Raw genomic sequence first — 69,679 nt, forward strand, 5'->3', positions numbered from 1 at the left:
AATTTTACTTTCTCTTATTAATCTGTCTCATGTCAATTAAGTCTGAGACTAGTCAAAAGAACCTAGAGAGGCAGAGGAAAACTTTTTTCCTCCCAATAAGGATAGCTCAGAAGCACAGGTAACAATCTAGACTTTTGATGGGCTTCGCTGGTGGCTCAGAAGGTAAAGAATCCACCTGCACTGAAGGAGACCTGTGTTCGATACCTGGGTTGGGAATATCCCCTGGAGAAGGAAATGGCAACCCGCTCCAGTATTCTTGCCTATAGAATTTCATGGAAGGAGGAGCCTGGTGGGCTACAGTCCATGGGGTCCCAAAGAGTCAGACACAACTGAGCCACTTTCACTGAAAGGGGACTATCAACAGTCTTATAGGACTCAGCCTAAAACCTGTGGGAGCTGATGCAAACTCCAGCTAGATAGCACCAGAATTGAGTAAAATTTCAGGACACTTGAGTGTTGCAGAAGTGTTTGATGTGTGGAAAATCCACACGTCTGGTGTCACAAGTCATACAGTGCTGTAGTGGAGAATAAACAGGTACAGGGGAATGTATTTTTTCCTTTACAAATATAAAATAAAATTTCCCAGTGCCTGGATCCCGCTGTCTACAATTAAGCAGAGTGTTCAATATGGAAGCCCTTCCACATTCATTATGTTTCTTCTTTCCCATAATGCTGGAAGGAGAAGGGGAAGACAGAGGATGAGATGGTTGGATGGCATCACCCATCGGATGGACATGAGTTTGAGCAAGCTTCGGGAGTTATTGAACTAGTTGTGAATTAGTTTCCTAAATTGATTAAGGACTACTTCCTTGACCACCGCCACTGGAGACTCAAGATATCACTGAATTACTGATCAGGGTTTTTAAGATAGGCACTTAAAGACTAACCTAATTCCCTAGAACACTAAAATTCAAACGCAAGACTTGCCCACAGTCACTCAGTAATGATTAAATGGGATAATACATGTAAAGTGCCTGTCAAGGGGCCTGGCACACAGGGCCACCCAGGAGTTGACAAGAATTAAGTGCTCAGACCAGATGTTCCAGCTGCAAGCTCACAGGACCCCACACACTCACTGCCTCTGGGTTATACGAACTCTGAACTGACTATCAAATTTAAGGTTTTCATTTGCTCAATGAACGTCCCTTAACCCTGAATATGGCTTTAGTTTACATTCTTGGCTTTTGGCCGTTTGGTGACCTTTTAGCTTTAAAAAGGAAACAGTTTCTACTGCAAACCAGTATTGGGCTTCAGTAGGTTTTTCTCAGGTGGTTTATTTTCCTTTTCCCTGTAACAACTGCTATGTATTTTGATACCAGGAATTCCTTTCTCTGAGGAACTCCTTCACAGCGCTAGGTGACCGCGACACTTTTCACATTACTCGAAAGGATCAGGCCACAGGACCATGGGGCCGGACCGGCGCGGACGGTCATTCCGCTGACGTCACCGCGCAGCCTGCCGCTGACCTGACGCTCGGGAATGACGTCAGGCCCCTGCGGGTCCAGGCTCTCCCGAGCGCCATGGTGGGTGCGTGCGGCGCGGGACTCGTGCGTGGCCTGCGGGCTGGGACTCAGGCATGGCTGTGGGGCGCGCACGGCCGCTCCCTGGCACTGGTGCACGCGGCCCGCGGGGTGCACGCGGCGAACTGGCAGCCCTCGTCCGGGAGGGGGCCGCGCGGGCGTCCGCTGAGCCTGTCAGCAGCCGCGGTCGTGAACTCGGCGCCCCGCCCTCTGCAGCCCTACCTGCGCCTCATGCGGTTGGATAAGCCCATAGGTGAGTGCGGACAGACGCGGCAGTCAGGGGGCTGCGGGCATTATGGAAATGAATCCCGAAAGCCTCGGCTTGGCCTCCAGGTGTTCGTTACCCTCGAGAAACACGGACAGGGCGATTTCCGAAGTGCCCGGCCGGCTGTCACCCCCTCCCTGAATCCTGAGCACCTGAGCGGGGCAGAAACTCCGCTCATCCCACCGACCGTGTTCGTAAGTTGTGAATCGAGCAGAAATTCCGTGCCCGCATCCCTGCATTTGCGCAGATTTACAGTGTGCAAGCGGAGAAGGCGATGGCACCCCACTCCAGTACTGTTGCCTGGAAAATCCCATGGTCGGAGGAGCCTGGTGGGCTGCAGTCCATGGGGTCGCGAAGAGTCGGACACGACTGAGCGACTTCACTTTCACTTTTCACTTTCATGCATTGGAGAAGGAAATGGCAACCCACTCCAGTGTTCTTACTGGAGAATCCCAGGGACGGGGGAGCCTGGTGGGCTGCCGTCTATAGGGTCACGCAGAGTCGGATACGACTGAAGCAACTTAGCAGTAGCACAGTGTGCAAGCATTTCCACATTCATTATGTTTCATCTTTCCCATAATGCTGCAAGGCCCCCAAAGCAAATGCAGAGGAAACCAAGGCTCTCTGGAGAGCCAGACCGGATGATGCTGAGTTTCTTAGCTCTTTGCCCTGCACTGTTTGTAGCACAAAGATTTAATTCATTCGAATGCAGCAGGCATTGCACTTGAGTACTACTTATCAGCTCACGGTCGCCTCATAAGGGAGGATTTCCTTGACTTTTCTGTGTAACCTATTCACCTTTCACTGCAGTCTCTCTCTCTTTACCTCTCATTTTTCTTCATAACCTTCACCACTAGCCTTATGCATTTATTGGTTGATACACTTTTCCAATACAGCATAAACTCCACTTATATGGGACTTTTATTTCTAGTGTCTAGAAGACCGTGGCAGTAATATTGAAAGACTGAAGTCCTACTGCATCGCCTAGCCTTAGGAATAGAAAGAGCTGTGGCAACTTTGTCCTTTCAGAGAACTCCCAGTCTGGTTTAAAAAAAAAGAAAGGATTAGGTGAGTTGGGAAAGTATGGGATCAAATATAAGTGATACAGATAGTAAGTACAGCAGGAAAAGAGTAATTATTGTGAATGTTCATTGCTGGAAAAAGTTGAGAGGAAAGTGTACCTCAAAGCAGTGGTCCCCAACATTTTTGGCATTAGGGGCTGGTTTCAAGAAAGACAGTTTTTCCCAATGTTGGGGGTTGTGGGGGAGTGACATGGTTTGGGGATGATTCAAGTGCATTTTGGGCTTCTCTGGTGGCTCAGCTGGTAAAGAATACAGCTGCAGTGTGGGGACCTGGGTTTGATCCCTGGATTGGGAAGATCCCCTGGAGAAGGGAAGGGCTACCCACTCCAGTATTCTGGCCTGGAGAATTCCATGGACTATTTAGTCTATGGGGTTGCAAAGAGGTAGACACAACTGAGCAACTTTCACTTTTGCTTCACTTTTCAAGTGCATCGCACTTATTGTGCACTTTATTTCTATTATTATGACATCAGCTTCACCTCAGGTCATCAGGCATTAGATCCCAGAGATTGGGGACCCTGCCTCAAAGGACAGGTAGATTTTTCAGAGGAGGAAAGAGTTCCTCACGGGTGGGGAAATTATTTTTGCAAAGACTCAAGGGTAGAGTGTAGGTACACTAAGGATATAAGCTCGTCTGGAACCCCAGTTGAGCATAGAAAATAGTGGTCATCAAGGCTGGATAAGAGCTGGACAGAGTAAGAATGGACAGAGGGGAGGGTGGGGTGGAGGCTGAACTCCAGGTAATCTGGCTGACGGCATGTACCATTGCAGTGGATGGTTCAGTTCAGTTCAATCGCTCAGTCGTGTCCGACTCTTTGCGACCCCATGAACCGCAGCATGTTAGGCCTCCCTGTCCATCACCAACTCCTACAATCCACCCAAACCCATGTCCATTGAGTCAGTGATGCCATCCAACCATCTCATCCTCTGTCGTCCCCTTCTCCTCCTGCCCTCAATCTTTCCCAGCATCAGGGTCTTTTCCAGTGAGTCAGCTCTTCACATCCGGTGGCCAAAGTATTGGAGTTTCAGCTTCAACATCAGTCCTTCCAATGGACACCCAGGACTGATCTCCTTTAGGATGGACTGGTTGGATCTCCTTGCAGTCCAAGGGACTCTCAAGAGTCTTCTCCAACACCACAGTTCAAAAGCATCAATTCTTCTGTGCTCATCTTTCTTTATAGTCCAACTCTCACATCCATACATGACTACTGGAAAAACCATAGCCTTGACTAGACGGACCTTTGTTAGCAAAGTAATGTCTCTGCTTTTTAATATGCTATCTAGGTTGGTCATAACTTTCCTTCCAGGGAGTAAGCATCTTTTAATTTCATGGCTGCAGTCACCATCTGCAGTGATCTTGGAGCCCAAAAAAATAAAGTCAGCCACTGTTTCCACTGTTTCCCCATCTATTTGCCATAAAGTGATGGGACCAGATGCCATGATCTTAGTTTTCTGAATGTTGAGCTTTAAGCCAACTTTTTCTTTTTTTTTTTTAAGCAGTGGATGGTAAATACATTCAAATGCCTAGATATAGTCCTTCCACCTTTGCTCAGCTAAGACCCCCAAATTAGGCCTTGTTTTTGGTATTCTAAATTTATGCACTACCAGTTTGAGATCAGAGCACTAAGAATTTATAACAATCAGCAGTTAAAGTGGAAAAGTCAATTAAATGGTAGGCACAGTCCTGTCATCATGACCCATGGCATTTTGGGGCCAGATTCAAGTGGATAGGCATAAAATTTTAAGCCTAATTCTAACCTGAAGCCTAATCATTGTTATTCTATTGTTGTGATATGTGTCACAGAGCCATACGTACTGTAGGCTTATGGGCATCTAATATCAGCAACTGCTCTAAGTCCCATTTCCATAAATCTCTGGCTTCTCCCTTAGAGGCTCAACCACATAATAAGAGACTGTTAAGAATTTATATATGAGTAAAAAACTCTAGAGCCAGACTTCTTTGAATCTTCACTCTGCTCACTTGAGGGACCTCTGGTAAGTTACTTTACCCCTCTGGGCCTTCATGTCTCATCTGTAAAATGAGGATACTAAGAATACTGACTTTGTAAAGTTGTCATGAGAATTTGTTAATAAGTGTCAAGTCCTTAGAACAGTGCTTGACATAATAAATGCACGAGAGTTTTAGCCATTACTTGAGAAATTGGAATTGGAGAAGATTGGGTAAATAGTATTAAGTATGTTAGGAGGATACCTGCCTGCTTGCTTTGGTTCTACATAAGATGACTGTAGGACTTTTCAGATAACCTATTAACAGTCTCAGTACTGTGCTGTATGCTAAGTCGCTTCAGTTGTGTCTGCCTTTTTTTCGAACCTGTAGACTGTAGCCCGCCAGGCTCCTCTGTCCATGGGATTCTCCAGGCAAGAATACTGGAGTGGGTTGCCATGCCCTCCTGCAGGGGATCTTCCTGACTCAGGGGTTGAACCCAGGTCTATTATGTCTCCTGCATTGGCAGGCAGGTTCTTTACCACTAGCCCCACCTGGGCAGTCTCAGTACTATTAGAATGCATCCAGCAAGCATTGTTTTGAGCCCCTACTGTATGCCAGGAATAATAAATTGACAGTATCAGAATTCCAGATATGATTTTTCTTTGCTTAAATTCTTCTTTTGTGGGTATTATGTGTATGGTTTTATAATTTTATTTATTTATTTTTGACCGTGCTGGGTCTTGGTTGCCGCGTGGGTTTTTCTCTAGTTGCAGCGAGCAGGGGCTACTCTCCAGCTGTGGTGCGTGGGCTTCTCACTGTGGTGGCTTCTCTTGCTGCAGAGCGCAGGCTCTAGGCCCACGGACTTCAGCAGTTGTGGCACGTGGGCTCAGTAGTGGGGGTTCTCGGGCTCCAGAGCACAGGGTCGATGGTTGTGGCACACGGGCTTAGCTGCTCTGTGGCATGTGACATCTTCCTGGATTAGGGATCGAACCCATGTCTCCTACATTAGTAGGTGGATTCTTTACCACTGAGCCACCAGGGAAGCCCCTATGTGTGATGTTTTAATTTGCTGAAGTTTGCTATTGTTAAAAAGTGGGTTTCACTGTTTTTTGGAAAGGATTACAACTTCCTACAACCATGTCACAGACTACATTATTTCAGGAAGTTTCAGCAGGTGGCGCTCTTTCCACTAAATTGGTGGTATAACTGGTTTTACTGCATTTATGGCTGTTGGTGTTACCTTGAAGATATCTATTATTATTAGCTATTAGTACATGTATCTATTATTATCTACTAATACTACATATTATTATCTACTAATACATGTATCTATTAGTACATGAATCTTAGACTCAGTTTATATAAGCTCCTGGTCCACTCATCACCTTTCAGAATGCTTGCTCAATTTATTTGTAATTTCCCAGAGAGTTTTTACTTTTTCTTTTTTAAAAAAAATTTTATTGTGGTAAAAGTCACATAACATAATTCATACTATTTTAACCATATTTAACTGTACACTTCAATGGGACTGAGTAAATTCACATTGTTGTGCAGAGAGTTTTTACTTTTTATGTAATGAATATATCTTTCTAACACCTATTTGTATTCTCACTATCTTTCTTCATGGGAGAGAACAGAATGAAAATACCATGTTGATAATCAGTCGCAAAAGTGTCATAGGGAAGACAAAAACACGTTGCTGAGTATCAGGAGGGCAGAAGAAAAAGAATTCATGGTTATGTAGAGATTTAGCTAGAGATGTAGAGATTTAGATAGATTTATGTAGAGATTTAGAGTGATAGTCTGGGGGCATACTGCCTGGATTTGACTTCCGGCCACATTGACTTCTGCCGTGTTTTGTTGACTTCTGCCGTGTTTTGTCTGTGTTGTTGCTCGGTCACTAAGTTGTGTTGGACTGTCTGTGACCCCATGGACTGCAGCTCACCAGGCTCCCTTGTCCTTCACTATCTGCCAGAGTTTTCTCAAATTCATGTCCATTGAGTTCGTGATGCTGTCTAACCATCTCATCCTCTGCCGCCCCCTTCTCCTTTTGCCTTTCATCTTTCCCAGCATCAGAGTCTTTTCCAGTGAGTCGGCTCTTCACATCAGGTGGCCAAAGCATTGGAGCTTCAGCTTCAGCATCAGCCCTTCCAATGAATATTCAGGGTTGATTTCCTTTAAGATTGACTGGTTTGATATCCTTGCGGTCCAAGAGACTCTCAAGAGTCTTCTCCAACATCACAGTTTCAAAGCTTCAGTTCTTCAGTGCTTGCCTTCTTTATGGTCCAACTCTCACACCCGTAAGTGACTACTGGAAAAACCATAGCTTTGACTCTACGAATCTATGTCAGCAAAGTGTTGTCTCTGCTTTTTAATATGCTGCCTAGAAGGCAATGGCAACCCACTCCAGTACTCTTGCCTGGAAAATTCCATGGGCGGAGGAGCCTGGAGGGCTGCAGTCCATGGGGTCACGAAGAGTCAGACACGACTGAGCGACTTCACTGTCACTTTTCACTTTTCACTTTCATGCATTGGAGAAGGAAATGGCAACCCACTCCAGTGTTCTTGCCTGGAGAATCCCAGGGATGGGGGAGCCTGGTGGGCTGCCATCTATGGGGTCGCACAGAGTCGGACACGACTGAAGTGACTTAGCAGCAGCGGCAGCAGCAGGGGCTCAGGAGGTTAGGAATCTGCTTGCAGTGCAGGAGACCTGGGTTCAATCCCTGGGTCGGAAAGATTCCCCTGGAGAAGGGAATGGCAACCCACTCCGATATTCTTGCCTGGAGAATGTTCATGGACAGAGGAGCCTGGTGGGCTGCAGTCCATGGAGTCATAGAGAGTCAGACACGACTGAGCAACTAACTCTTTCACTTTCAGGTTTGGCTAGGTTTGTCTGTGTGGCCTTGGGCAAATTACTTTCTCAATGCTTCAGTTTCTGTATTTGTTAGGTAAATATAATAGCCTACTGCATATATTTATTGTGAGAATCAAAAGTAGTATATAACAGCACCTGTCACAAAACACTGAATTTGTAATTGTTTTTCATTATCACTGTTATTAGCATTGTCGTAACAACTCTAAGAGGTAGATGTTCTTTCCCCTCTTTTGTAGATAAGAAAGACTGAACGTTCAAATTTAATATACTTGAGTGTCTGTTATCACTTGCTAGGAGCAGACACTAGAACCTTCACTACAGAAAGCTTTCTCATCTGTAGGAGTACCCTTTAGCTTCCCATCAGTGCGTGCGGAACCTATAACACAGACTTACGGCCAAGGAAATCTTGACACCAACATGAAATGCTATAGGTGGTTACACATCTTTGTCTTTAGAATTCTTTTTTAAGTAAAACCTTCAGTTCTTATTGCATCAGGAAAATGCCTGTGAAGTAGTGGCCTTTTCTATCAGAACAGGTTCAGCTAGCCACTCCTGTCCCTCTGAACTCTACTGGTTGGTGCAGGGAAAAGGAAGTTCTGAAACCCACTGTGTATTACTTAACCTCTCTGTGCATCTGTTTCCTCATCTTTAAAGTTGGAGTAATAACAGTGCCTGCTTTACAAGGGTGTCTTTGACGATTTAATGAGTCTGTATGGAGAGAGCATCAGGAGCACTGCCTGACACTGCACAAACGTTTACCAATCGGTATTGCTGTTACTGTTTGAGATGGGACACACTGAGTGTGAGTCTCCAGGACGACCTAAATTCAGCTCTAGACTGCTCCTTCCTGTGTCTTAGCCTCTCCTTGCCTTGCCTTTGAGTCTCAGTGAACTCTGGGAGTTGGTGATGGACAGGGAGGCCTGGCGTGCTGCAATTCGTGGGGTCGCAAAGAGTCGGACACGACTGAGCGACTGATCTGATCTAATCTGATCTGCCTTGCCTTTTCTGCAGTGTGTGTTTATACCCCTTTTGGAAAAGCTTTCCTGATTTTTCCCTGCTCCGTCCCCAGTTAACTTGGGTGGCACTGTCTTATGCCTTTGTAGGATCCTGTACTTGCCCTGTTGTTGAATTGGTCTATTTTATTGTTATTATTTGCTTAACTGGGTTTCTCCCTTTGGATTTACAAGTTGTACGAAGGGAGAAACCATCTCTCTCTTAGTCACCATTGTATTCCCAATTCTTGGAACATCTCTGGTACAAAGCATGCGCTTTATAAATATTTGCAGATGAATAAAGCTTAAATTTAATGAGGCTTAAACATGATCCTAAGGACTTTGTCATCTGACCATTTTCGTGCAATATCTGATTTCTTTAGCCACATGTCCTATTTCACTTTTTGAGGAGGAAGAAATTATCCTCCACCCTTCTAAGTCTAAGAATTAAGTTGACATGAGACACATTAATAGGAGATAATCAAACAAAAGTTTAATTGTATGAATGCTGGAGAGAGACCCAAGAAGACTGAGCAACTCACCAAAATGGTCAAAATATCCTCATCTTAAATACCATCTTCAGCTAAAGTCATGGCAGGATATTGCAGGTAGTGGTTTGGAACCTTAGAGGGGTGGGGAGGAAGATAATTCACTGGAGATAGAAAAGCAAATGTTTAATAAACAGTTATCTCTGGTCTCCAGGTCCTGCCAAGTTTCCACAGCACACCTAGCCCATATTTTTTGCAGTTATCTGATAATAGCACTATTCTATAACAAGAAAACTTCCTCAGTCTTCTGTTTCTTAAAGGTAATCAGCCTAAATTAATCCTCATGCCAGAGGGACACATTTGAGGGATTGAGGTGGGGGGGGCGGTTTGTATTCTTATATTTCTCAATAGGAAAGGAAAGCTTCAGTTCAGTTCAGTTCAGTTCAGTCGCTCAGTCGTGTTGGACTCTTTGCAACCCCATGAATCGCAGCACTCCGGGCCTCCCTGTCCATCACCAACTCCCAGAGTTCACTCAGACTCACGTCCATCGAATCGGTGATGCCATCCAGCCATCTCATCTTCTGTCATCCCCTTCTCCTCCTGCCCGCAATCCCTCCCAGCATCAGAGTCTTTTCCAATGAGTCAACTCTTCACATGAGGTGGCCAAAATATTGGAGTTTCAGCTTTAGCATCATTCCTTCCAAAGAACACCCAGGACTGATCTCCTTTAGAATGGACTGCTTGGATCTCCTTGCAGTCCAAGGGACTCTCAACACCACAGTTCAAAAGCATCAATTCTTCGGTGCTCAGCTTTCTTCACAGTCCAACTCTCACATCCATACATGACCACTGGAAAAACCATAGCCTTGACTAGACGGACCTTTGTTGGCAAAGTAATGTCTCTGCTTTTGAATATGCTATCTAGGTTGGTCATAACTTTCCTTCCAAGAAATTAGTTGCTCAGTTCAGTTCAGTTCAGTCACTCAATCGTGTCTGACTCTTTGCGACCCCATGTGACCCCATGAATCGCAGCACACGAGGCCTCCCTGTCCATCACCAACTCACTTATCTAATAGGCACTATATCCAAACAGTCATTGAAAGATTTTCTTTTGAAAATAGGATATCTATTCTTTTGAAAATTGGATATCTACTAAAGTTCATGTGTGAAATCTCCATCCCCCCATCAGTTCAGTTCAGTCGCTCAGTCGTGTCCGACTCTTTGCCACCCCATGAATCGCAGCACTCCAGGCCTCCCTGTCCATCACCAACTCCTGGAGTTCACTCAGACTCACGTCCATCGAGTCAGTGATGCCATCCAGCCATCTCATCCTCTGTCATCCCCTTCTCCTCCTGCCCCCAATCCCTCCCAGCATCAGAGTCTTTTCCAATGAATCAGCTCTTTGCACGAGGTGGCCAAAGTACTGGAGTTTCAGCTTTAGCATCATTCCTTCCAAAGAATTAGCTTAATTTCATCTCGTTTAGGCGGAGAAGGCAATGGCAACCCACTCCAGTACTCTTGCCTGGAAAATCCTGTGAATGGAGGAGCCTGGTAGGCTGCAGTCCATGGGGTTGCAAAGAGTCAGACACGACTGAGCGTCTTCACTCTCACTTTTCACTTTCATGCATTGGAGAAGGAAATGGCAACCCACTCCAGTGTTCTTGCCTGGAGAATCCCAGGGACGGGGGAGCCTCGTGGGCTGCTGTCTGTGGGGTCGCACAGAGTCGGACACGACTGAAGCGACTTAGCAGCAGCAGCATCTAGTTTAGGAGCCGAGTACCAGAACTACTCAGGTGTGTGCATGTATTGTTCTAGCAAAATATTTTATTGAAAAAAAGTAGGTTAATCCCTCTCTCCCCAAGTCATTTTATTATATTGTATTAACAACAGTAAATAAAATTTTATTCACTTTTTGGAGCAGGTCATACATGCATATAATAATGCGTATGACATGATTCAAAAGGTACAAGGGTGTATGTAAAGTGAAAACTAAGTCTTCCACTCCTTTTTCCATACCAGTTCTCTTCCCTGAAAGCAGTTGTTGGTATCAGTTTCTAATGTGTCCTTCCTGGCATAGTTTATGAATATACATTCAAATGTATATATTTGTTTAATATGTGTATGCATGTGCCTATATGTACACACATACACACACATATATAGGAAAAAATTCTCAGTTTGTCCTCCAAACCTCATCAGTAATACATGAGTATCCAAATCCCCAGAGTATGTCAGACTTTGGCTTTTGTCAACCTGATAGGTGAAAAATATTATCTCAATGTAATTTTGATGTGTGTTTATCAGGTTGAGTATCTTTTCATTGGTATAAAAGCCATTTGCATTTTCCCTTACGTTTTTTGTCCATTTTTTTCAGTTGGGCTGTTGATGTCTCTCCAGTTTCTGGGAACCCTACCTATTAGGGAGAATAGTTGTCTGTGACATGAGTTTCAAGTTTATTTTCCCCGTTTTGTCATGTGGTTTTGACTTCATGTTCCTTGCTTCTTTTGGCTGCAGTGTTCAAGCAAATGAAAGCAGTTAACTAACTTGAATATGTACCCTTTTCTCGTCTCTGTATTTTTGCTCAGGAACCTGGCTGCTGTATCTGCCGTGTACCTGGAGCATTGGTCTGGCAGCAGACCCAGGTTGTCTCCCGGATTGGTACATGTTATCCCTGTTTGGCACTGGAGCTGTTCTGATGCGTGGAGCCGGCTGTACTATTAACGACATGTGGGACCGGGACTATGATAAAAAGGTAGATTCGTCCCAGAAAGGCACAGGCGCTCCTCTCAGTTCCGCAGAGTAAGACCGTGGCCTGCCTTTTGAGTGCCACATAAAGAGACAGGATCACTCAGTGTCCTCGCTGAAATAACAAGTGCCGGTATCTTCTGAATAGCTGGTGTTGTCAAGTGCAGAGAGCTGCCTTTCTTAACCCAGGAGCAGCTGTGAGGGCCGTGTGCACTTCCTTTTTACAACATGAATTCAAACTTGGAAGGCCAGAGTAAGGATATTGGAAGTGAAAGTGAAAATTCCATCTGGAACCCATGGGTGTCTGAAAGAACTATCAGCCCTTCCTTTGAGAACTTTTGGGACCGTAACTATTTCTGTGTAAATCAAACCTTAATTTAAATGAACCAAGGCAGTCCTACTAGCATTTGCAAAACATAATTTCATCTTTTTTTTCTCCTTAGAAAAAACAATACATGCTTACTCTGAAACACTCAATACAAAGAATAGAAAGGATAGAAAATGCCAGTCTTCCTTATCCCCCTTCCCCAAGCCCCCAGAGAAAACTTCATTTAAAACTTGATACATTATATTTATTTTCCCAAGGGAAAGGTCCATTTTGTTTGCCTTTTATTCCAGCAGCCATACTATAACAAGTACAAGCTCATTAAATGCTTGAGTAAAAGATCAAGTAAATATTCAATTTGTACAAAATCCAGGATGAATTATGTGAAGTAAATAATCATATAACACATAAAGTGAATAATCTTCCGGGGTTTGCCTTTCCTATAAGTCTGAGTTTTCCTTAAGTAAAGCACACCTATGATGATTTTTAGTTCAGTTCAGTTCAGTCGCTCAGTCGTGTCCTACTCTTTGCGACCCCATGAATCGCAGCACACCAGGCCTCCCTGTTCATCACCAACTCCCGGAGTTAACTCAAACTTATGTCCATCGAGTTGGTGATGCCATCCAGCCATCTCATCCTCTGTCGTCCCCTTCTCCTGCCCCCAATCCCTCCCAGCATCAGAGTCTTTTCCAATGAGTCAGCTCTTCACATGAGGTGGCCAAAGTACTGGAGTTTCAGCTTTAGCATCAGTCCTTCCAGTGAACACCCAGGACTGATCTCCTTTAGAATGGACTGCTTGGATCTCCTTACAGTCCAAGGGACCCTCAAGAGTCTTCTCCAGCACCGGTTCAAAAGCATCAATTCTTTGGCACTCAGCTTTCTTTGTAGTCCAACTCTCACATCCATACATGACTACTGGAAAAACCATAGCCTTGACTAGACGGACCTTTGTTGGCAAAGTAATGTCTCTGCTTTTTAATATGCTATCTAGGTTTAATATGCTATCTAGATTTTTAGTTCACATTAGTTTTTAATACAAAAACCTTTATCAAATACCTACTGTGAATGAGACACAGTGATGGATTCTGGGATTACATGGATGACAGATAACATTGCTGACTTCAGTTTAGTACTATTAGCTATCAAGAGATAGTGTCCATAAAGAAACGTACTGAAGACCGCCTACCTTACCTTAGCATCATGGATGGGGTTAGAGAGAACTTTTTCAGATAGGGTAAGGTGACCTTCAAACTATGACAGAATAAGATGCCAAAAATAAAGGCTGGGCTGGAAGGTGAAGGTCAGCCTAGGTAGAGGGAATAGCAGATCCAGAGGCATGGCTGTGAGCTAAAGTCTGTGATGCTCGATGGCTGCAACTGTGGGTTTGTGTGTGTGGCTGGAGGGTAGGACAGTGGCAGAGAGTCACGTGATGCACAGTAAAGGCATCTCTATGTCTCGCTGACCCAGTTAGGATGCCTTGATTCATGCCAAGCAATGCACACTTTCTTAATTTGGGAGGTTGCACTTCCTGGTCGATTTTTCATTCTGTATAACCATGTGAACGAGGCTTTTAGTGTATATCCCTTCAGAATAATTGTTGAACACATTTAGAGCAGCTTGGTGTCAGTTTCCTGACTGTGATATTGTAAAGTTTTACAGAATGTTCCCCCTTGGAGGAAACTGAATAATGGATACATAGGGTTTCTATATTTCTTAAAATACAGACTTTTTTTTTAATTGCCTAGTAATCCACAAATTATCTTCAAAAAAAGTTTAATTAAAAATTTAGTTAAAAAATAATGTACTTAACTTTAAAATAACATAATCAAACCGACCAACTTTTTCTACTTCTAAAATTAACAAAATAGAGCCATTTTAGTTTTCTCTTAAGTGAATTTTTTTTCTCCCTAGATAAAAGGGAACTGATTAGATATCTTACATCTCCCCCATGCTATTTTGCACTGATTAGAAGAATCCAGAGTCAGTGTTGACATACAGCAGACCACTTAAGTGAGTGTTTTATAGCTGTGGTTTTGCTAACATGAATTTTAAAATGTTATGAGCATCTCTTTGAGGGAGTGAGTTGAAAATCTTGGTCAAATTGTAATGCTTACCTCACAGTTTCTTAAAGGCTGTATATCCATAAGTATATGTTTATGGCTGAACGTTTTGCTTAAACCTTCATACACACATACATATGTGTGTATGTTAGTTGCTCAGTCGTGTCCAGCCCTTTGTGACCCCATAGACTATAGCTCGTCAGGCTCCTCTGTCCGTGGAGTTCTCCAGTCAAGAATAAATACTGCAGTGGGTTGCCATTTCCTTCTCCATTTGGTTAATATAGTAGATGACTAAGTAAATTGCTGATACATTAAATGATAAGTGAATTGCTATCAGGTTATCTGGACTAAATGTGTTTTGTTGATAAGGTATGTAGTCTGCTAATCATGTGATAAACATTATGTCCACAAATCTCAGTGCACAGGTGTTAATGATTTGGTTTTGTCAGCTGTGAGCATTCTAGTTTCTTAAAAACCACATAGAATCTGTTTCTTGATTATCATGTTACATCATTTTTAGTCTTTTGATGGGTGCTTTATTTTCAGCTCTCACATTTAGCCAGGCAGTTTCCCTCGTACTGAAGGGGCAGTGTATTCTTCTGATTAGTACCGTGCTTGGTGTGACTGGACTGACTGTGCCGCCTTCATGTCTGTGACCTTGGGAAGTTCCTGAGCCTCTCTGTCTCAGTTTCCCAAAACTTAGAAGTGGCAAGAACCTTCAAGTAGCTAAAAACAGTTGTTATAACGATTCAACAGTGCGATGTGTATATAACTCTTAGATTAAGTAGCATACTGTAACACTCAAATACTGGCAGGAATAAGCATAATATCCTAAGTCAACTATAAGAACATAAATATTATTTCCACTTGAAACTACAAGAACCAAATCGAGGATAAAATGTTCAGTTCTGGCACTAACCAGGATGAATCATTACAGTTTCTGACAAAATATTTCATTGCACAGTGAGGCACGCTCTAAATCTGGTCAGCACAATTTTTCTATAAAGGGCCAGATAGTAAATATTTTAGCTTTGTGGGCCGTGTAGTCTTTGTTGTAACTACTGCATTCTGTTGCAGCATGAAAGCAGACACATACAGTATGTAAGAAAATGGGTGTGTCACTGATTCAATAAAATTTAATTTGTGGACACTGAAATTTGAATTTCAGCCTGCTTGCATGTGGCACAATACTCTTTCTCTGATTTACTTTCAATCACCAAAAAAAGTAAAAGCCATTCTTAGCTCATCAGATCAGATCAGATCAGATCAGTCGCTCGGTCGTGTCCGACTCTTTGCGACCCCATGAATCGCAGCACGCCAGGCCTCCCTGTCTATCACCAACTCCTGGAGTTCACTCAGACTCACGTCCATCGAGTCAGTGATGCCATCCAGCCATCTCATCCTCTGTCGTCCCCTTCTCCTCCTGCCCCCAATCCCTCCCAGCATCAGAGTCTTTTCCAATGAGTCAACTCTTCTCACATGAGGTGGCCAAAGTACTGGAGTTTCAGCTTTAGCATCATTCCTTCCAAAGAAATCCCAGGGCTGATCTTCAGAATGGACTGGTTGGATCTCCTTGCAGTCCAAGGGACTCTCAAGAGTCTTCTCCAACACCACAGTTCAAAAGCATCAATTCTTCAGCGCTCAGCCTTCTTCACAGAAGGCTGAATTTGGCTCACAAGCCATAGTTTGCTAAACCCTTGATATAAGTCATACAAAAATATACTAATTATAGTTCATATTTATGGCATCAGACACTGCACTGTGAAGTAGGTGCTATTATTACCTCTCCCTCTCTTGCTTTTTTTCCTTTAGTAAGTAAGTAACCTAAACCTGAGGGAGGTCAAGTAAGAATTCACAGAGCCAATAAATGATGGAATTGGATTCAAATGCTGGGCTCTCTGATACCAGATCCTGAGTTCTCAACTTCCAGCAGTGCTGAAGATTTTGGTTATGTTGTTTATTTGTGCTTGAGTTTAGAATAATCACAAGGTTTCAAACCCTGGCTCTGTGCATTGGAAATTTGAAGCCTTAGCCTCTGGACCACCATGGAAGTCCCATTCCCACTTTCAGACTCAGATAATCTGTCTTCTTTCCTCATATCTGACAACTGTTGCAGTGCTTCCCATACTCACACGATAGCACCCTTATCTGACATGCTCTGCAGTTTCCCTTCCTGACGGTCCCGTTAGTTTTGTCCCTCACTGCTCTGTGGAAATTGAGCATGTACTTGCTAAGCTGGGTAGCTAAATAGTTAGATCGGGAAGTGGCTTTGTTTTGTTTGTAGATGGGGATGGGCGACAGAAAGAGGAGTGAATGGTGGGACTTTTTAGTTCTTTTCAAAGCTGGTTTAAATAGGAACTTTGATTCTTGGCAGTACTTCCAGTGTTCACTTTTTATTCATGTGTCTGTCTTAGTGGATATCATGGGCCAGTCTCTTGAGTCAATGTTTAAGTAAATAATTGAGCTATTTCTCGACACTAAGGGATCTGTTTTATGTGTTAAGGTTACAAGAACAGCAAGTCGCCCAATAGCTGCTGGAGACATTTCAACTTTTCAGTCCTTTGTTTTTCTTGGGGGACAGCTGACCTTGGCCCTGGGCGTTCTTCTGTGTCTGAATTACTACAGGTACAGTAAATGTGTTTTTCATAATCATGCATAAAATCTCTCATTTGGTACAGAAGTAGATATAAGATAGAACTGAAATACCTGAATCACAAAATTGTTTATTACCTAATCAAGCATCTGTAAAGTTAACAATCTAAGTAAATCACCGCATACTGTATAAAGTCAGGAATGCTTTCTGCCAAAGGAATGATGAGATCAGCAATTTCGTTTATCCTACACCACCTCCAGGACTTGCACTGTGCGTTCCCTGAAGGACTCAAGGCACTTTCCTAGGTTTTCTAGGTGCATGCATGGGAGTGTGTATATAAACCCATTTGTGTAATTTTTCCTATCCACATAGTGTCTCTGAAGCGGTAGGGGCAGGAGAGGCAGGAATGATTGTACTCACTTTGCAAAAAACAGTCTTTCCCAGAGTTGTATTCCTAATCAGTGACAGAAGAAAAAAGGACTCATTTGTGAACCTCTTAAACACAGACAGAATTAAACTTTTGTGTATCAGACGGCTGCTTACTACATAGTGCTTCAATAAGACAGAAAAGAGGAGGAGCTCAGCGAATAAGCATATGGAGACTAGCCTTACTGCATGTCTTATCCTGATAGTCTAGTGGTATCTTATCAGTCGAGTGATAACACTTTGAAAGGTTATTCCTGGAGGGGTAATGCCAGGTGAGCTGTGAGCATCCTGAGAACATCTGATGTCGTCCTCCTTTCCTAGGTGCTTTGTGACCTTATCTTCCAGAGAAATAATGCCTTGTCCTGCATACAGGGAGGGGTATTTGGACTCCCATTCTCTGTTAGGACATCTCAGTTTACCTGCTGTCTCGATGTTTTAAAGCGAAATTTAGACAGGCAGTAGCATATAGGGAATATCGTGTTGGATACTGGGACCAGATGCCTTAGGCCTGAGTCCAGCCCTGCTGCTGACTAGCTGTTATGACACGTGGCAAATTACTTCCTCTTTTTGCTTTAGTTTTTCCCTCTGCCAAAAAAAAAAAAAAACACAACAACCAACCAACCAAGTAAGATAAAACTGCCCTTCTCTTAGGGTTGTAGCGAAGATTATTACGACTTAACATATGTAGAGCAGTTAGAGTAGTAGTCGTGTCCGACTCTTTGTGACCCCGTGGACTGTAGCCTACCACGCTGCTCCGTCCATGGGATTTTCCAGGCAAAAGTACTGGAGTGGAGTGCCATTTCCTTCTCCAGAGAATCTTCCCAACTCAAGGATTGAACCTGGGTCTCCCGCATTGTAGGCAGACGCTTTACCATCTGAGCCACCAGGGAAGTCTAATACATGAAAGCAATATATGTGTTGGCTCTTCTTATTTTGTTTGGTTGTTTATAACACTGAAGGTATTTTAAGTTATTTTTGATTGGAGGATAATTGCATTACAGTGTTGTGTTAGTTTCTGCCATAAATGCGAATCAGCCATAAGTATACGTATATACCCTCTCTCGAACCTCCCTCTCACCCCCCCCCCCACCCGCCATTGCACCCCTCTAGGTCATCACAGAGCACTGAGCTGAGCTCCCTGTGTATAGCACTTTAGGTATTTTCTAATCATCCTTTATACTAATTAAAGTTCAGGAATCAAGGTCTAGGAAGAAAATTTTACCAAATAAAAAGGTATAATTTAAGATAAATCATTTCCTAATTAGTGTTACTGTTGTTATCTTTTAGTGATTTTTAGGAGATGGTGACACTAATCTTTTTAACTTTTTTTCTTGATTTCAGTATAGCTCTTGGAGCAGCATCCCTACTTCTTGTCGCCACCTACCCGCTAATGAAACGAATTACATACTGGCCTCAGTTAGCCTTGGGTGAGCTTGAAATAACTACATAAGTATCTCCTTCAATACCCTCAAGCTGTGCTTTTATATATAATACCATACACATGTGTGTGTAATGTGACAGAGATAAAATGTCAGGTCAGTCGTGAAATTTTCCAAACCAGGAATAAATTTTCATATTTTAAAAGAGGACAATTAGCTGCTTTTTTGGCTAAAAAGTCTTGGACATTTACTAAGGTCATCATCATTGTTTCCTGAAATGGTCTTAAAAATCTGGGTATGTCATGAAGAAAACAATTAGCTGCCTCGAGCCTAACCGTCCTGAAGATGCAGTGGACTGAGAAGAAGGGTCACAGTTTGTGAGCGCTTCCTCCGTGTCTGTGAAGCCTCCTTAGACTTGGCCAGTCTCTCTCGTAGAACTCTCACGTGGCGCTTACTCATTCCAACAGCAGCAGTTCAACAGGAAGGTGCTGAGAGCCTGTCCTTTGTCCCCGCTAATAAACTGTAAACGCCTGGAAGATAAAGTATTCTTTATATGTGGATGGTGCCGCATCTAACATAGCACTTGGCACGTCAGTTGGTAGGAAGATAGGTACGTAAGTCAAAATCTATTGCAAAAATAACTGTTCCTCGACTTTTCTATTCTATTCCTAGAATAATCTTGAAGTGTAGTAAGAAAGCTAGTATATTTACTTTAAGTATTTATTGAAACCCTAACTTTTACTTTGTGTCAGGAATCATACCGAGTGCTAGAAAAATAAAAATGACTGAAACACATTCACCGTCTTGAAGGAGCAAGTCCCTCAGTTACCTCCGACTCAGTGAGTCCTAGACGTCTTTTCTCAGATACCCTTTTTTTTTTCCCTCCAACGTTGCCCGTTTCCACTTGGAATCCCTCTTCCTCAGCAGATGAAGTGCCTCTCATCTGTGGTCCCACAGAGCATGCGTGTCAGCGTGCCTGAGCGACTTGCAGGTGGGAGATGTCTAGCAGGCAGCTCAGGATCCGATCTGAGGCTGAGACGTGATTAGGCTGACACAGACTTAGGAGTTGTTGCCACGTGGATGTTTGTTTATAGCCCTTAGGGAGGGGGTGAGGAACCAGTGTTTCTGTCTGTACCCTTTGTTTTTGTAACTTGAAGGGGAAATACAGCAATAAAGGAAAGGACACAGGAGTTTGACTCAGACTTAGTGCAAGCCCTAAGGCATCACTATTTATTGCTTGTGCCAGGCGTCACACTACATAGGACACATGTTCTTCCCACGAACCCCCCTGTTTATCGTGGGATATTATTCTCTCTGTTAGCAATGTAATTTTTAATTACCCTTTCTGGTTCTGTGTTCCTGTTTTGTAAAGTGTTGCTAATAGCCACCACAGACACTTGGGAGATTTTAAGAAAGAAACACAAGACAGCAGCAGACACAGAGCTAACACACAGAGGCTCTCAATACATGCAGACGCCTGCTGCCTCCCCTGTGGGATTCATGGAGGCACTCAATACATGCAGACGCCTGCTGCCTCCCCTGTGGAATTCTAAAGTACAGTTAGACTTGTCTTCTCTTTCTCTTTCACTGATTGCAGGGTTGACATTTAATTGGGGAGCGTTGCTTGGATGGTCTGCTGTCAAGGGCTCCTGTGATCCATCTGTTTGCCTTCCTCTCTATTTTTCTGGAATTATGTGGACTCTGATATATGATACTGTCTATGCCCATCAGGTAAAGAAATATCCTTTTTTGTAACTTTGGTTTAACTGTTGGTTGTTTTGTTTTTTTTTTTAATTACTTTTAAATAAGCGAATTGAAAGGTGTTTTCTTTAGGCTTTTTTTTTTTTAATTGAGGTAATTGGTTTATAACATATTTATGTGTGTCGTTTGTACAGCATTGTATTTTGACTTCTGTATACACTTCATGCTACTGACCACCAAAAGTTTAGTTTCCACCCATCTGCATACTGTTGACTCCCTTTATCCATTTTGCCCTGCCCACAGCCCCTTCCCCTCTGGTAACCACTAATCTGTTCTCTGTATCGGTCTATGTGTTTTAGTTTTGTTTGTTCATTTATTTTTTTAATATTCCACATGTGAGTGAAATTGTATGGTATTTGTCTTTTTCTGTCTGACTTTTTATTTAATATAACATTTTATCTAGCATAATACCCTCAAGATCCATCTGTGTTGTTGCAAATGGCAAGATTTTATCTTTTTATGGCTAAAGAGTATTCCATTGTATGTATATAACACATCTTTTGTCAATTCATCTGTTGATGGGCACTTAGGTTGCTTCCATATCTTAGCTTGTATATAATGCTGTGATAAACATTGGGGTACATATGTATCTTCTTGAATTGGTGTTTTTGTTTTCTTCAGTAGATACCCAGAAGTGGAATAGTTGGATCATACAGTAGTTCTGTTCTTAACTTTTTGAGACATCTCCATTCTGTTTCTCCACAGTGACTGCACCTACTTATATTCCTACCAGCAGTGCACAGGGGCTCCTCTTTCTCCCTCACCTCGTCAACACTTGTTATTTCATGTCTTTCTGATAGCCATTCTAACAAGCCTGAGGTGACATCTCTTTGTGGTTTTGGTTTGCATTTCCCTATTGATTAATCATGCTGAACATCTTTTCATATGCCTGTTGGCCATCTGTATGTGTTCTTTAGAAAAACTCTTCAGGGCAATGTCTGTTCAAACCCTCTACCCATTTATTAACTAGGGTTTTTGTTGTTGTTGAGTTCTTTATATATTTTGAATATTAACACCTTACCGGATATATGATTTGCAGATATCTTCTCCCATTTGGTAGTTTGTCCTTTCACTTTGTTGATGGTTTCCTTTGCTGTGCAGAAGCTTGTAAGTTTGATGTAGCCTTATTCATTTATTTCTGCTTTTGTTTTGCTTACCTGAGAAGATATATCCATTAAGATATTACTAAGACTGACATCAGTCAGGAGTGTACTGCCTGTGTTTTCTTCTATGAGTTTTATGGCTTCAGGTCTTACATTCAAATCTTTAATCCATTTTGAGTTCATTTTTACATATGATATAAGATAGTGGTCTAGTTTCATTCCTTTTGCACATGGCTGTCTAGTTTTCCCAACACCATTTATTAAAGAAAGTTTTTTCCATTTTATGTTCTTTGCTCCTTTGTTGTAAATTAATTGTCCATGTATAGGTGAGCTTATTTCTGGGTTCTCGGTTCTGTTTCCGGTGATCTATATGTGTCTGTTTTTCTGCCAATACCATGCAATTTTGACCATGATAGCTTTGTAGTATAATTTGAAATCAGGATATATGATACCTCCAGCTTTGTTCTTTTTTCTCAAGATTGCTTTGGCTTTTTAGGGTCTTTTGTAGTCCCATACAAACTTTAGGATTTTTTGTTCTGTTTCTATGAAGAAAATTGTTGGTATTTTGATAGAGATTGGATTGACTGTAGATTGCTTTAGGAAGTATGAATATTTTAGTAATTTTAATTCTTTGAATCCATGAACATGGAATATTTTTCCATTTCTTTGTGTCTTCATTTCTTTTAACAATATCTCATATTTTCAGACTACAGGTCTTTTACCTCCATGGTTAAATTTATTCCTAGGTATTTTGTTGTTGTGACTGTAAATGAGATTATTTTCTTAATTTCTCTTTCTGCAAACTCAGTGTATAGAAACACAACAAATTTTTGTATATCAAATTGGTCCCCTACAGCTTTGCTGTATGCATTTATAATTTCTAGTAGTTTTTTGGCAGCGTCTTTAGGGTTTTCTATATATGAAACCACGTCATCTGCAACTGGTGATTGTTTTACTTCTTCCTTTCCAATTTGGGGGGTCTTTTCTTTCTTTTTCTTGCTCAACTGCTCTAGTGAGGAATTCCAGTACTGTGTTGAATAAAAGTGGCAGGAATGGATATCCTCATCTGGTTTCTGATCCTGGAAGGACAGCTTTCAGATTTTCACCATAGAGTATGTTTGCTGTGGATTTGTCTTATATGACCTTGATTATGTTGAGGTACATTCCCTCCATGCCCACTTTGCATGCAGTCTCTAATGTCACATGACTGTGATTACAACAATAAATAGAAATGCTTACAAATAAAGTTGCTACAGGAGACCAGTCTGCCACATGTGAGTGTATCATCAAGACCTAGCTCTACTTAAATAGGAAGGGTTTGACGGGAGAAGCAAGGAATAAACTGAGCTGGAAGTGAAATCTGAATGGATGTGGTTAGGTAGCAAGTGATCATTTGTCTACATGTTTGATTTTAGCAAGATTGAAATATACAGGAAATGAAGTTTGAGAACTCTGAAGTAAAGAAGAGCTATGTGAAGAATTAGACTTGAGTTTGATTTCTAATTTAGTAAAAGTCAGTATTGGATTGTAAAAGTACAGTGATACATAGAAATAGACCTGGAAGATCATTTTAGCAGTAACATTTAACTTCGATTTGGCCTGCACATTCATTTTTGATCAACTGTGTTTCTGAGTTACTGTCATGTTTCACAACTTATGGTATATCTACATGGTTTTTATGTTTTTATTTTTTTTGTTATGCTGGTTCTTTGTTGTGGCACATGGGCTTCTCTAGTTGAGGCTTGTAGGCTCTCTTATTGCAGTACATGGTCTTAGTTGCCCTGCAGCCTGTGGGATCTTAGTTCTCCAACTAGGGATTGAACCCATATCCCCTACGTTGGAAGGCAAGTTCTTTACCACTGGACCACTAGGGAGTCCCTGCGTGGTCTTTTAAAAAACAGTTTCTACTGGAATCAAATATTAGTGATGGTTGCACAAGGCTTCTCAGGTGGCCCTAATGGTAAAGAATCCACCTGCCAATGCAGGAGATGTGGGTTCGATCCCTGGGTCAGGAAGATGCCTTGGAGGAGGACATGGCAACCCACTTCATTACTCTTTCCTGGAGAATCCCATGGACAGGGGAGCCAGGTGGGCTATAATCCATAGGGTTGCCAAGAGTCAGATATGGTTGAAGTGACTGAGCACGCACACACGCACTGAATTACATACTTCAAAATGGTGAACTTTGTGGTATGTGAATAAAATCTCAGTAAAATCAATTTCTTACTGCTTTCCAATGTTAGGATAAGAAGGATGATGCTTTGATTGGGCTTAAGTCCACGGCACTGCTGTTCCGTGAAGACACCCAGAAGTGGCTCAGTGGCTTCAGTGTGGCCATGCTGGGGGCACTGAGCCTGGTGGGAGTGAACAGTGGTCAGACTGTGCCCTACTACACTGCCCTGGCTGCTGTGGGAGCCCATCTCGCTCACCAGGTTTGGTCTTTTTCTTTCCTTTCCCTCTTTTTTCCTTGGCATAAATTATAAAAATCATTTAAACAAAATGCCCTCTGTGTTTTACCAAGCAAGACACTTCCTAAAACAATTGCTTGGTTTATACCGATTTGACTGTCCCTTCCCTGCCCCAGTATGCCATATAAAAAAACTAGCTGTATTATTTTAGATAAACAGTATAAACCTAAACCTAGATATTTTTTTCCTTCTGATTTTCTTGGAATTATTTCTGATGCATGTCTAAGAAAATTTGAGCAATGTCTTAAGGTTGTGACTTGAGTTGAATTACTCTGGAAGCAAACTGATCAACACGACCATGTTTTTTAAATGTGGGCATCTATTGATGGTTAGCAAACTAATCACTCACATGTTCAGGTCCCACTGGCATTGAGACCAAGGCAAGATAAGACACAAAATGCTAAGATGTAGACAGAGTGAGGGCCAGGTACATTAAACATCTCTTGATGCATTGGACAGCCCTGCACAGTAGAGAGCTGTCCTGCCCAAATGTAACTTGCTCTTCTGTTGAGAAACATTGCTCCAAAGGATAAAGCTAAAAGGGAGGGTAGGAGCTGGGGGAAGCAGATCTTAGATCAATCAGTGTAAGGAAGAACTTTCTAAATAGAACTAAAAATAGCATGTGTTGCCTCTCCAAGTGTTCCTCCACCTGTCAAGTGCTGGTTTTTAGGACAGCTTAGAGGCTATCCATTGAAAAATATGGTCAATTGTTTTCTAGTTGGGAAATAGTCTCAGGTGCATTAAAGGCTTCCTATTGCTTAAAATTCTACAGCGTTATCTTCTTCGTGGTGACATGTTTATCTGTGATGCTGCAGTCTCACACAGCATGTGCTCTTTGCTCCTAGATTTACACTCTGGACATCCACAGACCTGAGGACTGTTGGGAAAAGTTCACCTCCAACCGAACAATAGGACTCATAATTTTTTTAGGGATTGTCCTTGGGAACTTGTGCAAAGCAAAGGAGACAGATAAAACAAAGAAAAATATAGAAAATAGAATGGAAAATTAGCAGATTACATTTATCTAGGTATTTTTAAAACAAACTTTTACAAAACACTTTCAGGTCTTCTTACCACATAATTAGATTTGAATAAGTCTTCTAGTGTGTAACTGAATTACAGACTAGTGGATGAAGTTTTAGAGCATTTTGGCCTAGATTTTAGTTCAAGTAAGTACATGTCAGACTGTCACAGGAACCAGGGCCTGTTTAGGATTTGCAGTTTAGGACCTGGAGTATTTAAATTAATGCTTTCTTCCTGGTGTAATCCTCATCTAGGGTTACAGGAATTATATGACTTTTAGCACTTTAACCATAAAACCTCATATATGTCTCATCTAAATGAATGTCTCCAGGAAAGTGGACTCTTTTTAGGGGAAAAAATAAAAGCTGTTATAGAAAGTTGGGGCTTACTGTTCTTTGCATTGACCTTTACTTACTGCCAAAAGCTATAATTCAGGAAACAATTCTGGTTTTTATATTCTAGGAGAATTTAAGTAATTAAATAAAATTTTTTTTACCTACTCTACCTGTACATACTGGTGTTATTTTCACCCCTGACGTTCATTTGCAAGGCCTCTGTGTGCAGCCATGGGGACTAGAATGGGCAGGCGTTCACCAGGGACTATTTTAGTTTCTGTTTATGTTTTATTTCAGCTGATTGTAATTTATAGGATAGTGGTATATTTGTTAAGTGTAATAACTATTTCTTTCCTTGCCCCCTTCAGAATATTCTCAACACAGGAGCCAGAATCATTTTTTTAAGTCCTCTATCAGATCATGGCATTGCTCTGCTCAGAACCCTCCAGGACCTTCCCAGTCACCGAGTACAAACTAAAAGTCTAGTCGCCTGGCAAGCCCGCCATGATCTGGCCTTGTCTATGACTCTTCTCCAGGGGAATCTTCCCAACCCAGGGATCAAACCCGAGTCTCCTGCACTGCAGGCAAATTCTGTACCATATGAGCCACCCGGGAAGCCCCCATTAGATAGAGTTTGGTATATGTTAAAACCTGTTAAGGGCTGAATTGTTTTGCCCCAAAATTCATATAGTAAAGTTGTAACCCACCCTCAGTAACACAGAACATAACCATATTTGGTGACAAGGTCTTTAAAGAGGTTAGTAAGTGAAAATGAGGTTGCCGGGGTAAGCCCTAAACCATTGTGACTGGTATCCCTATCAGAGGAAATCTGGACACACACAGAGACACAAACACGGAGAGATGACTGAACGCACAGGGAGAAGATGGTCGCCTACAAGCCAAGGAGAGAGGCTTCAGAAACCAGCCCTTTCAACACCTTGACCTCAGACTTCTGGTCTCCAGAACATGAGAAAGTGAATGTGGTTTTTAACTACCTTTTTGTTAAGGCAGCCCAAGCAAACTTAATACCAAGCTGTAGTACTGAACTGTACAGAAAAGATACTTTACAAATGCAGTTACTAGAAAGCACTCCCTTTTTCACCCCAACCGTGACTTTTTTTCTCAAAGCACAAGTTTTAACCCATATGGTGCCCATAACAGTAGTAAGCTGAATACAGCCCTCCAAAGATGTCCATGTCCTAATGCCAGAGCCAGAAAATATATCACCTTATATGGTAAGGGGGCTCTGCAGATATAATTGAGGAGGATCTTGAGGCAGGGAGATTATCCTGGCTTATCCAGGCAGCTGCAGTGTAATGACAAGGGTCTTTCCAAGAAGGAGGCAAGGTCAAGTCAGTAGTAAGAGATGTGACGACAGAAGCAAGAGGTTAGAGTGAGGCAATAGAGGGTTCACAAGCCAAGAAATGTGGATGAACTTTAGAAGCAGAGAAAGACAAGGACACAGCTTATCCCCTCTGAGCCCCTTGAGGGTCCCAGCCCTGCTGACACCTTGACTTTAGTGCCATGAGACCGAGTTTGGACTTCTGACCTCCAGAACTGTAAGATCATAAATTTGTGTTGTTTTAAGCCACTAAATATGTGGTAATTTATTGCAGCTTCAACACGTAAACTAATAGAACAATTATTTGGGCTCCTTTGACCTGTCCTTTGAACTCTTGATACCAGTGGAGCAGTGGCTGAGAATGCAAGTCCAGGTGTCAGCCCACCTGGGTTTGAGTCTCTCCTTTAACACACACCAGTTACCTGATCTTCCTGTGGTTCAGTTTCTCAAACGGGGCTAAAAATAATCTTGTAGATTTCAGAATCATCTGTCTGAAAGCAGATTCCATGATAACTGAGACTTTGTCTTATCCACTAAAATAGCCGCAGTATAGCACACTGTAGGCGTTCAAAAAATATTTGTATTTTATCATACATTGGTGAGCTAACATTTGACTACGTGCCAGAACCAGGGTTAGTTGCCACTGTTAGAAATTATGAATGGTGTTCAACAACACATTAAAAAATTCACAATGTGAGGCACCATAATAAAAATATAGATTTTCAGGTTGTTTAGTCATGTCTGACTCTCTTGCGACCCCATGAACTGTAGCCTGCCAGGCTCTTCTGTCCTTGGAATTCTCCAGGCAAAAATACTGGAGTGGGTTGCCATTTCCTTCTCCAGGGGATCTTCCTGACCCAGGAATTGAACCCAGGTCTCCTGCACTGCAGGCAGATTCTTTACCAACTAAGCCATCTGGGAAGCTCAGATTTTCACGTACACATGAGTAAAATACATAAACATATATATATATAATGAAGACTAAAGAAAAATAGATATGTCATGGGTAATACATTATTATAATATGGCTTTATAATAACATTAGACAGACACTGGTCTTGAATTTCATGTTTTAAACTAATAAATGAATGTAAACTTTAGTTCTCCTATGGCATCACCACAGAGAAGACAATGGCACCCCACTCCAGTACTCTTTCCTGGAAATCCCATGGACGAAAGAGCCTGGTAGGCTGCAGTCCATGGGGTTGCTAAGAGTTGGACACAACTGAGCAACTTCACTTTTCATTCATTGGAGAAGGAAATGGCAACCCACTCCAGTGTTCTTGCCTGGAGAATCCCAGGGACAGGGCGAGTCTGGTGTGCTGCAGTCCATGGGGTCATAAAGAGTTGGACATGACTGAGCAACTTCACTTTCATGCATTGGAGAAGGAAATGGCAACCCACTCCAGTGTTCTTGCCTGGAGAATCCCAGGGACGGGGGAGACTGGTGGGCTGCCATCTATGGGGTTGCACAGAGTCGGACACGACTGAAACAACTTAGCAGCAGCAGCAGCAGTATGGCATCACCGACTCAATGGACATGAGTTTGAGCAAGCTTCAGGAGATGGTGAAGGACGAGGAAGCCTGATGTGCTGCAGTCCATGGGGTCACAAAGAGTTAGACACAACTGAGCGACTGAACAACAACAGCAAGGTGTTATTTCTGGGTTAACTGGTGGCTCTGCTCTGTATGCTCTACTGCCCAGTGTAGCCACTGGCCACATGAGATGATCAAGCACTTGACACATGGCTTAATTGAGATATCCTGTAAGTGTTAAATACACACCAGATTCCAAAGACTTAGTATAAAAGGTACAAAATATCTCATTAATAATTTACTGATTTCAAGCTGAAATCACATTTTTTTATATTGAGTCAAATATATTATTACAATTAATTTTACCTGTTTTTTAAATGTGGCTACTAGAAAAACATTGTATTGCACTAGTCACTAACATATTTCTGATATATAGTAACACACTATATGGCATCATCCATATGCAAAATATTTGATCTATAAAAATTACATAAACTCAGAGCTTTAGTTTCCTTATCTTCTAAACACAGGGGAAAAAATTTAACTTCACTTGGTTGATGCAAGGCAAAGCTGATAAATTTCATGGCACATGATAAAAACTCAAAGAATGGTAGTTCCTTTCTCCCCCATTCCCTTCTTTGAAAGGTAGGCAGCTATGGAAAAAGAAAAACACTGAAGCAAACCAGTATGTCAGCACTTTCAGAGTTCAGTGCTACCAACAGTATTGTCTTTCTATTTGGATGCTTTTTCTTGAATTAGTTGAGAGAGATGATGATAAATAGAAGATTGATAATGGATGGATGGATAAACCGGCCAGTAGAAACATAGATCTTCAGTTAGTCCGCCTCATCTATTGACATTTTAATCAGAAAATGGGAAAAAACTTCCTAGCTTTCCTTCCCTTCTCAACCTTGAGCTAGAACCATAAAAGCAGTGCACAGAGCCCAGAACAGTAGGAGCACCCACTAATTGCTTGTTGGATGAATAAATGGACCTATTGGAATAGGTAGGGGATGTAGAAGGGCTTCTCGGGTGGTGCTAATTGTAAAGATGCAGGAGACGTAAGATCAGGACGTAAGGTCAGGAAGATCCCCTGGAGGAGGGCAGGGCAATTCACTCCAGTATTCTTTGGAGAATCTCATGGACAGAGGAGCCTGGCAGGCTACAGTCCATAGAATCGCAGAGTCGGACACAACTGAAGCAACTTAGCAGCAGCAGTGTCCATAGAGACCACCTAGTCCTGTGAATCTCTCTAACTTTTGTTAAATAGGCAACAGAAATGCATTCTGCAAATAGAAGCTTACATAAAGTCCCAATATATAAATTCCAGATTAAAACAGAGACTTGACCCTTTGACCTGTGAAGGTTCCTGAGTCCTTCCTCTGAGGCTCCCTTTTTCATTCAGCAGCGTCCCTGCTGGACTGCTGGGGAGATGTGGGATTCTCACACCATCCAGTCAGAAAACTGTTTCTCCTCTAATTCTGCAGGAAAGGAAACTAGGCCTAAAGAAATAATTTACCTACAGTAATTTACTCATAGGGCTTCCCTGGTAGCTCAGCATTAAAGAATCCGCCTGCCGATGCAGGAGACATGGGTTCAATCCCTGGGTCAGGAAGATCACCTAGAGAAGGCAGTTGGCAACCCACTCCAGTATTCTTGCCTGGAGAATCCCATGGACAGAGGAGCCTGGTGGGCTACAGTTCATGGGGTTCCAAAAGAGTTGGACACGACTTAGCGACTAAGCAACAACAGAACAATTTATTGCCAGATGAAAACTGAGAGAAGAATGAACATTTAAGTCCACATGTTTACTAACTGTCTAAGAGCCAACTAAATCTTTCCAGCTTCAGATTCTTTATATCTAAAATGAGTAAAATACTACCTACCTCGTGGTGGTGGTGTAAGGATTGCACAAGAAAACAATCTCATCTGGTCTCGTGACTTTAAATGTCATCTGAGAGAATAGCATTGAAACATGTATTATATATATATATATATATATACACATATATATGTACACACATGTATATTATCATATATGAAACAGATCACCAGTCCAGGTTCAATGCATGAGACAGGGTGCTCAGGGCCAGTGCCCTAGGATGAGAGGGATGGGATGGGGAGGGAGGTGGGAGGGGTTTCAGAATGGGGAACACATGTACACCCATGGCAGATTCATGTCAGTGTATGGCAAAACCAATGCAATATTGTAAAGTAATTAGCCTCCAACTAAAATAAATAAACTATTAACAGAGACACACAAAATAAATGTCATCTGTATACTGATTTTTCCTAAATGTGTACCTGCAGCCTAAACTTTCCCTTTGAACTTGAACAGAATTGACTGTTAAACTGCCTACTTGACGCTACTCCTTGAATTCCAAATAGGTACCTCCAACTCAACATGTTCAAAACTGAGCTGTCCGTCTTCCCTCTCAAACCTCCTCCCACCCTCTGTACGGCCTCAGTAATGGCATCCGCTCTTCCAGTTGTTCTGGCCAAACCCTGGGATTGCCTATGGTTCCTCTCCTCTCACATTGCACATCCAAGACATCACAAGAGCCTCTGGGCTCCACCTTCAAAATTGGTGCAGAAGCCCACCTTTCCTTACCTCCACTTCGACCACCCTGGTCCACATCACCATCTTTTTCTGAACTACGTACTTATATACTACAAGTATTTTGTGATGTACCCTGAATATACTGGTACTTCCTAACTGGCCTCCCTCCTTTCTTCTTGCCCCTTCTCATTCTGTTCTCATCGGGTGATCACATAACAACACAAGCTAGCCCTTGTCGTGCCTCTCAGAACTTGCCAGGGGTGCCCGAGTTATCTCAGTGTAAAGCCAATGTCCTAAGCATAGCCCTCTGGTGTTGTGTGATAAGGCTACCTGTTTCCTCCCGACTCTCCTTCCAGTCCTTCCCTGCTCCCCTGCTCCAGCTCTGCAGGCCTCCTTGCAGTTCCTGGAATTCTTCCCCTGGGGTTCCATCAATGCTGCTCCCTCACCTCCTTCAGGCTTTGCCTGAATACCACCATCTCGGTGAAACCAACATCTTTGTCTTCCCTTTCTCAAAGTACACACTCAAAATAACAAACTTCCTTTTCTCTTTTCTTGCTTTATTTTTCTCCATAGTAAAACACAATGCAATTTGATTTGCTATTGTTGTTAAGTCATGGCTGACTGTTTTGCAACCCCATGGACTGGAGCCCACAAGGTTCCATTGTCCATGGGGTTTCCTAGGCAAGAATACTGGAGTGGGTTGCCATTTCCTTCTCTAGGGGGTCTTCCTGGACCAGGGATCTCCAAACTTGGCAGGTGGATTCTTTACCATTGAGCCCCCTGAAGGTGTTAGTCACTCAGTCATGTCCTATACTTTGAGACCCCATGGACTGTAACCCACCAGGCTTCTCTGTCCATGGCATTCTCCAGGCAAGAGTACTGGAGTGGGTTGTCATTCCCTTCCCCAGGGGATCTTCCCAACCCAGGGATCGAACCTGTGTCTCTTGTCTCTGCATGTGGATTCCTGATAGCTGAGCCACCTGGGAAGCCCCATACATAATTTGATTTTACTTATTGTCTGTCCTCGTCATCTAGAATTTAAATTTCATGAGGGCAAGGATTTTTCCTGTTTTACCAGTACTTATATCCAATGCCTCGAAGGGTGTTTAACATAGAGCAAGCTCTCAATAAATATTTGTTGAACGAATCATGTATGTAAAGCTTTTTATAGCATGGAACATGTTTATTAAATATTGTGATTGTTTTCAGGCATCTTCAGCTTTCCTTTTCTTCCCAAACTCCCTCTTTCTCGAAATCATCAAGGAACTACTCAGTTAAGAGATAGCTGATTTTAAAGTTCTATTCTAGGAGAATGATTTTCACATTCAGTTCCTAAGCCCGAGTTTATTAAATGGTTTCAATTTTTCAGGGTTAGGAGAATGGGGAACAGAAAATAGAGAACTTGTTGAAATCATGGACAAAATTTAAAGGAAATATCCTACCCACTGATAAAGTACAAGTTCAATGTAAAGAAATGGAAAGTAATTATGCTAATGCTAATTGGATTTGTTTGTTTACTTAGAGTTTAAAACTCGAGGAATCTTGTAAAAATTAAAGTTACTATTGGTTATTACAAAATATTGGCTGTATAACTGTAAATGGAAAGTAACCTTTAAAATTGTATATAACATTTTAAAATAATGAAATACAAAATTAAAATTATCATTTAATTTTTCCTTAGGCAACAGGGATCATTGTACCAAAAATACATGGTCGTGACTCTTACTTCCTTTATGCTTAGGCAATAGAAATACTTGCACTGTATCAGTGAAAATTACTGGGATCCAAGTTCAAGTCTTGTTTCAGGGATGCCTCATAAACATGAATTCCTTTCCATTTGTGTTATTTCCTTGAAGAGAGACAGGGCAACTGCAACACTTTAGCATCAAGAATGAGTTTATGTTTCTGATATAATGAATTCTCAATGAATATTTTTAAAAAATTCACTTGAAAACAAGAAAGGTGGTTGTGGTTTTTTGTTTTTTTTTTTTTTTTGGCCACATGGCTTGTGGGATCTTAGTTCCCTGACCAGGGATGGAACCCAGGTCCTTGGCAGTGAAAGAACAGTCTTAACCCCTGGACTGCCAGGGAATTCCTGAAAACAAAGTTTTCAGCGCAGATTAATTAACTACTAGTTGAAAATTATTACAATCTCATGATATGCAGAAGATTGTAAGAAAAAGGCATACAGTTTCATAATTTTTCCCCATTCCTGCATTCACGTTTCTGAGTGTCTTCAATTTGTTCCTGGCTGGTGGATATTGTCTGTGTAGGTAGACCCTCCTCCAAAGTCAGACATGCGTGAAGTTACAGCAACAGGTGTGACTGTGCTCTAGGAAAAAGAAACAGTAAGGGCAAAACCTGGAAGTAGAGATAAACCAAGCCAATTCAAGGAACAAGAAGGTCAAATTTCTTATTTACCCTAGTGCCATGCAGCATTATAACTCATGGTGCCCACATGCCAATGGACATGCAAATGGCGCTGGCATTTTGGAAGGCAGTTTGGCAGTTTCTCCTAGTTAACTCTGCTTTTACCACTTGACTCAGCATTCCCATTTGTAGATATTTACCCAAGAGAAAAGGGAACAGTTTCACACAGAAACCTGCACATGAATGTTTACAGTAGCTCAATTTATAATCGCCCCAAACTGGGGAAAAAAAACCCAAATGTCCTTCAACTGGTAAAAGGTAAGCAATCTGTGGCACATATTCATGATGGAACACTGATACTGCAAAGGCGCTTCAGTCGTGTCCCACTCTGTGCAACCCCAGAGACGGCAACCCACCAGGCTCCCCCGTCCCTGGGATTCTCCAGGCAAGAACACTGGAGTGGGTTGCCATTTCCTTCTCCAATGCATGAAAGTGAAAAGTGGAAGTGAAGTCGCTCAGTCATGTCCGACTCCTAGCACTACTAACACTCCTAACACTACTCAGCAATAAAAAGTAATTACTGATCTAGGTGTGGCTCTCAAATGCATTATCCCAAGTAAGAGAAGGGCTTCTAGTGGCTCAGATGGTAAAGAATCTGCCTGCAGTGTGGGAGACCCAGGTTCGATCCCTGGATTGGGAAGATCCCCTGGACAACCCACTCCAGTATTCTTGCCTGGAAAATTCCATGGGCAGAGGAGCCTGGTGGGCTACAGTGCATGGGGTCACAAAACAGTCAGACACGACTGAAAGACTTAACACTTGCACTAAGTAAGAGAAAACAGACTCCAAAAGCAGTGTACTGTAAGGATTCCACTTATATGATATTCTGATAAAGGTGAAACTATGGGGATAGCAAACAGATCAGTGGTTCCTGGAAACTGGAGGTCGGGGAGAGGCTGAGCATAAAAAGGCATGAGGGAGTTTGGAGGGATGCTACAACTGTTCTATACTTTTTTTTTTTTTAACTTTTTGTTGATGTGGGCCATTTTCTTAAGTCTTTATTGAATTTTTTGCAATATTACTTCTGTTTTATGTTTTGGTTTTTTAGCCACAAGACATGTGGGGTCTTAGCTCTCTGACCAGGGATTGAATCTGCACTCCCTGCATTGCAAGGTGAAGTCTTGACCACTCGGTCACCAGGGAAGTCCCTCTTCTATATCTTGATTGCAAAGATTTTACACAATTGTATACATCTGTCAAAACTCATAGAAATGCGCACACACACAAAGGTGAATTTTACTTGTTAATTATACTGCACACACAAAAAGTAAATGAACGTCATTTTTATCAAGTTGAGGTGAAAACAATCAAAATGCAATCACATTGTTGTTATGCTAATTAAGCTAGAAGCTAAAATTCTTTCTGTCTGCATATGGATTTATGTTCCAGAAGAACCACCTGTTAACACCTAGAGTCATTCATTTAATTAATATTTCTCAAATACCTACTACATGCCATGCACTGTCAATGAACAAGATGACTCCCTACCTCACTAGAGTTTGCATTTTAATAACAAATAAATGAATGAATGCATAGGTAAAGAAATAAATATACTATTTAAAATAATATAATTTGTCATAATGGTTAAGTTGTAAAGAAAAATAAAGCATGGTAAAGGAGGGAAAGAGGGTTAAGGGTAAAGGAGGCTATTTTTGATAGAATGCCTGGGAGGAGATTCTGAGTAGTAGTTGAACAGAGGATTAAATGATGAGATGGAGGACGATTGCTCCAGGAAGAGAGGACAGTGAGAGTATTGGCCTTGAAACTGGATGAATCAAGCAGATATGAGGAGCAACCAGATTGCTGGACTTCTGGTCTTGTTTCCATAGTCCATAATCATGCCCCATTATGAATTCAGATCATTTTAATTTACACTTATCAAAATAATAATATACTAAGGGAAATTTGGTTTATCCCAAAATGATAACTTGAAGATACAATCATGCCCAACTACTGTCAAAAAAATCAAAAACACAAGCGTGTCAGTTCTTCATTGCAAATGGGTCAATCTCAGCAGACAGTTTGTCGAGAGAACATCAGAAATCTCACAGAAATGAAGAACTGGCATGCTAGTTATCAAGTTATTGCCTCTCAGCTCTAAGTGCAACCCGCATTATCTGCTCTACAATAATGGAGCTGGACCCTGGAAGCATTTCTCCTTGGCAGTCAGCCTGATACTAAACTTTGCCAGTAGAGGGTGCTGGAGGGACATCGCAGGAGGAAGGGGCTCCCTTTCCTGATCCAGGTGCGTTTCTACTTGCTTCTTGCTTTCAATACATGTGGCTGTCGGTAGCATGCGATCAGGAAATACACATTTTCTATGAGGAAATACATATCTGTTGTTGAAGCCACCCAGTCTGTGGTACCCAGTTATGGCAGTCCTAGTAAATGAATACACCAGCTGTGCACATAAAGGTAAGCTCTCAGTCCCAACACAGCTAAGCTGCAGCCCTCCTGACATCAGGCCTCATGACTGCCCGCTGGAAAATGGGTTCTTGTGCCCTAACTCCCCACACAGACCCACATGCCAGCCTCTGTCCTCCTGGACACCAGAGTCTTTGCCAGCCTTGCCTGTTTGTATCCCAGAGGTGTTTCCTCTTGCCAGTCCTGCTGACTATAGCTCCCTGGCCAGCCCTCCTCCTCCCAGAAGAGTAGTTTCTGCTTGTCTGATGTCTATGCTGAAGGCCATCCCGTGGGCTGCAGCCACTCCTCTAGGGTTCAGGTTAGGCTTCCACAGGTTTGAGTCCCAGCCTGAGAACAGGGACCATGCCAAGTTTGCTTCCTCCTCAGGTACTTTTCTCAGACCTAGGGTACTCTGTAGCGTTCTCTTTACCTCTCATACTTATTATTCTGTCACAGTTAGTAATTCTTGGTCTTAAACTTTCACTTTCATATTATGCATGGACACTCACTGCTACACTCTGCTACAGAATCAGTGCTGGAAGCTGCCCTAAAAGGCAGACCTGCAGAGATGGGATTTGGGAATTTGTCTGGTGATGTCCTGGCGTTTGAGCACAATATTGAGCTCTTTGCCAGTGGGGTGAAAGTGAAAGTCGTGTCCAACTCTTTGTGACCCCATGGACTATACAGTCTATGGAATTCTCCAGGCCAGAATACTGGAGTGGGTAGCCTTTCCCTTGTCCAGGGGATCTACCCAACCTGGGGATTGAGCCCAGATCTCCTGCATTGCAGGCAGATTCTTTACCAGCTGAGCCACCAGGGAAGCCCAAGAATACTGAAGTGGGTAGCCTTTCCCTTCTCCAGCAGATCTTCCCAACCCAGGAATTGAACTGGGGTCTCCTGCATTGCAGGCCAGTGGGGTACGCTGCTGCTGCTAAGTCACTTCAGTCGTGTCCGACTCTGTGTGACCCCACGGATGGCAGCCCACCAGGCTCCCCTGTCCCTGGGATTCTCCAGGCAAGAACACTGGAGCGGGTTGCCATTTCCTTCTCCAATGCATGCAAGTGAAAAGTGAAAGTGAAGACGCTCAGTCGTATCCGACCCTCAGCGACCCCATGGACTGCAGCCTTCCAGGCTCCTCCATCCATGGGATTTTCCAGGCAAGAGTACTGGAGTGGGGTGCCATTGCCTTCTCCCCAGTGGGGTATAGGAAGCTAATAATTCCTGGCATGCTGAGATAGCACAACCAAACTCTCACCTGTGGTTGATGGTATCAAAGTGCAAACTGTAACAAGTGTTTTGGCATCCCAAGTGGCTGATGCACCTGTTACAGCAGTCAGTGATGACAATAAGAAACGTGGTGCAAGATCAATTATTTCTGAGTACACTTGAGTACTTTACAGAAAGAAAATGACCAACTCAAATCTTTTAACTCTGAGCTCAAGTCACACTTGGAGAGGAACTTCCCTGGTCCAGTGGCTAAGATTCTGGGCTTCCAATGCACAGGGGGCTCAGGTATGCTCCCTGGTCAGGAAACTAGATCCCACATGCCACAACTAAGAGTTTGACTGCTGCAACTAAAAAGTCCTTTGTACTCCAATGAAGATCGAAGATTCTGTGTGTGACAGCTAAGACCCAGCACAGCCGAATAACAGCTTCAACCAAAAAGTCACATTTGGAGAACTAGAACTCTTCCATGACAGTCCTAAAAGAAGCTTATGCTGGCACTACTGAGAAATAAATATAAAATTTAATTGTTTGAGTTGCTGAATTATCACAATGATGGAACTTAGTTTCTGAGCCTCTCTCTCCTATAACAGCAGCTTGCAAACTAAGCCAAGCAAAGGAGCCTTCCCTTGCTTTAATACCTGTGAGAAACCCACCTGAGGCCACTCAAGATGTTTTGAAAGGGATCTTTCATTCTCAAGACCCAGTAGCCCAGTTTTGTAACTAGATGCATAAGTCAGGTTGAACCTCAACATGTTCCCACAGGAAGAAATGACCCAGGAAGAAATAGTTTCCGTTCCAACAGAACTGCTACATTTTCTAATGTAGCTCATCAGAAACCTGAGAAACACATGTGGGAATTTATTTTAGAGATGTTAAAACCAGAAGAATGTGATACAACCCTAGGTCAGGCCAAATGGGCTTCCCTGGTAGCTCAGACAGTAAAGAATCTGCCTGCAGTGCAGGAGACCCGGGTTTAATTCCTGGGTTAGGAAGATCCCCTGGAGGAGGGCATGGCAACCCACTCCAGTATTCTTGCCTAGAGAATTCCACGGACAAAGGAGCCTGGTGGGCTACAGTCCGTGGGGTCTCAAAGGGTAAAACAGGACTGAAGGACTAACACTTTCACTTTTCAGGCCAGATGTATTGACCCGAATATGCTTACCAGAATGCTTTCCTGGCATAATGTGGAGGAGGGGCTGCAAAAGCTTAAGGAGACAGGAATGTTGGACCTAATTTATCATGTGTGATCATCACATCTACCTCCCAGCTCTGTTCCAGGAAAAGGGCCAGAAGATCAGCCCCTTCACTAAGGCACCTACATCCTTGACAGTCTCTGTCCTTGCTCTCTTTCATAGGCTAGGTGTGACTGAAGAGGGTGTCACCATCAAGAGGAGCCCATTGATTTGAATGCGGCTGAGGGCACCCCAGGGTAGCAGAGGCCAAGTAACAGCATGTAACCATCAAAAACAAGATGTGTGGGCATACCCACAGTAAAAGGTGGCAGCGATGTCTCAGAAGTCAGAATGCTTTGGCTCACAGAGGTCTTTGGCAGTGGTTAACTGATAGAAAAGAATGGACAGCCTGCCATATGATTTGATTTCTAACACAGGGAACACTCTAGGACTGGTCGCCCAAAACTTGGCAAGTCATTGCCTTTCACTTTGGGTTTCTCGACCTATGTAAATTTATTTCTTTGAATGTCTTTGAAGGAAGAATCTCCCTTATGACACATTCTAACCAGAGCCTCACAGGGAAAGAAATTCTGGGCCACCACACCTAGTAAGGAGCAGAACAGGGACTTGAATTCCACTCCTACTCTCTCTCTCTCTTTTTTTTAAGATTTATTTATTTATGGCTGCACTGGGTCTTTGTTACTGCACCAGCTTTCCTCTAGTTGCCGCTAACGGTATGCACTCTCGGGCTTTTCTTTTCATTGCAGTGCATGGGCTTCTCATGCCTCTCTTGTTGCAGAGCATGGGCTCGAGGCATGCAGGTTTCAGTAGTTGCAGCTTGAGGGCTTAGATGTCCCATGGCACGCGGCATCTTCCAGGACCAGGGATTGAACCCATGTTCCCTGGGTTGGCCAGTGGATGCTTAACCACTGGACCACCAGGGAAGCCCCAGCTCCTACTCTTAGCCATGATTATCTTTTATCTCCATACGGGACACAAGGTAACGAGACAGTCAGCCTTGGTCTGAATGACGTCGTGTGAGTCCAGCTCACCGAGCTGTGGGTGTTGTGGGTTGCACACCGCAGTCTGGATGCTGAGTGGCAGACCTGCCACTGTCGGGGAGTGACTGGGGCTGCTGCTTCTCTGGGAGGAGAGGCTCCTAGGAGCTTGTAGATGGAGGATAGTACTTGGCATCTATGTGTTCGAGGTGCTGCTAGTACTCAGGGCTTTCTAAGCTGGCGTGTAAAGCTTCCTTACCCCCCAGCTAGGGTGAGCAAACATCCTGGCTTGACCAGAACTGAGCTATTTCCTGTGACTTGGGACTTTCCATGCTGCAACTATGGAAATCCCAGGCAAACCAGAATCCACATATCCCAGTAATCTAGCTACATTCTAGCAACTGTGTTGCCTAGGAGTACAGGAAAACAGAAAGATGAATTGCTCTTACCTGAGCAATGGGTAAGCAATGAATTGAGCTTACCCAATTTTTGCTCCACTTTATGATATAATCAAGTACGTTAATCTATGTGGAACTTTTAAAAATAAACTACCTCTAAATTTTACATGGGCTTTCCTAGTGGCTGAGTGGTAAGAAATCTGCCTACCAATGCAGAATATCGCAGGTTCAATCCCTGGATCAAGAAGATTCCCTGGAGAAGAAAATGGCAATCTCCTCCAGTATTCTTGCCTGGAGAATTCTATGGAGAGAGGAGCCTGCAGTGGGCTACACAGTCCATGGGGTTGCAAAGAGCTGGACATGACTTAGCAACTAAACAACAAATAACAAAAAAATTTTATGTATCTTTTGGCCATTAGTATTGATTCCAGTCAGAAGATGATAAAATATTTACTAGAAACTCAGTGGACAAATAGTTAACATGAAGCTCAAAATTACAAAATCTGTCTTAGACAACTGACTTAAAAATAACTACCTCAGAATTTGTAGAATATCTTAACATCAGTAAAGTCTGATGTTAAGCTAATGAGAGGAACCTCGGGTTCGATCCCTGGGTCGGGAAGATCCCCGGGAGTAGGAAATGGCCACTCACTCCAGTATTCTTGCCTGGGAAATCCCATGGACAGAAGGGCCTGGTGGTCTACAGTCCATGAGGTCACAAAGAGTCAGACATGGCTTAGGGACTAAATAACAAAAATGAGAGGAACAAATAGTATGTACATAAATTCAATGCCCCGGTGACCTGAAAACTCTTTTAGACTTTCTTTCAACAGCTGCCTACTGGCTTTTTTTCCTTTCAAAAAAATTATTTCAATTCTCTTTTTTTGAAAGGCTGATAATCAGTTAAATATCTAAAAGGCATACAGCTGGTAAGTGGCAAGAAAAAAAGTAATTTTTTTTCTATGCCAGAATCATGATCTTAAGCATCTTAAATTTCAAAACAATCCCATCGGCTGCTTGAACCTGGTCCTGCAATTCTTTAATGGGTAGATAGTGGGAGTGACATGTTAAAAATGATAAGGGAAGCACAAGAATACTGGAACGGGTAGCCTTTCCATTCTCCAGAGGATCTTCCCAATCCAGGGATCAAACCCAGATCTCCTGCATTTCAGGCAGATTTTTTACTGTCTGAGCCACCAGGACATCCTGGGAAAATACCCTGAGAAAACCATAATTTAAAAAGATGCATGTGGGCTTCTCTGGTGATTCAGTGATAAAGAATCTGCCTGCCAGTGCAGGACACAAGGGTTCAGTCCCTGATCCAGGAAGATCCCACATGCCTCAGAAAAACTAAGCCCTTGTGGCACAACTGTTGAGCCTGTGCTCTAGAGCCCAGGAGCCACAACTGCTCAGCCCGTGTGCCGCAACTACTGAAGTCCAAGAGCCCTAGAGCCTGAACTCCACAAGAGAAACCACTGCAACGAGAAAGCTGTAACCACAACTAGAGAGTAGCCTTTGCTTGCTGAAACTAAAGAAAAGCCCAAGCAGCAAAGCAGACCCAGCACAGCCAAAAATAAAAAAAATAAAATTATATAAAAAGATATCCATGGCTAACACAGCATTGTAAATCAACTATATGCCAATAAAAATTAAAATAAAAGACACATGTACCCCAATTTACACTGCAGCACTATTTACAATAGTCAGGACATGGAAGCAACCTAAATGCCCATCAACAGATGAATGGATAAAGAAGATGTGATATACATCTATAATATATATAATACAATGGAATATTACTCAGCCATAAAAGGAATGCAATTGGGTCATTTGTAGTGACATGGAGGGACCTAGAGTCTATCATACAGAGTGAAGTAAGTCAGAAAGAGAAAAACAAATATTGTATATTATTAACACATGTATATGGAATCTAGAAAAGTGGTACTGATGAACCCATTCATGTGGCAGGAATAGAGACGCAGATGTGGAGCATGGACACGTGGGCACAGTGGGGGAAGGAGATGGCGGGACAAATTGGGAACACAGCATTGACATACACACTGCTGCTAAGTCGCTTCAGTCGTGTCTGACTCTGTGCAACCCCAGAGACAACAGCCCACCAGGCTCCCCTGTCCCTGGGATTCTCCAGGCAAGAACACTGGAGTGGGTTGCCATTTCCTTCTCACTACCATGTATAAAAGAGATAGCTAGTGGGAAGCTGCTGTATAGCATGGGGAGCTCAGCTCAGTGTTCTGTGATGACTGAGAGGGTGGGAGGGAGACTCAGCGAGAAGGGGCATATGTATACATATAGCCGATTCACTTGTGCGGTACAGCAGAGACCATCACAATCTTGTAAAGCAATTACACTCCACAAATAAAAATTTTTTAATGTAAAAAAGCTTTTGTTACTGGTTTACTTCTTAAAATAAAAAATAATAATAACGTGGAAAAGATTCAAAGGCTCACAATCTGCTGGTGTGTTGGGAGAAACTAATGATAATAACCTATACCTATCTGGTACTATTGTATCCAGATAATGTTCTGAGTTCTTTACACCTGTAACTCATTTTGTAGGAAGGAAACAGAGGAAGAGGGAGGCTAAGTAATGCGTATAAGGTCACAGATGGTTAATAGTGGTGCCGAGATTCAGCCCCCCATGATCAGTCCAGAGTCCTTGCTTTAACCATCAGCCATATTTTCCTTTCACAGCAGTAACACAGTCACATGCAACGGAACTGATAAGGACTGTATCAGCGATCCTGTATTTGGTGCCAGGACTGAAGCAAAGAAAAAGAAGAACCATTTTCATATATCATAAAGACCTAGAAACAATAAGTAAACATCCCCAAATGGTGTGAGATGAGAGCAGTATGAAACCCCAAAAAAGGGAATGCTGGCTATCCCAGAAACATTCCCCTGGCCATGGAGGTTAGATGTTATGGCCAGTTTCTTAGAAAGGGGGAACTGGACATTGGCATGAAGATCTGATGTGCAGAATGGATTCAGTCATTCCTAAATCCCTTTGTTTTCCTTCATAAGATCCTGAATTATAGAATCTCTTTGGGAATATTTGTATGTTGATAACTGGACAGATTGAACCCTACCTGATAATTATCCCCTCTATTCTGACACCTAATCTTCTGTATTGTGTGTATAATGCTTGCAAAATGTATCAAGAGCACGGACAATGTGATGTACATGTGTTTGGTAGTTTTACTCTAGACATATAATTAAGCCTGTGAAAACCCTCCTTGGGTATTTACTTTCCAGAATATATTTGAAATGCCTTAATCAGGTCCCCACAATCCAGAGGACTTATTACAAGCAATTCAACTATTTCTATCTGAATATGCTAATTGTTAATAAGCTTAAGAAGCCATTGAAATAATTTTAACTGGAAAAATGAGCAGTGTTTAAGTTGTATATATTAACTGTCAATACTGCAGAGGCACTTCTGCCCTTATATGTACCGGAGTTTATGAATTTATGAGCTCAACAGATTATATCTTTCAGAGTAGCCCCCTTGGCTCTGGTTCTAGTCTAGAGCTGAAGATTCTGCTTCCTGTTCTGACTAGTGAGGAGCTGAACTTGCCTCTAGAATATTATTGCACTTGTCTTGCTTAACCCTTTCATGTAAGATATTTGGCGATATGCCAGGGGTGGTAAAGGGCTTTCCAGGGGGCACTAGTGGTAAAGAACCTGCCTGCATCCCGGGGTCAGGAAGATCCCCTGGAGGAGGGCACGGCAACCTACTCCTGTATTCTTGCCTGGAAAATCCCACGGACAGCAGAACCTGGTGGTAGTTTTACCACTAAAGTGACTTAGCACATTATACAGGCAAGGTAACAACTGGTCATCCATGAAAAAAATTCCATTCCTAGGTACATGGCTACACCATACTTCCAGCCCACCTAATGGATAGGTGTGGTCACATGGCTATGTTTTATCTGATGGAATGTCAGAGAATGTGTACCTAGATTTCTGAGCTTAAGCCTTAAGACCATGAGTATGGCTCCTCCGTGTTCTCTTTCCCTTCTTGCCATTTGAGTAGCTACAACCTTGACCATGCAGGCAACGAAGCCCTGAAGATGGTGGAAAATCGTGTTAGAAGGAACCTGAGTCCCTGGGTAAGTGCATGGAATAGAAGCCACCAGCTGACTTGAAATGTTCCTTTCAGGCTCTTGCTTTAAACTACTGGACTACTTTTGGAGCTGTTTGCTGCATCAACTCTGCCTTACCTCAACTAATACAGTGCCTAATGGATTAGGCTGAGCTCACAGTAACAGGCTGCATGCAGGCATGCTGAGTCACATCAGTCATATCTGACTCTTTGAGACCCTATGGACCATAGCCCACCAGGCTCCCCTGACCATGGGATTCTCCAGGCAAGGATACTGGAGGGGGTTGCCATGCCCTCCTCCAGGGAATCTTCCCGACCCAGGAACTGAACCGGAATCTCTTACATCTCCTGCACTGGGAGCCAGGTTCTTTACCACTAGTGCCACCTGGGAAGCCCCATGAAGTCCTCACCTACCTGTAACTGTTGGAGGGCTCCAACATCTCCCAGTAAGAATCTAGCAGTTGTTAACAGCCAGTTAGACTTAAGTCAATTTGCAACATGACCGTTCTGAGCTCTGAGAGAGAAGGAGACACCAAGACTAACTCAGGTTTCTGAAGGACATAACATTTTCTAAATGAAGGGAAAAAAGGATGAGTTCAGTTTGGGATATGTTGAGTTGAAAGTGACCAAGATTTTCAGGTGGATCCAGAGTGAAATATTTTAGGCCTGGAAATCAGAAGAGAGAGAGATCTGGTTTGGGGATAAAGGTTTGAGAATCATCCACATATGGAGATGACCTTAGGGGAGGGCATGAAGTGAGAAGATCAGAAGGATTAGGCTCTTATAGAGAGCAGGCATTTGATGGATGGAGGAAGAGAGGTGTCTGCGGTGGAAATGGCGAGGAGGCGGCATATTTAGAGATTAACCAGAACATTGCTTTCCTGGAAGCCAGAGAGGAGAACCCATCAGGAGTGAGAGAACAGGTAATAGTTGGCAGGTAAGCAAAGCAAGGGCTGAATATGGGTGGTGTGGTGACAGCAAGAGCCTGGCTGCAGTGGATTTAAGGTGAGGATTAAAAAAAAGAAAGAGAGGTAACTTTTCAAGAATTTTGGCTCTGAGTTTTGACGAAAGAAATAGGACAAGAGTTAATAGAGGAACTTCCCCAGTGGCACAGTGAATAAGATTCTGCCTACCAATGCAGGGAACACAAGGTCGATCCCTGATTCAGAAAGATTCCACATACCACGGAGCAACTAAGCCCATGTGCCACAACTTCTGAGCCTGCGCTCCAGAGCTCACGAACCACAAGTACTGAGGCCCACTCACCTAGAGCCTGTGCTATGCAACGAGAGAAGCTACTGCAGCAAGAAGCTTTCACCTCGCAGCAAAGAGAAGCTCCCAATTGCCACAACTAGAGAAAGTCCACTCAAAGCAACAAAGGCCCAATGCAATAAAAAAAAAAATTTTTAATTAAAAAAAAAGAAAAGAGTTAATAGAGGAGGACCAACCCTAAAGAGGGCCTCCCTGTGGCTCAGCTGGTAAAGAGGGCCTCCCTGTGGTCTCAGCTGCGGGAGACCTGGGTTTGATCCCTGGGTTAGGAAGATCCCCTGGAGAAGGAAAAGACTACCACTCCAAGTATTCTGGCCTAGAGAATTCTATGGATAGTCCAGGGGGTTGCAAAGAGGTGGACACAACCGAGTGACTTTCACTTTCTATCTAAAGAAGTTGTTACTTTGTAGAGAGTTCACAGGAAAGGAATTTGAGCAAATGGAAGTACTGATGGAAAAGTCCATCAGAGAATTAGGGTGAAAGGAAGAGAAAATGGTTGGTGGACTAAAGATCCTGGGGGAGCAGGAACGGAAGCACAGGTAGAAGAAATAATTTTTTCAACTGAGTACTCAGAAGCCAAATGTCAGCTGGCCACTCCAGCCCTCATGCCATCATGTCCAGATGTATGGCCTCTGTTTCATTCTCTGTCAACCAGGGACTCAGCACTGGTTCGGGGGGCGGGGGAAATCTAGTAACCCAGACATTTTATAATTCTTCTGGAATGTACTTAGAATTTGGAGGATCCATAAAGAGAGTCATTGTGCAATGCCCAGTATAACATAATCCTTAGACCTATAGGAAGATCTCCTGGGTTGGGCTCAGTGCTTTAGGGAAACTTACTCTGACCTCCACTGACCACACCCTCCCTACAGGACAAGGAACCTGTTGGACCCAGAAGACATACTCACTTGGGCCCAGAGCCACTCCCTTCTATACCATGCTTAGGGCTCCTGAGAACCCAGGATTACAATTCCCTGCCCCAAAAGCCCTGAACCAGCCCTTCAGGACTTGTGCAGCCTGTTTCCTGATTCAGTCCTCCCAAGGGTGGATGGCTAGCTGTGAGTATACATGCCCAGAGTCCTCATGGATGCCAAAGGGAAATGTGCTTTATGGACTTTGTGGTTTGGGACGAAGCGATGGGTAGAACTAAAAGAGGAACTGGCTTTAGGCTAGGGAGGGGCCGTCAGGGAGCCAGCTTTTTCTTTATTCTGCTGTGAACCCCAACAGAAATTAAATTTGAATCTATACTTTCAGGTCATTGTAAATGTATACTTGTCAAACATTTTATATAATAGCTTGTTACCTTGATTTATAGCTTTTAAATATGTAGACATGTTATGTTGGCATCTCTTTACAGGCATACCTTATTTTATTGTGCCTCACTCTATAGCACTTCACAGATATTACATTTTTTTTTTAAACAACTGAAGGCTTGTGGGTTTTCAGATGATGGTTAGCATTTTTAAGCAATAAAGTATTTTTGAATTGAGGTAAGACTTCTTTTAGATGCAATGTTATTGGACACTTAACAGACTATAGTGTAGTGTAAACGTATCTTTTGTACGCACTGGGCAACTAAGCAATTCATGTGACTCACTTTATGGCCATGTTTGCTTAAATATGACAGTCTGTAACCAAAGCCACAATGTCCCTGAGGGTATGCCTGCATACACTTGTCCCACACTCACATGTGTGCTGGGAAATAGGCTCTTGGAGGAGGGGTAAGCTTGGTGACCCTGGTGTGGAGTGCTCACAGTGTCCTTGGAATAAATACTCACTTCTACCATGGGTATTCTGGCCTGAAGAATTCCATGGACAGAGGAGCCTAGTGGGCTATCGTCCACGGGGTCACAAAGAGTCAGACACCACTAACACTTGCACACTTTCACCACGGGTTATTTTAAGCTAACAACACGATGACGCAGCCAGAGTTGCACAACTGGCTTTCCTAAGCCAGTCGGGACACACCACATCCCTGCCCCAATCCACAAATATTCTGGGCTGGACTGGCCCGCCTTGCGCCATCTTGCTCGCCTCTTTTCTCTTCCTGTTCTTTCTCCCGAGTCCCTTTCTCCTTTCTCCTTCTCAGGAGTAATATAACTTCTCCTCACCAATGGGTAGTAATTTTACAGCCATCTTCTGTTGCTCAACTCTGGCCTTGGGTCTTAGCGTTCATCCTCACTAGTTTTGCAAAGTTTTTCTTTTAACTTATTTCTTGATTTTTTTAACTTTTTATTTTCTTCAGTTCAGTCGCTCAGTCGTGTCTGACTCATTGCAACCCCATAGACTGCAACACACAGGCCTCCCTGTCCATTACCAACTACGGGACTTTACTCAAATTCATGTTCATTGGGTCAGTGATGCCATCCAACCATCTCATCCTCTGTCATCCCCTCCTCCTCCCGCCTTCAGTCTTTCCCAGGATCAGGGTCTTTTCCAATGAGTCAGTTCTTCACATCAGGTGGCCAAAGTATTGGAGTTTCAGCTTCAGCATCAGTCCTTCCAATGAATATTCAGGACTGATCTCCTTTAGAATGGGCTGGTTGGATCTCCTTGCAGTCCAAGGGACTCTCAAGAGTCTTCTCCAACACCACAGTTCAAAAACATCAATTCTTCAGCACTCAGCTTTCTTTATAGTCGAACTCTCACATCCATACATGACCACTGGAAAAACCATAGCCTTGACTAAACAGAACTTTGTTGACAAAGTAATGTCTCTGCTTTTTAATATGCTGTCTAGCTGGTTCATAACTTTTCTTCCAAGGAGTAAGCGTCTCTTAAATTCATGGCTGCAATCACCATCTGCAGTGATTTTGGAGACCAAAAAATAAAGTCTGTCACTGTTTCCACTATTTCCTATCTATTTCCCATGAAGTGATGGGACCAGATGCCATGATCTTAGTTTTCTGAATGTTGAGCTTTAAGCCAACATGTTCATTCTCCTCTTTTACTTTCATCAAGAGGCTCTTTAGTTCTCTTCTCTTTCTGCCATGAAGGTGGTGTCATCTGCATATCTGAGGTTATTGATATTTCTCCCAGCAATCTTGATTCCAGTTTGTGCTTCCTCCAGCCCAGCGTTTCTCATGATGTACTCTGCATAGAAGTTAAATAAGCAGGGTGACAATATACAGCCCTGACATACTCCTTTTCCTATTTGGAACCACTCTGTTGTTCCAAGTCCAGTTCTAACTGTTGCTTCCTGACCTACATACAGATTTCTCAAGAGACAGGTCAGGTGGTCTAGTATTCCCATCTCTTTCAGAATTTTCCAGAGTTTATTGTGATTGATCCACACAGTCAAGGGCTTTGGCATAGTCAATAAAGCAGAAATAGATGTTTTTCTGGAACTCTCTTGCTTTTTCCATGATCCAACAGATATTTGATCTCTGGTTCCTCTGCCTTTTCTAAAACCAGCTTGAACATCTGGAAGTTCATGGTTCACATATTGCTGAAGCCTGGCTTGGAGAATCTTGAGCATTACTTTACTAGCGTGTGAGATGAGTGCAATTGTGCGGTAGTTTGAGCATTCTTTGGCATTGCCTTTCTTTGGGAATGAAATGAAAACTGACTTTTTCCAGTCCTGTGGCCACTGCTGAGTTTTCCAAATTTGCTGGCATATTGAGTGCAGCACCTTCACAGCATCATCTTTTAGGATTTGAAATACCTCAACTGGAATTCCATCATCTCCACTAGCTTTGTTTCCAAGGCAAACCATTCAATATCACAGTAATCCAAGTCTATGCCCCAACCAGTAACACTGAAGAAGCTGAACTTGAATGGTTCTATGAAGACCTACAAGACCTTTTAGAACTAACACCCAAAAAAGATGTCCTTTTCATTACAGGGGACTGGAATGCAAACGTAGGAAGTCAAGAAACACCTAGAGTAACAGGCAGATTTGGCCTTGGAATACGGAATGAAGCAGGACAAAGGCTAATAGAGTTTTGCCAAGAGAACACACTGGTCATAGCAAACACCCTCTTCCAACAACACAAGAGAAGATTCTACACATGGACATCACCAGATGGTCAACAACGAAATCAGATTGATTATATTCTTTGCAGCAAAGATGGAGAAGCTCTATACAGTCAGCAAAAACAAGACCGGGAGCTGACTGTGGCTCAGGTCATGAACTCCTTATTACCAAATTCAGACTTAAATTGAAGAAAGTGGGGAAAACCACTAGACCATTCAGGTATGATCTAAATCAAATCCCTTATGCTTATACAGTGGAAGTGAGAAATAGATTTAAGGGACTAAATCTGATAGATAGAGTGCCTGATGAACTATGGACGGAGGTTCATGACATTGTACAGGAGACAGGGATCAAGACCATCCCCATGGAAAAGAAATGCAAAAAAGCAAAATGGCTGTCTGGGGAGGCCTTACAAATAGCTGTGAAAAGAAGAGAAGAGAAAAGCAAAGGAGAAAAGGAAAGATATAAGTATCTGAATGCAGAGTTCCAAAGAATAGCAAGGAGAGATAAGAAAGCCTTCCTCAGTGATCAGTGCAAAGAAAGAGAGGAAAATGACAGAATGGGAAAGACTAGAGATCTCTTCAAGAAAATTAGAGATACCAAGGGAATATTTCATGCAAAGATGGGCTCGATAAAGGACAGAAATGGTATGGACCTAACAGAAGCAGAAGATATTAAGAAGAGGTGGCAAGAATACACAGAACTATACAAAAAAGATCTTCATGACCCAGATACTCACAATGGTGGGATCACTCACCTAGAGCCAGACATCCTGGAATGTGAAGTCAAGTGAGACTTAGAAAGCATCACTACAAACAAAGCTAGTGGAGGTGATGGAATTCCAGTTGAGCTGTTTCAAATCCTGAAAGATGATGCTGTGAAAGTGCTGCACTCAATATGCCAGCAAATTTGGAAAACTCAGCAGTGGCCACAGGACTGGAAAAGGTCAGTTTTCATTCCAATCCCAAAGAAAGGCAATGCCAAAGAATACTCAAACTACCGCACAATTGCACTCATCTCACGTGCTAGTAAAGTAATGCTCAAAATTCTCCAAGCCAGGCTTCAGCAATACGTGAACTATGAACTTCCAGATTTTCAAGCTGGTTTTAGAAAAGGCAGAGAAACCAGAGATCAAATTGCCAACATCCGCTGGATCATGGAAAAAGCAAGAGAGTTCCAGAAAAACATCTATTTCTGCTTTATTGACTATGCCAAAGCCCTTGACTGTGTGGATCACAATAAACTGTGGAAAATTCTTCAAGAGATGGGAATACCAGACCACCTGACCTGCCTCTTGAGAAACCTGTATGCAGGTCAGGAAGCAACAGTTAGAACTGGACATGGAACAACAGACTGGTTCCTAATAGGAAAAGGAGTTCATAAAGGCTGTATATTATCACTCTGCTTATTTAACTTCTGTGCAGAGTACATCATGAGAAATGCTAGGCTGGAAGAAGCACAAGCTGGAATCAAGATTGCTGGGAGAAATATCAATAACCTCAGATATGCAGATGACACCACCCTTATGGCAGAAAGTGAAGAGGAACTAAAAAGCCTCTTGATGAAGGTGAAAGAGGAGAGTGAACAAGTTGGCTTAAAGCTCAACATTCAGAAAACTAAGATCATGGCATCTGGTCCCATCACTTCATGGGAAATAAATGGGGAAACTGAAAACAGTAGCTGACTTTATTTTGGGGGGCTCCAAAATCACTGCAGATGGTGACTGCAGCCATGAAATTAAAAGACGCTTACTCCTTGGAAGGAATTTATGATCAACCTAGATAGCATATTCAAAAGCACAGACATTACTTTGTCAACAAAGTTCTGTCTAGTCAAGGCTATGGTTTTTCCAGTGGTCATGTATGGATGTGAGAGTTGGACTGTGAAGAAGGCTGAGTGCCAAAGAATTGATGCTTTTGAACTGTGGTGTTGGGGAAGACTCTTGAGAGTCCCTTGGACTGCAAGGAGATCCAACCAGTGTATTCTGAAGGAGATCAGTCCTGGGTGTTCTTTAGAAGGAATGATGCTAAAGCTGAAACTCCAGTACTCTGGCCACCTCATGCGAAGAGTTGACTCATTGGAAAAGACTCTGATGCTGGAAGGGATTGGGGGCAGGAGAAGAAGGGGACGACAGAGGATGAGATGGCTGGATGGCATCACTGACTCGATGGACGTGAGTTTGAGTGAACTCCGGGAGTTAGTGATGCACAGGGAGGCCTGGCGTGCTGCAATTCATGGGGTCACAAAGAGTCAGACATGACTGAGGGACTCAACTGAACTGAACTGAACTATGGTGGAGGTGATGAAGATAATGGCGACCTCCTTCAAAAGATCCCATGCATGTACTACTACACTCAGTGCCCCAAACCCTGCAGCAGGCCACCACCAACCCACACCTTTGCTGGAGACTCCTGGGCACTCCCGGGCAAGTGTGGGTCAGTCTCTTGTGGGGTCACTGCTCCTTTCTCCTGGGTCCTGGTGTGCACAAGGTTCTATTTGTACCTGCCAAGAGTCTGTTTCTCCAGTCCTGTGTAAGTTCTGGAAGTTCTATGGTGGGGTTAATGATGACCTCCTCCAGGAGGACTTAAGCCATATCCACACCCAGAGCCCCTGCCCCTGAGGCGGTCCACTGCTGATTATACTTCCGCAGGAGATGCTCAAACACAGTTGTGGCTCAGTCTCTGTGGGGTTCCTGGGTCCTGGTGTGCACAAGGTATGTTTGAGCCCTCCAAGCATCTCTGTCGGGAATGGAAAGTGAAAGTGAAGTTGCTCAATTGTGTCCGACTCTTTGCGACCCCATGGACTGCAGCCTCCCTGGCTCCTCCATCCATGGGATTTTCCAGGGAAGAGTACTGGAGTGGGTTGCCATTTCCTTCTCCAGGGGATCTTCCCGACTCAGGGATTGGACCTGGGTCTCCCTCATTGCAGGCGGACACTACACTCTAAGCCTCCAGGGGAATGGGGTTTGATTCTAAATGCGAATTCGCCCCTCCTGCCTTCTTGCTGGGGCTTCTCCTTTGCCCTTGGATGTGGGGTATCTTCTCATGGCCACCCCAGCACTGCCCAGCCGCCACTCCACCGCTCTGGGTTGGGGAGATCCCCTGGAGAAAGGAAAGGCTACCCACTCCAGTCCATGGGGTGGCAAAGAGTGGGACACAACTGAGCGACTTTCACTTACTTTCACTTTTATTTTGCATTGGTGTATAATCCCCATCCCTGGAGACGGAAATGGCAACCTACTCCAGTATTCTTGCCTGGAAATTTCCATAGACAGAGAAGCCTCACAAGCTATAGTCCATGGGATCACAAAGAGTCGGGCACAGTTGAGCACACACGCATAACCCCGATACAAAATTATACCCCAATACAAACTAAAACAATGTTGTGATAACATTGTTTGTATTAGCACAAACATCGTGATAACACAAATATTGTTTGTTATACAAACAGTGTGATAATTTCAGGTAACAGCAAAGTCAAAGTATTTCTTTTGAATGAATTTGCCACTCTTCTCCAGAGAACTTCTTATTGAACTAACATTTTGTCCAGCATGTTCCACAGCAGACTGCTTTGTATAAAAATCTGGTCTGGAGATAGGTAATTCACCTTAATGACAATGATGGACTCGAAACAGAATGTTTAGAGGCTTTTGAAACTAAAACTGCCCCCTGCACTGTCTCAGATTACCAACTCCTGGCAAACTATATATAGTTCACCCTTTTTGCTTATCTGGCTTCCTCATTCTGAGTAACAGCTAACGAATTGAGTCAAGCATGGGGGTGGGAATCCACCAATAATTTCATTCTGAGACTGCAATTTTTATTTACAGTAAGACACCCCGACCTGGGTACTTGCCTCTGAACCCAGGTCCCAAGAGCTGGTTTTAAATTACCACGTTGAGTTTGTCTTCTGGATGTCTTGGTGAATATTTCTCTAATTCATTCCTCTGTCTGGTGATAGTCCCTGCATATGCTCTGCAGATACCAAGCATCATAATTGCTTTTATTTTAGTGAATATTTAACTTGAATCGGGTATTCATTAAATTTAAACTGCTGCTGCTAAGTTGCTTCAGTCATGTCTGACTCTGTGCGACCCCATATATGGCAGCCCACCAGACTCCCCCGTCCCTGGGATTCTCCAGGCAAGAACACTGGAGTGGGTTGCCATTTCCTTCTCCAATGCATGAAAGTGAAAGTGAAGTCGCTCAGTGTGTCTGACTCTAGCGACCCCAGGGACTGCAGCCTACCAGGTTTCTCCGTCCATGGGATTTTCCAGGCAAGAGTACTGGAGTGGGGTGCCATTGCCTTCTCCGAAACTTAAACTAATTGGCTGTTTAATAGTTGTGGAGGGACTTCTCTGGTGGTTCAACAGCTAAGCCTCCATGCTTCCAATGCAGGAAGTCAGGATTTGACCCCTGGTGAGGGAAATAGATGGAGAAGGCAATGGCACCCCATTCCAGTACTCTTGCCTGGAAAATCCCATGGACGGAGGAGCCTTGAAGCCTGCAGTCCATGGGGTCGCTGAAGGTTGGACACGACCAAGCGACTTCACTTTCACTTTTCACTTTCATGCATTGGAGAAGGAAATGGCAACCCACTCCAGTGTCCTTGCCTGGAGAATCCCAGGGACGGGGGAGCCTGGTGGGCTGCCGTCTATGGGGTTGCACAGAGTCGGACACAACTGTAGTGACTTAGCAGCTTCAGATCAGATAAGATCAGATCAGTCCCTCAGTCGTGTCTGACTCTTTGCAACCCCATGAATTGCAGCACACCAGGCCTCCCTGTCCATCACCAACTCCCGGAGTTCACTCAGACTCACATCCATCGAGTCAGTGATGCCATCCAGCCATCTCATCCTCTGTCATCCCCTTCTCCTCTTGCCCCCAATCCCTCCCAGCATCAGAGTCTTTTCCAATGAGTCAACTCTTCGCATGAGGTGGCCAAAGTACTGGAGTTTCAGCTTCAGCATCATTCCTTCCAAAGAAATCCCAGGGCTGATCTCCTTCAGAATACACTGGTTGGATCTCTTTGCAGTCCAAGGGACTCTCAAGAGTCTTCTCCAACACCACAGTTCAAAGGCATCAATTCTTAAGTGCTCAGCCTTCTTCACAGTCCAACTCTCACATCCATACATGACCACAGGAAAAACCATAGCCTTGACTGGATGGACCTTTGTTGGCAAAGTAATGTCTCTGCTTTTGAATACGCTATCTAGGTTGGTCATAACTTTCCTTCCAAGGAGTAAGCGTCTTTTAATTTCATGGCTGCAGTCACCATCTGCAGTGATTTTGGAGCCCAGAAAAATAAAGTCTGACACTGTTTCCACTGTTTCCCCATCTATTTCCCATGAAGTGATGGGACCGGATGCCATGATCCTCGTTTTCTGAATGTTGAGTTTTAAGCCAAATTTTTCAGTCTCCACTTTCACTTTCATCAAGAGGCTTTTGAGTTCCTCTTCACTTTCTGCCATAAGGGTGATGTCATCTGCATATCTGAGGTTATTGATATTTCTCCCGGCAATCTTGATTCCAGCTTGTGTTTCTTCCAGTCCAGCGTTTCTCATGATGTACTCTGCATATAAGTTAAATAAACACGGTGACAATATACAGCCTTGACTACTCCTTTAGCAGCAGCTTAATTTTAGATGATTACCTGCTCCAAGATGGGAGTGGAGGGAGGATAAAGATGGAAGAGACGTAGGTTACATATGTTAATCTCAGTTTGTGTCAAGTGTATATACATTTTTTTAAATTTTATTTTGTTTTTAAACTTTACAGTATTGTATTAGTTTTGCCAAATATCGAAATGAATCCACCACAGGTATACATGTGTTCCCCATCCTGAACCCTCTTCCCTCCTCCCTCCCCATACCATCCCTCTGGGTCGTCCCAGTGCACCAGCCCCAAGCATCCAGTATTGTTCATCGAACCTGGACTGGCAACTCGTTTCATACATGATATTATACATGTTTCAATGCCATTCTCCCAAATCTTCCCACCCTCTCCCTCTCCAACAGAGTCCATAAGACTGTTCTATACATCAGTGTCTCTTTTGCTGTCTTGTACACAGGGTTATTGTTACCATCTTTCTAAATTCCATATATATGTGTTAGTATACTGTATTGGTGTTTTCCTTTCTGGCTTACTTCACTCTGTATAATAGGCTCCAGTTTCATCCACCTCATTAGAACTGATTCAAATGTATTCTTTTTAATGGCTGAGTAATACTCCATTGTGTATATGTACCATAGCTTTCTTATCCGTTCATCTGCTGATGGACATCTAGGTTGCTTCCATGTCCTGGCTATTATAAACAGTGCTGCGATGAACACTGGGGTACACGTGTCTCTTTCCCTTCTGGTTTCCTCGGTGTGTATGCCCAGCAGTGGGATTGCTGGATCATAAGGCAGTCTATTTCCAGATTTTTAGTCCCTTCGTTTTAAAAAATAAATATTTCCTTAGTATTTATTGATTTTTCTGCCTGCGTTAGGTCTTAGTTGCAGCAAGCAGGATCTCCTAGTTGCAGCATGCAAATCTTAGCTGCAGCATGTGGGATCTAGTTCCCCGACCGGTGATGGAACCCAGGCCTCCTGCATTGGGAACACTGAGTCTTAGCCACTGGACCATCATGGAAGTCCCAGTAGCCCCTTCATCTCATTGGATCTTTCCACTCACATCATTTCCAGTAGTGTAGGTGCTAATTTACTTAATAAATGTTTGATCCCAATCTCTTCTGATCATTACCAAATCAACTTTATCCAGTACTTAAGATTGGTATGAGGATAAATTCATGTAAGCTGGCAGTGCTTTCCTAGAAGTAGTAAATAGAATCTAGGGATTGGTTAAAATGTTCAGTACTTATAACTTTGAAAGGAAGTGAGTAATATTCTATTTCTGTCAGTTAGTATATCAGTTCTTAACCTGATAAATTGTTTCAATATGCATTACTATTGTAGTTATATAAACTCCCTGGGGGCAACAACAGTTATATTTTATATCTTACCTGTCATTGTATCTCATCATCCAGATTTTCTTCTTCTTTCTATTTTTCTGAGGTGAGTTAAGAGGAAGCTTTTTTCCTTAAAGATTTGTATTCTTGAGAGATGGCAAATTGTATAAAAATTCCATGTTTTACCGGAATTTACTGGAAGGAAACGAGATGAGACAGAGGTCTTTTGGGGGGGCCAGGGTGGGGGTCCTGCTCTTCATTGCAGCATGCAGGCTCTCTAGTTGTGGCTCAAAGGCTTTTAGTTTGCCCAACATGTGGAGTTCCCTAACCAGGGCTTGAATCTGTATCCCCTGTGTTGGGAGGTAGATTCTTAACCACGGGACTACCAGGGAAATCCCCGATGTAGAGGTCTTAATGGCAAAATTAACAGACAAACTAATCTTTGGGGTAATCTTTGGTGGTATCCGGAGAAGGCAATGGCACTCGACTCCAGTACTCTTGCCTGGAAAATCCAATGGACGGAGGAGCCTGGAGGGCTGCAGTCCATGGGGTTGAAAAGAGTCGGCCATGACTGAGCGACTTCACTTTCACTTTTCACTTTCATGCATTGTAGAAGGAAATGGCAACCCACTCCAGTGTTCTTGCCTGGAGAGTCCCAGGGACAGGGGAGCCTGGTGGGCTGCCGTCTATGGGGTCGCACAGAGTCGGACATGACTGAAGTGACTTACCTTACCTTACCTTTGGTGGTATCATAAAATAAGATAGTCCTCAGTAAGACAGCAAAATCCCCACTTTATTTCTAAGAAAGACATGAATGCTAAAGAATTGGAGTGACAGAAAAATAGTTTCATCCATGCTAAGCACACTTAATACACATATAAGTACTTATTGGAGGAGAAATTCTTTCTACCAAAGGACACCTTAGAGATTCCTGATCCCCAGTTATTATTCTCTTACAGTCTCCTTGCAAGGCTTAGTCCAGAGGTAGGTCTGGGTTCCTATGATGGCAGGATATTCACATCACTCAAGATGGTTCACCGTGTCCTCATTGATACATTAACCACATGCTTCAAATCAGAGGGGACAGTGAGATAAGAAAATCATGTCTCCTGATCTCAAAATAGACTCAAGACATGTAAGAAAACAGCGGTGACTCTTATGAATTCCTGCTTGCTGTTTGTTTACTTGTCTCCTTTGAGGGGCGTCCTCTCATTGATATGCTAATGTCTTGGATAGAATATTTGGAAATTCCTGAATCTTGTACTTGAAGATATTTTGACTTTTTTGATGGTAAATCCTTTATCAGGCCTGTGGTCCTGAGATTAGAGCCAGCTGTCAAAGGGAGGGTCCCTGCTCCACCACACAGGACAATAGCAGTTATTTTTGCTGAATCTCACATTGACAATCTTTGAAGTCTATTAAGGGAGGTCCAAGATTCTTTGCCAACTCAGCCAGCATCACCAGGGCTCATTATACCTTGGTTTTCTCAACTCTAAGTGTCCTTACTCTCAGAGTAGGGGACATAATACAAGATTTCTTTCCAACTTCTTAGAACACACTCATAGCAAAATAATGTCCACATTCAATTGCAGTTGATTTGGTCGAGTAGTGTAGACAAAAAAGGAAAACAGAACAAGTCAGATCTTGAAGTCTGGTGAATCTTAGGCCGCCATCTTCCTTCTATAATGTCTTTAGCCAAAGCTGTCAAACCAACCCTCCAATGCCAGCTTTAGTAGTTCCACCCTGTTTTTTATATAAATAATCTCTTACTTCCCCCTCCCTTCCCTTTGTCATGAAGTTTATGGAGCAGAGACCATAGGCTGATGATGTATTATGAGGTTGAACACATTGATCACCAGTTTTAAGGTCTATGGGCTTTGCCCACATGGTTCCAAAAGTCGACATTCATTGCAGAGCATTCTAGCCTATCACAGAGGAATTCCACATTCACTCATTATTGATTTACTCAGGATCCTTCAGTTCAAGGGACAAACGCTACTCTTTCTTTGCTCGTAGTTCTTTTACATTATTCTAAGAAAACACAGGGATGCGTGCAGACTGGTTTTTTTTTAACTAATTTTTTATTGGAGTATAGTTGCTTCAGAGACTTTCCTGGTGGCTCAGATAGTAAAGTGTCTGTCTACGATGCGGGAGACCCGGGTCTGATCCCTGGATTGGGAAGATCCACTGGAGAAGGAAATGGCAATCCACTCCAGTACTATTGCCTGGAAAATCCCATGGACAGAGGAGCCTGGTAGGCTACAGTGCATGGGGTCGCAAAGAGTCGGACATGACTGAGCGACTTCACTTTCATAGTTGCTTCACAATACTGTTAGTTTCTACTGTACAACAAAATGAGTCACCCATACATATACATATATCCTCTCCCTTTTGGACTTCCTTCCATTCCAGTCACCCCAGCGCATTAAGTAGAATTCCCTGTGCTATCTAGTAAGTTCTCATTAGTTATCTATTTTATCTCAGTATGAATAGTGTATATGTGTCAGTCCCAATCTCCCAATTCCTTCAACCCCTCTTTCCTCATTGGTATCCATGTATTTGTTCACTACATCTATGTCTTTATTTCTGCTTTGCAAATAAGATGACCTATACCATTTCAGACTGTTTGATTCTATGTATATTAAATGCACTGGTCATAACAAACACCCTCTTCCAACAACACAAGAGATGACTCTATACATGGACATCACCAGATGGTCAACACCGAAATCAGATTGATTATATTCTTTGCAGCCAAAGATGGAGAAGCTCTATACAGTCAGCAAAAACAAGACCAGGAGCTGACTGTGGCTCAGACCATGAACTCCTTATTGCCAAATTCAGACTTAAATTGAAGAAAGTCGGGAAAACCACTAGACTATTCAGGTATGACCTAAATCAAATCCCTTATGATTATATAGTGGAAGTGAGAAATAGATTTAAGGGCCTAGATCTGATAGATAGAGTGCTTGATGAACTATGGAATAAGGTTCGTGACATTGTACAGGAGACAGGGATCAAGACTATCCCCATGGAAAAGAAATGCAAAAAAGCAAAATGTCTGTCTGGGGAGGCCTTACAAATAGCTGTGAAAAGAAGAGAAGTGAAAAGCAAAGGAGAAAAGGAAAGATGTAAACATCTGAATGCAGAGTTCCAAAGAATAGCAAGAAGAGATAAGAAAGCCTTCTTCAGCGATCAATGCAAAGAAATAGAGGAAAACAACAGAATGGGAAAGACTAGGGATCTCTTCAAGAAAATCAGAGATACCAAAGGAACATTTCATGCAAAGATGAGCTCGATAAAGGACAGAAATGGTATGCACCTAACAGAAGCAGAAGATATTAAAAAGAGATGGCAAGAATACACAGAAGAACTGTACAAAAAAGATCTTCACGACCCAGATAATCACGATGGTGTGATCACTGACCTAGAGCCAGACATCCTGGAATGTGAAGTCAAGTGGGCCTTAGAAAGCATCACTACAAACAAAGCTAGTGGAGGTGATGGAATTCCAGTTGAGCTCTTTCAAATCCTGAAAGATGATGCTGTGAAAGTGCTGCACTCAATATGCCAGCAAATTTGGAAAAACTCAGCAGTGGCCACAGGACTGGAAAAGGTCAGTTTTCATTCCAATCCCAAAGAAAGGCAATGCTAAAGAATGCTCAAACTACTGCACAATTGCACTCATCTCACATGCTAGTAAAGTAATGCTCAAAATTCTCCAAGCCAGGCTTCAGCAATATGTGAACCATGAACTTCCTGATGTTCAAGCTGGTTTTAGAAAAGGCCGAGGAATCAGAGATCAAATTGCCAACATCCTCTGGATCATGGAAAAAGCAAGAGAGTTCCAGAAAAACATCTATTTCTGCTTTATTGACAATGCCAAAGCCTTTGACTGTGTGGATCACAATAAACTGTAGAAAATTCTGAAAGAGATGGGAATACCAGACCACCTGATCTGCCTCTTGAGAAATTTGTATGCAGGTCAGGAAGCAACAGTTAGAACTGGACATGGAACAACAGACTGGTTCCAAATAGGAAAAGGAGTTCGTCAAGGCTGTATATTGTCACCCTGTTTATTTAACTTATATGCAGAGTACATCATGAGAAACGCTGGACTGGAAGAAACACAAGCTGGAATCAAGATTGACGGGAGAAATATCAGTAACCTCAGATATGCTGATGACACCACCCTTATGGCAGAAAGTGAAGAGGAACTAAAAAGCCTCTTGATGAAAGTGAAAGAGGAGAGTGAAAAAGTTGGCTTAAAGCTCAACATTCAGAAAACGAAGATCATGGCATCCAGTCCCATCACTTCATGGGAAATAGATGGGGAAACAGTGTCAGACTTTATTTTTCGGGGCTCCAAAATCACTACAGATGGTAACTGCAGCCATGAAATTAAAAGACGCTTACTCCTTGGAAGGAAAGTTATGACCAACCTAGATAGCATATTCAAAAGCAGAGACATTACTTTGCCAACCAAGGTTCGTCTAGTCAAGGCTATGGTTTTTCCTGTGGTCATGTATGGATGTGAGAGTTGGACTGTGAAGAGGGCTGAGTGCCGAAGAATTGATGCTTTTGAACTGTGGTGTTGGAGAAGACTCTTGAGAGTCCCCGGACTGCAAGGAGATCCAACCAGTGCATTCTGAAGGAGATCAGCCCTGGGATTTCTTTGGAAGGAATGATGCTAAAGCTGAAACTCCAGTACTTTGGCCACTTCATGTGAAGAGTTGACTCATTGGAAAAGACTCTGATGCTGGGAGGGATTGGGGGCAAGAGGAGAAGGGGACAACAGAGGATGAGATGGCTGGATGGCATCACTGACTCGATGGACGTGAGTCTGAGTGAACTCCGGGAGTTGGTGATGGACAGGGAGGCCTGACGTGCTGCGATTCATGGGGTCCAAAGAGTTGGACATGACTGAGCGACTGATCTGATCTTATCTGATATTAAATTCTAGAATCAGCAAAATGAATCTATAATAGAAATCAGATCCATGGACACCTAAGGCAGGGTCGGGGATGACTGACCGCAGCGGGGCACAAGGATACTTCTGAGGTTGTTGAAAATATTCTATATCTTGACAGGTGTGTACATTTGTTGAAGTTCATCAAGCTGTCCAATTAAATAATATGCTTTTTTGTATATAGTATCTCAATAAATTTGATTTTTAATTCCTTTCCATTGCCTTTGAAAATTTTCACAAGTATCATATCATTCTGAAGATTGAGCTTCCTGAAACTTGGCTTTCAAAAAGGCCACACTTTAAATTTAATCGTCTTCCATCTTTTGTGCATGTCCTTTGATATCTGAATTAAACTCAGATTTCTATAGAGAATTTACTAGGCTGCCAAGTTTGTGTCTTTAGATAACTCTCCCTTTTCTTCCTATCCAAGATCATCCATGTTTTCAAGATTTAGAATTGGATGTTAAAGTACTTCTTCCAAACATTTGTCATCTTCCTTTTGGGGGTCTCTATCCAGCAAGTCCTATCATTTATCAAAAAAACTTTAGATCTGCCTTACCAAAGTCTAGAGTATGTATCTGACCACATTCAACTCTCCCTGACTATCATGAACTCTAGATAATTTGGTCATTCTCTTCCCATGAATTCATATCACTTCCACTTCTCTGCCCAGTTCCTTCTCGTGGCAAGCATTTGGTACTTACTTCCTCTAAGTTCTGAAAAAACTCCCACTTGAAAACACTTGGTGGCCCCTGGAGCGTGGCATTCTTAGATAAAAAGGACCTTACAGATCAGTAATGACCCGTTCATGTGTTATATGAGACATCCAAGCTTTTAAGAACTGATGTGTTTGCCCAAGTCAGGCAGTTAATAAAACTGCATTGAAATAGCATCTCTCTCATCTCCTGTACTATTGGGCAGGATGTTGATTTCATGAAAGCAACCAGCTGCCGGATGGATGGGGGCTGAATTTAGCCTGTGTTCTGCTTCCTTTGCCAAGGGGAATCCTGTTTAGGCCCATACCCCTCCGTAGAAGAAAGGACCTCTCTCTAATTTTCATAAAAGTATCATTTGGCTAATAGTAGCTCTGATCTGTGGAGAAGGCAATGGCACCCCACTCCAGTACTCTTGCCTGGAAAATCCCATGGATGGAGGAGCCTGGTAGACTGCGGTCCATGGTGTCGATAAAAGTCGGACACGACTGAGCAACTTCACTCTCACTTCTCACTTTCATGCATTGGAGAAGGAAATGGCAACCCACTCCAGTGTTCTTGCCTGGAGAATCCCAGGGATGGGGAGCCTGGTGGGCTGCCATCTATGGGGTCACACAGAGTCGGACACGACTGAAGTGACTTAGCAGCAGCAGCTCTGATCTATGATTACATTTTCTTCCAAATTATTTCAAATTTAAACTTTTATTAGAAAAATTTTTTATTAGGAAGAAATTTTTATTTTGAAAGAATTAGTACCCTGTACCTTTCATATTCCTAACAATTCTTACTGCATCATTTTCAAAAACTATTGTGTGAATTCTTAAGGAATCCAGGACATTCCCAGATTGGATGTCTTTCACTTCAACTCCTTGAGAAACAGGGGCCCAGCTGCAGACCCAGCCCAGAATCTCAGGGCCCAAGACAGCTGGAAATGAGAAGGACTGGCCCAGGGCTACAGCATGGGAGCCAAGGAAGACTTAAGTCCTTCACCACATAAGGCAGCTTTCAGTTTGACACAAAGGGCCTAGTCCAAGGAGACCAGAACTTGATCCTAAGGGAGAGGTCTTGAGTAGAAGACAAGCAGGACAGACAGAGCAGTTTGGAAGCAGAGCCTGGAAAAGCTCCCTGAGACCATGAAATGTATCCTTGGGTACGGTGCCCCCTCGTGCCTTGGATGAGTCAGGAATAGTACGGAAGACCTAATAGACTAGTAAGGTCAATGCAAAAATGCCGCTGGAGGCCAGGAGGATTCAATGTGAGCAGATGCCGATGTCCTGGGCTAAGTGGGACAAGACCCTGCAACCAGAGCCCAGGAAGGGCCCACTGGGCCAGACAGGAGCCCGCTGTAGGCCTGTCACCACTCCACTCGATGCCACGTGGATGCATACACCTTCCTTCTCCCAGGTGCCGTTTTGGCTGGGGGAAGAGGGAGAGAGGAGCATGATTGAAAACCTGAGCTCTTAACCAAAAGAGATTGGATGAACACAAAGTTGCCTCTGGTTACCTTTAAATGGAGAGCTGATGTTTGGGGATCTACCCTCATTCCATCATACCATCTCTCAGAACGAGAGAGAAGTTATAGAAAAGAAGAATGCTGCGTTTTTATAACCCTTGAGTGCAGTTTACCCCAATACACTGGTCCTTCTGATTCTAGAGGACGTGCTGTGCACAATATCCAGGGATCACAGAGTCAAATTATAAGTTGTCAGTGTGAGTCTGTAGATGCTCTTGAGGTTGTTTTTTGTGTGTAAAAAAAATTCAGAGATTACATTTTTTTTTAATATGCCTGATCTATGGTGATCTTTATTTATTTATTGCCATGCCACATGTGGGATCTTAGTTCCCCAATCAGGGATCAAACCAGTGCCCCTTGCATTAGAAGCTCAGAGTCTTAACCACTGAACTGCCTGGGAAGTCCCTACATCTGTTTATAAAATTAATAGTTAATTTACTAAAGTTGAGTCTAATAACTTAGTTTGCCTTAGGATTTTAAGTTCAACTGAAAATTTGGATTTTTATTTTATAAATATAGCAAATTTTAAAAGCCACTATGAAAGGCCTTAAATGTTATTTGATATCATTTCTAAATGTTATTAAATAAACTCCCTAAAATCTTTTGAAGTACCTTTATAAATTTAATATGTTATTATCTTCATAAATATATAATTATTTGATTTAATCTCAAAATTTTCCTGGGAATTTACATCATGCATACAAATATAATAAACAACTTAGAAACATGGTGATTTTTAATTTCTTAAGAGATCTAGTAAGAACTTGACTTTAAATTGTGTCAAATCAATTACACTCCCTTTGACATTTTAAAATAGAATTGCAAGACTATTCTCTTATTTCAACAGGACAAATTCTCTTAAACTTTATTGGTACTTAGAACACTAAGTGTGTGTAGGTTCTACATTAACACAGAAATATTAATACCATAGGTGTTATCCTCTTAAACATTTCTATTTTAAAATCTAAATCTTCCCAGGGTTGAAAGATGATGGGTACTGTATTCGTTGGCTCAGGCTGACATACATAACACCACAGACTGGGTGGCCTAGACAGCAAAATTCATTTTCTCATAGTTCTGGAGGCTAGAAGTCCAAGATCAAGGTGTCTGCAGATGCAGTGTTTTCTGAGGCCTCACTCCTAGGCTTGCAGAGGGCCACCTTCTCTCTGTGTCTTGAGGTGCTCTGTCCGCTCTAAGTGTGCATCCCTGGGGTTTCTTGTTTGTCTGAATTTCCTAAGGACAATCATGGGGGACTTCCCTGGTGACACAGTGGTTAAGACTTCACCTTCCAATGCAGGGAGTGCTTGTTCAATTCCTGGTCAGGGGACTAAGATCCCACATGCCTTAGGGCCAAAAAATCAAAACATAAAACAGAAGCAATATTGTAACAAATTCAGTGAAGACTTTAAAAATGATACACACCCAAAAAAAAAAAAAAAAATAGGACACCGATCATGTCAGAGTCCATCCTTATATTCTCATTTCAACTTAAATGCATGCTAAGTCACTTTAGTTGTGTCCAACTTCCAGACGTTCTAGCTGGATTTAGAAAAGGCAGAGGAATCAAAGATCAAATTCAACATCCATTGGATCATAGAAAAAGCAAGAAAATTCCAGAAAAACATCTACTTCTGCTTCACTGATTACGCTAAAGCCTTTGACTGTGTGTGGGGGTCAGAACAAACTGTGAGAAATTCTTCAAGAGCTGGGAATACCAGACCACATTACCTGCCTCCTGAGAAATCTGTATGCAGGTCAAGAAGCAACAGTTAGAACTGGACATGGAACAACAGACTGGTTCCAAGTTGAGAAAGAAGTGTGTCAAGGGACACAATATAGTCCCCCTGCTTATTTAACTTATATGAAGATTACATCATGTGAAATGCCGGACTGGATGAAGCATGAGCTGAAATCAAGATTGCCAGGAGAAATATCAATAACCTCAGATATGCAGATGAAACCGCCCTTATGGCAGAATGTGAAGGGAAACTAAAGAGCCTCTTGATGAAAGTGAAAGAGGAGAGTGAAAAAGTTGGCTTAAAACTCAACATTCAAAAACAAAGATCATGGCATCTGGTCCCATCACTTCATGGAAAATAGATGGAGAAGCAATGGAAACAGTGACAGACTTTCTTTTCTTGGGCTCCAAAATCACTGCAGATGGTGACTGTAGACATGAAATTAAAAGACACTTACTCTTTGGGAGAAAAGCTATGACCAACCTAGACAGCATATTAAAAAGCAGAGGTATTACTTTGCTAACAAAGGTCTGTCTAGTCAAAGCTATGGTTTTTCCATTAGTCATGTAGGGATGTGAGAGTTGGACTATAAAGAAAGCTGAGCACCAAAGAATTGATGCTTTTGAACTGTGGTGTTGGAGAAGACTCTTGAGAGTCCCTTGGACTGCAAGGAGATCAAACCAATCAATCCTAAAGGAAATCAATCCTAAATATTCATTGTAAGGACTGATGCTGAAGCTAAAACTCCAATTCTTTGACCATCTGATGTGAAGAATCGACTCACTGGAAAAGACCCTGATGCTGGGAAAGATTGAAGGCAGGAGGAGAAAGGGACAAGAGGATGAGAGTTGGATGGCATCACCGACTCGATAAACATGAGTTTGAGCAAACTCTGGGAGTTGGTGATGTACAGGGAAGCCCGGCATGCTGCAGTCCATGGGGTCATAAAGAGTCAGACTTAACTGAGCAACTGAACTAAACTGACTGATTCGAGCTAAGAAACTACACCCTTTACACTGATGTGTCTTAAAATATACAATCTAACTTTAATTTGCTTAATTTTTTTTTATTTGTTGCTATTTCATTCAGTGGCTCAGTCTTGTCTGACTCTTTGGGACCCCATGAACTGTAGCAAGCCAGGTTCTCCTGTCCTTCACTGTCTCCTGGAGTTTGCCTAAACTCATGTCCATTGAGTCAGAGATGCTATCTAACCATCTCATCCTCTGCCAACCCCTTCTCCTTTTGCCTTCAATCTTTCCCAGCATCAGGGCCTTTTCCAATGAGTCGGTTCTTCACATCAGGTGGTCCAAGTATTGGAGCTTCAGCTTCAACATCAGTCTTTCCAATGAATATTCAGCATTGGTTTCCTTTAGGATTGACTGGTTTGATTTTCTTGCTGTCCAAGGGATTCTCAAGAGTCTTCTCCAGCAACACAGTTTGAAAGTATCAGCTCTTCGGTGCTCAGCCTTCAAGATGGTCCAATTCTCACATCCGTACATGACTACTGGAAAAACTATATGTATTTATTTAGTTTTGTTGGTGCTGGGTCTTTGTTACTGTGCGTGGGTTTTCTCCAGTTGCAGCGAGTGGGTGCTACTCCTTGCTGCAGTGCAAGGACTTCTCATTGCAATGTTTTCTCTTGTTACCGAGCACAGACTCTAGGCATACAGGCTTCAGCAGTTATGGCGCATGTGAGCTTTGCTGCTCTCCAGCATGTGGCATGTTCCCAGACAGGGACCAAACCCATGTCTTCTGCATTGGCAGGAAGATTCTTATCCACTGTACCACCAGGGATGTCCAATTTGCTTAAATTCTAAACATACTTTCTCATTACTGAGTACCACACATGTCCCCCAAATTTAACATGTTGATGTGTTATTTATTGCTCATAACCCACAACTAGTGATCGAAAATAATAGACATTTACTATTTCACGATTCTGGGGTGGTTCGGCCAGGAGGTTCTGGGTTTGTCAGCCTGGGCTTCAGTATTGTCGAGGCTGGATGGGGAAAGACCTGCTTTGGAGCTCTCACGTGGCTGTGGGCAGGCCTTAGGTCCTTGCCACATGGGCATCTTCACAGAGTCACCGCAGAACAGGGCAGCTGGCTCCCTGCAGTGTAAGTCAGCCAAGAGGAAGGGAGAGGAAGCCCCCCAAAAGCCACAGTCTTTTTACAATATAATCTCAGAAGTGACATCCCATAATTTCTGCCATATTCTATTCACTAGAAGTGAGTCACTCAGTTCAGATCAGTTCAGTCACTCAGTCGTGTCTGACTCTTTGCGACCCCATGAATCGCAGCACGCCAGACCTCCCCGTCCATCACCAACTCCCGGAGTTTACCCAAACTCATGTCCATCAAGTCAGTGATGCCATCCAGCCATCTCATCCTCTGTCGTCCCCCTCTCCTCCTGCCCCCAATCCCTCCCAGCATCAGGGTCTTTTCCAATGAGTCAACTCTTCGCGTGAGGTGGCCAAAGTATTGGAGTTTCAGCCTCAGCATCAGTCCTTCCAATGAACACCCAGGACTGGTCTCCTTTAGGATGGACTGGTTGGATCTCCTTGCAGTCCAATGGACTCTCAAGAGTCTTCTACAACACCACAATTCAAAAGCATCAATTCTTCAGCACTCAGCTTTCTTCACAGTCCAACTCTCACATCCATACATGACAACCAGAAAAACCATAGCCTTCACTAGACAGACCTTTGTTGGCAAAGTAATGTCTCTGCTTTTGAATACGCTATGTAGGTTGGTCATAACTTTCCTTCCAAGGAGTAAGCGTCTTTTAATTTAATGGCTGCAATCACATCTGCAGTGATTTTGGAGCCCCGAAAAATAAAGTCTGACACTGTTTCCACTGTTTCCCCCTCTATTTCCCATGAAGTGATGGGACCAGATGCCATGATCTTAGTTTTCTGAATGTTGAGCTTTAAGCCAACTTTTTCACTCTCCTCTTTTACTTTCATCAAGAGGCTTTTTAGTTCCTCTTCACTTTCTGCCATAAGGGTGTCACTAGGTCCACCCTAAACATAAGGGGAGGGGACATGAAATACCAAGGGCAGGATCATTGAGGATTGCCCTAATGGCTACCTGCCATAATTGATAACTATGAAAGTGAAAGTGTAAGTTGCCCAGTCGTGTCCAACTCTTGATGACTCTGTGGACTGTAGCCCACCAGGCGCCTCTGTCCATAGAATTCTCTAGGCAAGAATATTGGAGTGGGTTGCCATTTTCTTCTCCAGGGGATCTTCCCGACCCAAGGATCAAATCCTGGGTCTCCTGCACTGCAGGTAGATTCTTTACCATCTGAGCCAACAGGGAAGCCCTTGAACCTACCATAATTGATAACTATATTTCAACACAATTGCTTTTCTTTGTAATTCAGTGTGTTTTATTTTTGGCAGTAAAATCATTACTCTAAGAAAGGGTCCAAAGCCTCCTCCAGCTGTATGTAACATGTATATAGGCTAAGAGATCCTACTGTAATGCCAGACAGATCAGAGTTCAATCCCTGCCTCACCTACCAGCCAGGCAGAACTTCAGCAATTATTTCCCCTTGCAAGCATTGATTGATTCAACAATAAGATAAAGATAATAAAAGTGTAGGCTTCCCAGGTGGTGGTAGTGGTAAAGAATCTTCCCACCAACACCGGAGATGTAGGTTCAATCCCTGGGTTGGGAAAATCCCTTGGAGGAGGGCGTGGCAACCCACTCCGGTATTTTTGCCTGAAGAATCCCATGGACAGAGGAGTCTGGTGGGGTACCACCCATAGGGTCACAAAGAGTTGGACATGACTGAAGTGACTTAGCACACACACAATAATAGTATGTATCACAGACATGTTGTAGGGATTAAATGAGATCCTGCACATAAAACATTAACATTCTGCTTGGGTATATTCAGTTCAGTTTAGTTCAGTCGCTCAGTCATGTCTGACTCTTTGCAACCCCATGAACCACAGCACGCCAGGCCTCCCTGTCCATCACCAGCTCCTGGAGTCCACCCAAACTCATGTCCATTGAGTTAGTGATGCCATCCAACCATCTCATCCTCTGTTGCCCCCTTCTCCTCCTGCCTTCAATCTTTCCCAGCATCAGGGTCTTTTCAAATGAGTCAGTTCTTCGCATCAGGTAGCCAAAGTATTGGAGTTTCAGCTTCAATATCAGTCCTTCCAATGAACACCCAAGACTGATCTCCTTTAGAATGGACTAATTGGATCTCCTTGTAGTCCAAGGGACTGTCAAGAGTCTTCTCCAATATATTAAGATCCAATAAATGATAGCTATTATCAGTATAGAAAACAATGTGTCTAAATCTCACATATATGCGTAGTCTTCTATTTCACATAATTACAAAGCCCCAGGTCATGTTTATTAATGATTGTGATCCACTCTTTCCCCCTGTTATATTCTTCAAATATCTTAAGAAACATATGTGATGAAGACCAATGGCTGTACCTGCTCCTGCACCAAGAAGGCCATGTATTAATAAAATGAAGTATTATTACAGCCAGAAGCGTGAATACAAATGACATCAGTGTAAAAACCAAATGCTGGGCCTAACTCTTCCATTGGGTGAGGATGTATAACTCAGAAGCTTCTTGCTGAAAGAATCTCAAGCCTGACAATTTGCATTTTCAATCAGTAGAACTCCTGCTATGCAGGACATGGGTAAATAGTGGAAGGAGAATTGAGGGAAGATCAGTCTTTCCAACCCACTCCAGTATCCTTGCCTGGAGAATCCCATGGACAGAGGAGCTTGGCGGGCTATAGTCCACAGGGTCTCAAAGAGTCGGACACAGCTGAAACAACTTAGCACCCACAATTTTGCCAACTAGCTGTTCCTCCCTGCCGTTGCAGTTCAGAAAGGAAGAAGCCAGGAAGGGATTGCAGCTATGCTGTTATCATGTCATCTGTTTGTAAAAGTCTTTTAACAGAAGATATTGGAAACCCAAGAGAAAGTCAGGAATGGTTCTC

The 69,679-nt window shown here is 42.8% G+C and overlaps 1 protein-coding gene across 2 annotated transcripts; it reads left to right on the forward strand.

The window, feature by feature from the left end:
* The first annotated feature begins 1,440 nt into the window (after positions 1-1,440).
* On the forward strand, positions 1,441-42,792 carry COQ2 (coenzyme Q2, polyprenyltransferase). Of its 2 annotated transcripts, XM_006074457.3 has the most exons (7): positions 1,458-1,773; positions 11,756-11,922; positions 16,804-16,925; positions 18,661-18,746; positions 20,296-20,429; positions 23,806-23,994; positions 24,876-25,553. In XM_006074457.3, the coding sequence occupies exons 1-7, from the start codon at positions 1,521-1,523 to the stop codon at positions 25,038-25,040; spliced, it is 1,116 nt and encodes a 371-aa protein (XP_006074519.3). In that variant the 5' UTR covers positions 1,458-1,520; the 3' UTR covers positions 25,041-25,553. The 2 variants fall into 2 exon arrangements, with proteins under 2 accessions (XP_044801644.1, XP_006074519.3); XM_044945709.1 differs by lacking the exons at positions 23,806-23,994; positions 24,876-25,553 and adding an exon at positions 42,165-42,792 and having other exon boundaries at positions 1,441-1,773.
* The last annotated feature ends 26,887 nt before the right edge of the window (positions 42,793-69,679 follow it).

This window comes from Bubalus bubalis, chromosome 7 (genome assembly GCF_019923935.1).
Source record: "Bubalus bubalis isolate 160015118507 breed Murrah chromosome 7, NDDB_SH_1, whole genome shotgun sequence".
Lineage (NCBI taxonomy): Eukaryota > Metazoa > Chordata > Mammalia > Artiodactyla > Bovidae > Bubalus > Bubalus bubalis.

What these genes read in the sequence shown, in the direction of transcription:
- COQ2 (XM_006074457.3), top strand. Translation starts at nt 1,521, where the DNA reads ATGGTGGGTGCGTGCGGCGCGGGACTCGTGCGTGGCCTGCGGGCTGGG. An exon ending in ACCGGGACTATGATAAAAAG is followed by an intron (nt 11,923 to 16,803) that starts GTAGATTCGTCC and finishes TTATGTGTTAAG; the next exon opens with GTTACAAGAACAGCAAGTCG. An exon ending in GAGCCCATCTCGCTCACCAG is followed by an intron (nt 23,995 to 24,875) that starts GTTTGGTCTTTT and finishes CTTTGCTCCTAG; the next exon opens with ATTTACACTCTGGACATCCA.